We start from the raw sequence: 72,089 nt of genomic DNA, 5'->3' as shown, positions 1-72,089 counted from the left end.
TCCTGTTGGTTCGGCGGCAGATTTCGCGCTGAGGTATTCCCTCTATAAATAAACGCACAATGTGCCTTCTTTCGTCAAGTGGAACACGCAGCGGCATCTTTCCAAATAGGCAATCACCACGTGGCCTGAAGCAAGTCTACTACGTTTTCAGCGACTGATGCGAAGATGCGCCTATGTGTGAAAGAAAATTTTCTATGCATCCGCTTTTTCTTTATTTTGATGACAGTGAAACACCTCCCTACCCTTTCTCTCAAGACGCAGAAGCAGCAACACTCATTGGACCAAGATGCTGCCAACCAAAGTGCGCCAGTAAACGTCGCGTAAAAAAATCGTCGCAGCGCTTCGTGAAACTTATCTACCCACTGGCACACCAGTCGACAAAGGTTGCAGTGATTGCTCCGATACTGCTATCAAGCCAGATATGTGGCGGTCTTATCGCAGACAGCGCTCTGCGTCAACACAACGAACTAACAATGTCATGCACGGGAATAAAAAATTAACAGGCAGGCGAGTACCAAGAGGGCTCATATCCGGGAGAGCGCCCCTGTCGCCGCTAGGTGGCGTACCGCTAGGTGGCGCGGATAGGCAGTCTGGCACGCGCTCGCGTGGTCCGCAAACTTTTGTGGTTGACTGTACGTATGTGGGAGGTGCTACTTATTTGTGATGTGCGAGAGTCTACAAATCATCTATGACGACATCTACCCAAACAACGCAAAACTTCACTCTCCTAATATATTACATGGACTATTACAAGATCATTTACTAAGTTTAGCTATAAATAACGGTCATTGTGGCAATGCCTCACAGTGTGAAGAAAAATGCAGCATATTCAACGAGTTGGAATATATATACAGCGAAGCTTTGCGTTAGTGAATAAAGAGTCGCAACACGAGTACACGCACACACATGTGCGTGTACACACACAAGACGGGTGCACACAAATTATACCGAGCCTTTTGTTAAGTGGAGTTGCTGACTACTAGTGAGTACGACAGACGCCTTTAACGCATCATGGTTTCAGAGGCAGCATGCGCATACGTACGTAGCACAATTGGAATCGATTATATCGGCAAGAAGCCTTTACTTCCTCTTTACCGTGCAGCCGCGGATGCGCAAACGCGAGCTTTCTGGTTCTTTCTTTTTCTTTCCGCCACACGGCCGCCGCTGCCGCGGATGCGCCCAGGTGAGCGCCATCTGGCGGTGGTGCAAGGAACCCAGCGACACGCGCGGCGTGCGTACTCAGCTGTAATTGGTTAGCTTATTCGGCAAGAGAACAGCAATGTCAGAACCACGGTCATGAAACCGTGGTTCAGAGAACCACAAAAAGGTTCGCAAAGAAAAGCTTCGCTTTTAAAATCTGGACTTGGAATTTTCATTCCTACTCTAGAGTAGTCATTCTGAATCAGGATTCCCGACATATCCGTATTTGTGGCTCAATTTCTAGCTATGGCGTTAGCCTTACACAAAATGAATACATCAATATCGACGGTAGCCATAATAACGGATTCTTTATCTTTATGTTCATCCGTAATAGGAAATAGTGGAACTAACCTTTTACGCACATCTCATTTTCTAACGCCTACCCACATAAATTTAGGTAATTTGATATGGGTGCCGGGACATAAGGGATTATTCATGAACGAAATGGCTGACAGTATCGCGGATGACTGCTACATTCAGGAGATATGCAATTATTCAAGAGTTTTCGAACCTAGCGATAGCAATTTTTTTATAATATTGACAACTCCTATTCCCCTGGCACGAAAATTACTTTCACACCACAAAAACTGAAGTAATTTTCACCTGATTACGTTGTCGGATACCGGCCTCAAACTTTCATCGTCACAGGGCTGGTCTGACGCCCTCCCCTCCGTGCCCAATCTGTGGAGATGAGACTCTAGGTCATTTTCTCTTTTTTTTTTTCGTATTCTGTCGCCGTTTTCTTCTTTAAGGAAAAAGGTTTTAAAATCAAGGTTTAGACAACTTGGTGTAAATACTTCCATTCTGAATAGTCTTTCTCTACGGGAGCCTCTCCTCTTGGAAACTGCAACAGCGATGTTTGCTCAGCCGAGGAAGAAATTATAGTAGTTTCATGGAGATTATCTTAAATTCTTCATATGGTATTTTTTACTCATTTCTTCATGACAATTTTAACACTTTTAGTAGTAACTGCAATTTCCTAATACCATCCAAATCTTGACCAATTTCCACAGTGGGTATGTGCCATCATAAAAAGAAAACGAAACAAAACGATTGCCAGAACCTAAATTAGAAAAACCACTTTGCCTTCTTGGATTACATTTAACTGCTCAAAATTTACTATCTTCGGGTGGCTCTACTCTTTGGGTATAGTGACAGGAAGGTTAGGGCTGCCATATCCAAAATTTTCTTTTACAGCGTAAGCTGTTATGGGCTGATTCCAATAGCTGTTTTGGTTCGCGGTGGTTTCCGCCGCCGATGTCGGTGACCGTAACCGCTATCGCCGTAAATGCGAAAAAAAGTACCCGGTTCCCGCCGGGATCGAACCCAGGCCCGGTGCGTGGGAGTCGGAATACTTTACCACTGAGTCACGCAACGTCTTTTGTTCTGTATTGCCGGAACTTTCACTTAGCAAACACCAATTGAATCAATTTTTGCCAAAGAAAGCAATACATAAGTATGCATATACGCATACTTTCATTCTTTCATGCATACATGTTGTGTGGTCAGTCACATTTCGGCTGGCACTGTCATGTCATGTTTAAAATTCTTTTAAGGTTGCGAGGGGCTCAATACTCGTCAGCCAATCCGGGGGGCATTCTTGATCTTTAATTACATCGATAAATTTTAAATTACTTGAGCCGCTCCACCAGCTTACGCTGTGACTGTGCTGCGTGTCCCGTGCAGCCCTGTAACTTTTTTGGTTCAACGAGATTTAAACTCTAAATTCAAAATTTTAAGCCTCCTTTTGTTTCACCCGAATTGAATATGCAAAAACGCCCATGTGCTTGTGTTTTAGTGCACGTTAAAGAAACCCAGGTAGTCAAAATTAATCCGGAGTCCTCCACTACGGCGTGCCTCATAATCAGAACTGGTTAATTTGGCACGTAAAATCCAAGAAAATTGAAGAAGAATAATTTGAATTGTTTTATTTTTGTGGTTATGGTATAACTTTTCATTTTCATAAAATCATGCAGTCTCTCCAATTTCTATCTTTCAATTTAATTTACCTGTTATAAAATATTTTTCTCTTATTTTCTACTTTACTTAGAGCTGCCCGATTCTTGGCCAATTCCCCAGAGTGTGTACGTGCCAGTATTTACCAAGGATCTACATCTACGCCACGTTATGGCTCACTCATTGAAAGGCGTGCCCCGATAACTGCAAGCGTTATTAATGTGAATAGCATTCTTTACTTACTTAAGCCGTTTTGAGCCTATCTGTCTAACTAGCTGCTACGCCCACTCAGTGGCCCTAGTTGTCTACGTGCTTGGGCCACTAGGTATGTGCTTCTGGTCGAGATGCTGTCGTGGTCGTTCCATTGCCGTCATTCCAGCCTCGTGATCACACATTCGCCGTGCCATGGTCGTCGCGCCATCTACCCCGACCCACTCGCCCAAATCCTATAAGAGCTCAGGCCAATAGGTATGGGCTTGTGGTCATGATGCCATCACTGTCACTGTAATGCCGTCATTCCACCTTTGTCATCCGACACTCGCCATGCCGTCCTCGTCAAACCATCGTCGTCATACAGTTGTCATATAGTGTTGCCGCCATGGTCGTTCAATCGTCGTCATTCCATTTTCGTGAACTTACTCTGGTCATGCTGTGAGTTGTCAGGCCTTCTACTCCGACCCAATGGTCCAAATAGCTTGTGTCACTAGGTACGTGTTCGGGGTAGTGATGCCGTCGTTGTCATTGCATCCTCTTCATTTCAGTTTTATCATCCGACTCTCGTCATGCCGTCCTCATCACGCCACCATCATCACGCAGTCGGCATACTATCGTCGTCATACCACCTTCGTCGTTCCGAGGACATTTTTTTTTCGTCATTGTATCGTAATCATACTATGGTTATTCAATCGTGATTATGGCGCCCTTATCAGGCCGTCATCGTCAGTCGTTATCATGCCTCCGCTATAAGAAAATTGTCGTGATAATTGTCGTTATTGTGCTATCATCGTCTATCCAGCTACGTCATCCGGCTCTCGTCATACCGTCGTCGTCAAGCGATCGTCGTCATACAGGCTTCGTGATACAGTCATCATCACGCAATTGCCCTCATACACTGGTCATCATCTCATCGTCCTCGTGCCGTTGTCTTTCCATCGTCGTACATACAGTCGTCGTCGCCGTCGTCATGCATTCGTCGTCATGCCGTTGTCGTCATATGCCATGTTCGTCACGCTGTCGTTTCACCGTCGTCATCACGTCAGTATCATCATCCCACTGCCGTCATGCAAGGTTGGCAGTTTGCCTTAGTTTGGGAATACCATCTAAACAGCATTAACTTAAAATTCTTCACGGGAAATTGTCAAAAAATGTACTTTTTGCGCAAGTTTGCGAGTGTGCAGACGATTGCGTGTCTCACATCGTAGTTGCAGTACTCAAAGGCGCAAGGAAACAAAAGGGGGGGGGGGGGTTAACTCGGCCTCAGGGGGGGGGGGGTTGAACCCCCGCCCCCCACCCCCACTCGGTGCGCCACTGCATTATGAGTGCTGCTCTTCACCGTCGGCTCAAGAAAGTCCTGACGCCTGCCCCGAACCGAGCTGTACGAGTCGCCGACGAAGGGACTGTCGCTATTGTTGGCATGTGCTCTGCCCGACTCACCACTGCTGAGCGACCCTCCGTCGTTCTCTTCACCGTCATCGAGCATTGCCCTCACGACCTCACTCTCAGTCTGGATTTTCTCGCCAGTCATTCTGCCCTCATTGACTGTTCGGCTGGCTCACTTCACCTTGACTTGCGGTGATACATCCTTGCGCGAGCTCATCCCACGCCTCGCTTAGCATGTTCCTCGTTTTGGACGTCATCTTATACCACCAAAATATACGCACAGGACACGAACTGCTGATAGTTGTTCCCTCTCATCTCCGGGCAACTGTACTCGCGCAACACCATGATGTCCCCACTGCTGGCCACTTGGGTGTTTCCAGGACCTACGACCGTGTTCGGCGACGATTTTTCTAACCTGGACTCTACCGTACCGTGCGACGTTACGTCGCTGCTTACGAACCATGTCAACGTCGTAAGAAGCCTGCTTTGCTTCCTGCTGGCACCCTCCAGCCAATTGATATACCCACCGAACCGTTTAATCGTGTTGGCCTCGACCTGTTGGGCCCTTCCCTACCTCCAAAGCTGGAAATAAGTATATCGCCGTTGCAACGGATTATTCAACCCTCTACGTCGTCACACGAGCCATCCGGACCAGTTGTACGACCGACGTCGCAGACTTCCTGCTCCTAGACGTCATCTTACACCACGGAGCTCCTCGCCAGCTTCTCACAAACAGGGGCCGCTACTTTTTATCGAGGGTTATCGAGGATTACTTCGCTCTTGTGCCACGAAACACAAGTTCACGACAGCATACCACCCTCAAACGAATGGCCTCACTGAACGCCTGAACCGAACACTTAGAGATATGCTCTCGATGAACGCGTATGTCTCCTCAGTTCATCGTGACTGGGACGCTGCACTCCCATTTGTGACGTTCGCGTACAACTCGTTACGTCCCGACACAGCTCTTTACTCTCGCTTCTATCTCCTTTTAGGGGCGAAGCTCCTTAGGGTGTGGGTCTGTCCCTCCTCTGTAGTAGTAGTAGTAGTCGTAGTAGTAGGTAGCCACGTCTACTTTTATTGCGATAGCAATTATATGGACACTCCAAAGCGGATTTCTGCCGTCGGCGTCGCCGTCGCCGTTGCCGTCGCCGTCGCCGTCGCCGTGAGGTTCCGTATGACGTCGATGGAGATGAAATCGTCGCCGCGCGCCGCCGAACGCTGTATGTGCGAGTGAAAGGGCGCGAGGGACGCGCGCTTTCACGGGGAGTGAACGCACGGCGGAGAACAAACGCGCGTTCTGTGCCGTGCTCCCTTAAGGGCTGCAGAAGTAGGCGTCTCTTTCCTCCTTTACAATCACCATATATGTAGAGCAAACGCGCCTTCTTCTGACGCACGAAAGGCCGTGGGGGGGGTGGGGGGGAGGGGGGGGCAGGGAAGGGAGGCGACGTTTAGCTGCGGCACCAAGTGCCTATTTATATCAGAGGCGCCGGCAACAGTCACCAACGCCGCACGCATTTTGTGCGAACGCGGGCAAAACGCCGACGGCGTCGACAACAGTGCTGTGTGTTGCCGGTGCTGCGGCATGTCCAAGTTTGTACAGCGGATAAAACTACTATCCTTACTCCGTATAGCTCTCTACTAAGTTGCTATCGCAATTGATGCTTCACCTTTCGGGTGAAACTGCGACAACTTTTTATGAAAAAAAATTCCGAAAGTTGTGTCCGTAGCGCGGAATCGAACCAGGGACCCCTCGCTTCCGAACGCGCGGCGCTAACCACTACGCCACGAAGCGCACATGGACACACGCACCACGATGACAATAAAGACCCAACATTAACGAAAGACTGCGCGTTTCTAACGCGTTTGTGCTAGCGCGTTACGGCCCGTGTAAGAAGCTGGTGTAAGACGCTGTGGCCTCTCCGCCTTACCCCCGTATTCATAAACGCTCCTCGACTTGAACTTGACTTGCCACCGCCTTGAGCAGCGCGTTCGAAACGCGTTGAAGGCGGCAGCAAGTCAAGTTCAAGTCGAGGAGCGTTTATGAATACGGGGGTTATACTCTCTCAGCAGTCATGTGATGGCGTCGGCAAACGCGGTGCACGTTCCGGCATGTGTAAACGGCTGCGTAAGACGCTGTGGCCTCTCTCCCTTACTAGAGAGTACTGCACGTTTCTAACGCGTTTGTGCTAGCGTCCCCTTAAGCGGGAGATGGTGCAATTATAATGAAGGGCGCTGTTATAAAATAGAAATGACGTCACATATGGCGCGCGTCACTGGTGGAAGTCAATCGTTCGATTTAGTGCGGCGAGACTGGGCGAATTACACGGAAGATTCACGGTTTACCGATGATTCCCTCCGGAGCTTCGCCCACTCATCATCATTCACCCCGTGGATATGCGGTGTTCTTTTTTTTTTTTTTGGTCGTGACCCGACCTTGCCTTTAGATTCGCTCTTGCCGACCATGTGGACCCGCCTCCAAGCCGTTTAAGCTGCATGGATTCTATTCGTCTACAGCCTAAATCTGTGACACACGTCGACTTGTTTTCCACACTAGCTGTACCTGACGGCAATTACACGGTCACACCCATTCCCGCCGTTAGGCTTACCCATTGTGTTACTGTTCCGCACACTGTGCTGACAACCATACCTGCCTTCCCCTTATCGATATCGCGCTATAGTAACCGCGAAAGTCCTGCCACGGGGGATCACATTGGTTGTAATTAGCGCTCTGCAGGTTGATCAGGTCGAGCCCTTCACAGTCGAAGATTGTTACAGCTCAGCCCATACCACGACGTCATCCCATGGCAGTGGCGTTGACATTGAGAGGATGGTTTCCTCTAACCTTACACCTGCCCAAGTTGAAGCTCTCTGACGCGTTCTTGAAGGCTATCGCGACATTTTTTTTTACTTTGAGAATCGACCCTTAGGTTAAACGTCCGTCATGACCCATCCCATAAATATTAGACAGTTTTAGTTACACGTACGTAGGGACTTCACGTACGCAAACGTGAAAAGTCTGCGTACCTTACGTGCACGCAATCTGAAACGCTTTTAGCTACACGTACGCGACGCGCGCCAAGAGGAACCATGTAGCTCCATCTATCGGGAAATATGAACACTGCGGTAGCCAATTCAATCCAATATGAGTATTTCAGTCAAGCCGGTGATGTGCATTGATGCGTGCCGGCGATGGTCTCCGCAATGCCTGGAAGTGTGTTGTACAAGCGTCGTTACCTGCTGTCATCGTTGTCTTGGAATGAAAAAAATGACCAGTCATCTTGTCGCCGTATTTCGATGCAAGCCGTCTGCGCACGCTCGGCACGCTATCGCTTGTTCGTGATCTCGCGAAACGCCCACGTGAAGCTGTCTACGTGCCCAAGAAACGCACGCAAAGAATCGAATCTCACGTACGTCCGTGAGACCAGCGCGCGGCCGCTACGTTCTGCGCATGCGCACTGCTTACACGTAGAGGCTCTACGTACGCAAAGCCTCTACGTACGTGAAACTAAAACTGTCTACTGGCGATGCGAACCCTATTCACCGACGTCCATATCGTGTTTCTGCGTCGGGACGAGCGGTTATTCAACAGGAAGTAAAAACGATGCTTGAAAAGGACCTTATCGAGCCTTTCTGTAGTCCCTGGGCTTCTCCCGTCGTACTTGTCAAAAAGAATGGAATGTCGCACTTTTGTGTAGATTATCGCCACCTGAACAAAATCAGAAAAAAGGACGTTTACCCTTTGCCACGTATTGATGACGCTCTAGGCTGCCTGTACGGTACCACCTATTTTTCTTCTGTCGGCGTACGGTCGGGCTACTGGCAGATATCCGTCGACGACATGAACCGAGAGAAGTCTGTATTTGTTACCCCTTGTGGTATTTATCAGTTCAAGGTGATGCCTTTCGGTCTCTGTAACGCGCCGGCAACCTTCGAACGAATGATCACTTGAACCCCTGAAGCAAAGAGTCCACTCTTTGCTTCAGGGGTTCAAGGGATCCACCTGTTTGTGCCATCTGGACGACGTCATAGTTTTCTCGACCACATTCGACACGCATCTCGATCGTCTTTCAGCCATTCTGGGCGTGTTCCGCCGGGGCCATTCTCCAGTTGAACTCTTCAAAATGTCACTTCGCTCGCCGCCAAATCACCGTCCTTGGACACCTCGTGGATGCCAGAGGCGTGCGACCTGAACCGGACAAAATTCGCGCCGTTACGAACTTTCCTGTCCCTAAGTCTACAAAAGATGTTCGTAGTTTCGTAGGGCTGTGCTCTTATTTCCGGCGCTTTGTAATGGATTTTGCGATTATTGCACGTCCCCTTACCGACCTCTTGAAGAAAGATGTCTCGGTTTCTTGGGGTCCAGATCATGCTACGTAATTTTCTCTTCTCACTACTCTCCGTACCACGCCTACAATCCTGATCCACTTTGATCAGTCTACCTCAACGGAAGTTCGAACTTCCGCTAGTACAGTGTTAGTACAACGCCAGCGGGGACATCATCGCGTTATAGCCTATGCCAGCCTACTTCTATCACCCACCGAGCGCAATTATTCAATCACAGAGCGCGAGTGCCTCGCTCTTGTGTGGGCAGTTGCGAAGTTTCGTTCATACTTGTACGGACGCCCATTCTATGTAATCACTGATCAGTGATCCCCACGCTCTTTGCTGGCTATCCTCACTCATGGACCTCACGGGACAACTCGCTCGCTGGACTTTACGCCTGCAAGAATATACCTTCTTCGTGGTATATATAAGACGGGACGATTGCACCAGGATGCATACTGTTAGTCCCGCTATCCAGTGGAAGAACCGACAGATGGGGACGCCATCGCTTCTGTTTTCTCCGTTTCGAAGATGCTTCAAATCAGCAACGAGCAACGCCACGACCCTTCGTTACGAGCTCTCATCAGGCACGGATCCAGGGGGGATGTCCGGATGTCCTGACCCCCTCCCCCCCTCAGATTTCTGTGCCGCCCCCTCGCTGATAGGGGGATGGCCCTGTCACAAAAAATATGGCCACCAGCATTCTTCAAAATTATTTTTCGTGAGTACCAGTGGTGTCAGCCATTTAGAAGTAAAGGTAGCTCGCTCACAAGCTTAGTTGTACTCCGTAGGGGTGTGGTGTCGCGAAGTTGCCGTAGTTAATTTTTCTAATGAACACCTTGGACTCCTGGCGCCGGCCGTGCCTTACTCGTCCCGTCGGTGACGTCGAATAAACGAGGGGACGTCCCTTTTGCCAAGAACGCCGATGTCCGCGCGAGCACCTTCGCGCCTGATCAACTTAGTTCCGCATTAGGGTGTCATCGGTTGCCTCATTTGCTGTCATCGGTTCTGCGACCAACCTGCTTTATGAAAGAGATCTCTCGCTGAAGTGTTCATATATAAATAATACCAACTAAGAGCTAAACTAAGAACTACGCATAGGCAACTTTTTTTTTAATTGTAGCACTCATTGTGATCACAGTTACACGTTGACAACATCTAATAGAAGCATATAGTACCGTTCGTACGCTACAAGCTTTTCATTGTAACTTCGCAGTTTTATTGCCGTACATTACGCATAGTAGGGTCAAAGCCGCCGGATCCGTTTATCTGAGTGAGCGTTCTCGCGGAGCGGGGCGATGCCTCGAGCAGCGGCTGCGAAGTGGGGGAGCGGGACGTCAGCGGTCAACGCCAGCGCGCGGGCCTAGGATGGCATCGCGTGGTTAGAGAAACAGGAGCAGATGCGCGCCTTGTGTAAAAGGATGACATCGCGTGGGAAACAAAACATGAAGACGCTGGCTCACGCTCTCGGCTACTACGCCACATTGTTCTTCTTGTAGGTGGCGTCGTGAGTCTTCATACGCGGTTGATTTCCTTCAATGATTTCCCTAAAGGAAATCATTGATCATTACAGACTAGCCAGGGCTAGATATCCGGCAGCACATTGCTCATTAAACAAGTGGCAATCAGTGGCTTGGCGGCTAATACAAACCAATACTTTCCCCAACCCCACTGCCTTCAGTCACTATCACCCAGACGTATACACAGACATATGTAAACCTTGTAACAACTGAGCAGATCTTCAACACTTAATCTGGGCATGCCCAAAGAAACAATATAACAATAACTGTTCGAAACCACAACAACCCAGTTCAATAATAAGAAATGAGGAGCAATGGGAGACTGTGCTGGTCAGCTTGGACCCGGATGTTCAAGCAAGAGCAGTCCAAATGGCTGAAGACGCCGCCGCGGGTCAGGGGCAGCCGGCCGCCGTCTAAAGGGGGGACGGGGGAGGCTTCTAGTCATTACCCCCTCCTCTAACCACATTTTGGGCAAAATAAAGTTATTTCTCTCTCTCTCTCTCTCTCTCTCTCATACGCGGTGATTCGCATATCGTAAACAACCAGCGTAGTGGTTGCCGCGTTGGAGTGGAGCGTTACGCCCGTATTCAAGAGCGTTCTTCAAGTCAACACAACACCTCGACTCAAGAGAGAAGATAGCACCGCCATCCCTCCACAGAAGTGGTCATTGAACTTCATGATCATTCACGGGAATTCTTCAGAATTGTCACGTCTTTATCACTCGAGAGGCGGCGCTGTGCTCAAGAAGGTGGAACATACCGAACTTTCAAGCAAGAAATTGCCAAAGAAAATATCTACGATAATTCTAGGGGAAGCTCTTTGTTGTTTGAAGCCAGGACGGGAGTATTGCGGACTAAGATGTACCGAGTCAAGTACCAAAGTATAGACACGTTGTGCTGTGCGTGTGGAGAAGAAGAGGAAACGGCTGAACACCTCATACTTTTCTGTAAAGGGCTTAACCCTACAGTGCAAGGCAACGGGGCTGATTTTTTCAAAGCATTGGGGTTTAGGGACAGTGAAGGCAAAATAGACTTTAAGCGGGTAGAAATAACCAAACAGAGGTTATCTGATTGGTGGAAAAATCAAGGCAGGGGTGAAATTTCCCCCACCACAAAGTACAAATTATGTTAATAGTCATGGCTAGGTGGCGTATGCCACCGCCCGATTTAAAGGGTTCAGCCTCATCCATCCATCCATCCATCCATCCATCCATCCATCCATCCATCTATCCATGGAGTGGAGGAAGAGCTTCGAGTCGAGGGCTGTTTGAGAATAGGGAAGTTAGTCCTCCAAAGCAAACGAAGGTGTCTCAGCCGATCACAAAGAATCATCTTAAGGAAATCAAGGTGTCCCAACAGAACTCCAAAGACGGACCCGTGCTTACGCATTTATAACGAACCTGCGATAGATAATCCCAAATTTTATTTTAAGAAACAATACAGGCTAGATATACCGGGTGTTCAAAATTAAGCTTTATGGGTTTTTTTTTTAATTAGGCACTGGGAGGCACGTGAAGACCACCTGCGCAAATAAGTTGTGTGGCCAGGGGGACACAAAGTGAGATAATTATTGCTGTCAGCAGCCGAATTAACTAAAATTGAATAATAAACTTTTCATTGACTGCAGTAAGTGTATGTTTGTATTCAAAAGTTAGAGGCAGTCGTGTTTCTACACAGTTTCACTTGGAAGAATTCTTCTAGCATGTCTATGCTCCGAGATATCCAACTCCAAATTTTAATTGTCATTCGCATGATTACGCATGCAAGAGAGTGAGGATCGGCGCAAAGCTCCTCCTTGATGTGACGCGGCTGTTGCGTGCGGCGTTTAGTCTGACAAAGTGGCGGAGGCATTGGCAAAAATAATAACTGCCCCCCTTCCCCTCAGGGCTGGCGAAAAAAAATCGAAGAACCCGTAACCGCTGTCGTAACACGCGACAGCGCAGTCTGTAAAGATGGTGGCAGCTGCCATGCCGAGATAATGGCGCGAGCGGAGAAGCCGGAGGGCAGTGCGCGTGCCTAATGGTGACTAGACGACCGGGCATGGTCCTTGTTTGGGCTACGCAAATAAAGTGACTGCTGATTTCCAAGTATTGTAAGTTTTATTGAAATCAAAAGCAACAACTGCACCACCAACAGCAGAAACCTTTTTAGCTATGCTAACAAATATTTCATACTGCCGCTTTAACTTTGGTGTTGTCATGCACAAATCTCATGACAACACTTCACCCATCAAGATGTCAATGCCCTAAAAATGTTCAAAATGCCTCCCTTCCCCAGCAACGCAAAGCATAAACCGCTCTCGCGTCGAGTCGATAACTCTGCGCAGTACAATTGAAATTTGGAGTCTGATATCTCGGAGCACGAACCCGCAAGAATAATTCTTCCGATTGATACTGTGTATAAACACGACTGCCTCTAAGTTTTCAATACAAACATACCCACTTACTGCAGTCGGCTAAAAATTAATTATTCAATTTTAGTTAATTGGGCTGCTCACAGCGATAATTATCATCTCACTTTGTGCCCCTCCCCCCCCCCCCTGGCCACATAACTTATTTGCACAGGTGGTCTTCGCGTGCCTCCCAGTGCCTAATTTTAAGAAAACCATAAAGCTTAGTTTTGAACAACCTGTATTATCAGTCGCAGCCGCCAAGCACATGGCTGTATTGGGTAACGTCCTTTTCCTATAAGCTCGGAGAAACCGATACCAGGCTTCTTATAGGGCTTCTTCCTCTTTCTGGGGTTTAACGTGCCAAAAGCAGTTTTGATTATGAGGCACGCCGTAGTGGAAGACACCAGATTAATTTTGACCACCTGGGGTTCTTTAACGTGCACTATGACGCAAGCACACGGGCGTTTTTGCATTTCGCCTCTATCGAAATGTGGCCGCCGCGGCCGGGATTCGATCGCGCGATCTCGTGCTCAGCAGCGCCAGAGCTGACTGAGCCACCACGGCGGGCTCTAGCCGTATAAGAGGCGGGTTTATCGTGAGCAGAAACGGTGAATTTTGGTAAATGATAAAGGCTACCACCATCATCATCATAATCATCATCATCATCGTCATCGTCATCATTGACAGAAGCTGACCCCCCCCCCCCCTCAGAAAAAAACCTGGATCCGCCCCTGGCCCTCATCGACCGGCTGGAGTCAAGCCTGGTGACGCCTCTCTCCGGATGTTTGTCCTCACGAGGGGACATTATACCACCGTAATTTTGATCCCCACGGCCCTGACCTTCTGCTCGTTCGTCATTCCACCACACGTACGTTCGACTGTCCTCCGCCAACTTCACGACGCTCCCTTGGATGGACACTTGGGCGTCTCGCGCACATACGACCGTGTACGCCGTCGCTTCTTCTGGCCGGGTCTCGCCCGCTCCGTGCGGCGTTACGCTGCCGCTTGTGAGCCCTGTCAGCGCCGGAAGAAGCCCTCCGCGCTTCCTGCTGGATGTCTCCAGCCAATCGACGTCCCACCCAAACCCTTTTTTCCGCGTTGGTCTAGACCTTCTTGGGCCATTTCCTCTCTCAGGCTCCGGAAATAAATGGGTCACCGTCGATACCGATTACGGTACGCAATCACAAGAGCCGTCCCGACAAGTCGCGCTACTGACGTCGCTGACTTTCTACTCTACGACATCATTTTAGTGCACGGTGCTCCGCGCCAATTACTCACTGACCGTGGTCGTAGCTTTCTCTCGGCAGTCGTCGAGGACATCCTCCGCTCCTGCTCGACAAAGCACAAATTTAGCACGTCCTACCACCCACAGACCAACGGCCTCACGGAGCGCCTCAACCGGACCATCACCGACATGCTTTCGAAGTATGCTGCGGCCGACCACGAGGACTGGGATCTTCATTTACTATATGTGACGTCCACGTATAATTCATCGCGTCACAACACCACCGGCTATTCACCATTCTATCTCCTATACGGCCGAGAACCCGCGTTGCCCTTGGACACCTTGCTGCCCTCTCCCGCAAGTTCCGCCACTGAATACGCCCGCGACGCGATCGCACGCGCCGACCACGCGCGGCAGCTCGCCCGCACCCGTCTCGAAGCCTCACAGGAGCATCAGAGACGCCTCTACGATTGCCACCATCGCGACGTGCACTTTTCTCTGGGTTCTCTGGTGCTTCTCTGGTCACCCACCCGCCCTGTGGGCCTTTCCTAAAAGCTGCTGTCGCGTTACACTGCTCTATACCGTGTGGTGCGACAAGTTACCGATCACATATGAAATCGTCACGCCGACCCCTTATCGTTGTCGTCAGCTGCAAGTGACATCGTTCACGTTGCGAGACTAAAGACATATCACACACCTTTCACCGCGGATGCGTAGGTTAAGCACCGGGTCGTTGCTTCTACTGTCGGGGGTGATGATACGAAATAGCCGCCACAGTGTGGCTGCACTGAAGAGGAACGTGTCGGATCCATCTCTCCTTGGCTTACACTCTGGGCCGGGTTGGTTTAGTATCGGGTAGTTCTCGTTGGTTTTGTTGATTACTGTGTTTATTGCTTTTCTTTTTAATTAGCTTGAAGCAGCCCATTTTCGTTATTTTGGACAGGGGAGTTCCCCTTGGTCAGCCTCTCTACAAGATGATGATCTACCTCTAGACCTTTCTCCGCAGCGGCATGAGCAGCATTCCCGTCGCGGTGGTGCCCTTGGGTGGGGACTGTATCAGATTGAACAACCCTAAAGCTACCCAAGAACAACTACATGCTGTGACTCCCAACTACCAAAGCATCACTGATGTCCGGCAGTTCGGTCGAGGTGGGATAGCATGCAGGTCACCAGACCAGGCAAGTGTAGCGGACCTGCCTCATTTGCATCCATCCCGGTGAGCGCGTATATACCACCGCATCTTGCATGCACAAATGGCGTCGTGCGGGGAGTCGACTCGCAACTAAGTCCATCCGAGACCTTGGAGAAGCTCTCTATGGCAGGCGTGGTAGCTGTTTACCGCTGCAATCGCGTTGTGGACAATAAGAGAGTCCCCACTGAGTCAGTGATTGCGACTTTTGCGGGTACTTCTTGACCATCGTAAATTAAAGTGTGGCCTTTAGTATTCAGAGTTGATGCACTGACGTCACGTTCCCTACAATGCCGCAATTGCTCGCGATATGGCCATAGTGCTGGCGGCTGTAAATCTGGTCTACGATGCTGTACATGTGGTGAGGGTCACTCTCATGGTGATTGTACGGCCCAAGATGAGAAGAATTGCCTTTGTGGTGGATCACACCCTGCTGACTATTCAGACTGTCCAGCTCGAGTGCAAGAAACGCAGGTGTTAGGAATAATTGACAAAAGGGGATGTTCTAGGAGAGAAGCTATTGCCACTTTTAAGGAGAGGACTCACGGGTATGCTGGTGTTACTTCTCGTCATCCTTCTTTCACACACGCGTCTATTTCGCAGGCAATTACCGCCGCAGTTGCAAAATCAATGGCAAACGCAATGGAGCGATTAGTAGTCAGCATCTCTGAATGCATATCTCAAGTAGTCAATACCCAGACTGCTAATATTCTGCAGTTAACACCAGCACTGACTCCTGACACCCCTAAACTACCACCTATTAGAGAACGTAAAGATATAAGTAACGTTGGCGCGCTCCTCTCTGAAAACAGCCATGAAGCCTCTGCGTCTTCCTCGAATCCTGACCAACATACACTAGACTTGCACGTCTACACAGACGTTGACCTGGATGCACGGGCTCAAAAACGCAGCCGGTCCCCGTTGAACCGAGCAGACCCCTCAGAACAAGTCCAAAAAGGCTCCGCCGAGTACAGTTCTCAAAGAGAACATTTTGGAGAGGGTTGTTGCTTCTGCAATACCATCTTCGAAATAGGATCCTCGAGAGTATTACAGTGGAACTGTCGTTCGATATTTGCTGCTTATACAAATTTACATTGTCTTACCGTTCAATTAAATCCTGATATAATCTTGTTGCAAGAAACTTGGCTAACCCCAGACAGAAACTTTCATTAAAAAAATTATCGCTCATTCCGATTGAATTGATCTTCGAGAGAATGTGGTTTATTCACACTGATATCTTCCAGAATTTGCCATAAGGCAAAGATAGCTCTAAAGCTCCTGTCCCCCGAGTTTGAAATACAGTGAAAGCTCGATGATACGAATCTCACGGGGTCACGAAAAATATTCGTATTAGCCGAAATTCGTATCATCGAAACACAATTAAAACTACAGTCGAATCTCGATAATTCGAACTCGAAGGGGCCCGAAAATTTGTTCGAATTAAAAGGACGTATTTTTGAAGTATTCGTACACCATAGCACGATGCACGAACAGTACGAGTCGTGAAATATCGCGGCGCGCAAGCGCATAGCAAGCGCGGGCCACGAAACTGCCCACGCCGGCTAACGGTCGCTTCCCGATAACGGCAGAAAACGAAGCTTCAGGGAGCGGGCGGCGCCGGCACACGGGTGCGCGCGCAGACCGTCGAAGGTGAGGGAGGAGAGCGGCAGGGAAGCGGATTTGGCCGCGTCAACTCCGCCGCTTCGGTGGCTCCCCTCGCCCTCCCTCGTAGCTCTCTCACCTTCGACTCCGTGCGCTGGCGCCAGCTTATTTTAGCCGCTCCCCGAAGTTTCGTTTTCTGCCGTTATCGGGAAGCGAGCGTTTGCGGGCGTGGGCAGTTTCGTTGGCCCAACTGCGCCTCCGCCGCTGCTTCCCTCTGCGCTGCTGCCGCAGCGTGCAAGGTCAACATGTGACTAGAAAATAGAGGAAGCATAGAGGAGAAGGGTTCACTGCCATTTTATCCGCGTGGCTGAGACGTCGGCACTAGTGTGTGCTAGAATACGGTTGTCTAGAACACTCTAGTCGGCACGTACGCGCTTGTTCCGGCGCGATGCAGAAACGGCGACCTTGCAATTTGAGAGAGGGTGAAATTTCCGCCGCGGGGTTTTTTTTTTCCGGTTCCTTCGCGCGCGGCATTGAGGGGTCTCTCCTGAGCTTTTGCTCTACGGCGGTGTTAGAGCAATGCCGGTCGGAGGCGCCGCCGCGTGATTTGGCGCGCTGCTAAGAGCATTGTCGGTGCGCGGTATGTTCGAAATAAGTGTGTTAGAATTAACGAGATTCGACTGTAGCTAAATTAAAGAGTCAGAGGTGAACTCACTCAGGCACATGTACGTAAAAAGCATTTATTTCTTGAAGAAAAAGTCTCTAATGTCCTTCTATCTCGGTAGACATAGCTCGCTGTGACTAGGTAAAATGGCGCAAACACAAAGAACGCGGCCCGAAGCACAGCAGCCACTCCGTCCGATGGGCGGCCGCCGAAAAGGAGGAAAAGTACAAAAGCGCCAAAGCGCCACCGCTTCAAACTCTTCGTGCCAAGTCGCGGAGTCCGCGCTGCCCGGCGCCGCGTCCGCGCCTCCGCACCAAAAGAGAAGGGGAGAAAGCGCGTGACTGCGCGATGTTCTCTTTCGCGGCCGTCGGTGGGGCGGCGTTTATTCGTATCAACCGACGCAGGCCAAAAATCGATTCGTAGCAACCGTTCTCTAGCACGTTGCAACTAATGGGGCTCGGCTGGGACCACATAAAAATTCGTATCATCCGGAAATTCGTATTAGCCGTGATCGTATCATCGAGCTTTTACTTACTAGTGTTAGACATAAGCCTTCCAGCCTGACTAGCTAGGGACTTTAACTCCCAGCATGTTACATGGAGATTAAAAACAGATTAAAGTGGCAATCGCTTGCGGAATTGGTCCCAGGACAACAATCTTACGTGTGCAAATTCAGGATGACCTACTTTCGCCAGAGGTCAGAGTGCTCCTGCCCTATACTTGACTTTTGAAAGCTCAAGCGTCTCCCTGTCCGCCTGGTCGTCTGTTGATCATCTCGCAAATAGAGACCACATACCGGTCATTTTTGATATTATACGTCCAATTATACCTCCTCATTTTCTAATATGCGTACTTTCATAAATTACAGTAAATTTCAAAGTTTCTTGCGATCCTCATTGGGCTTACATCTGACATCTGAGACTAACATCTGACTGATGTTAGTCTCAAATCGAAAGCACTGAGCATTTGTTCTCTTTTAAAGGATTCCCGGGAAAGATCTGAATTTGTTGTACAATCGGTTAAAATGAATTGGAGGTAATCGCTAGAGGGCTATAACGTCGCTTTTGTTCCCAGCAACCGTTAGCTGTATTGCTATTACCAACTGAGGAAGATTTCACGGAAATTTCGAAATCTGAATTATCAGATGTCTTACTAAGCTTTCCATCAGTGGCTCCGGGCCCCGATGGAATCACTTTCGTTCATGTTAAAAATTTTATATAAAGAATCACAAGAATGTTTATTAGACATCATCAATTATTCCGTCAGAAGGGCATGGCTTCCATTGGAGTGGAATATTGCCTTGCTTAAAAATCCGGGTGACGGTTACATGTTACACAATATCAGGCACATGGCGTTAACTTCAAATTTCGTAAAATTTATTGAAAGAGTTACCAATATTCGTGTAATAAATTTTCTTAATGAGCGAGTGATCCTGAGTACGAAACAAATTGGTTTCAGATCACAGTGCTCTATATGGCAGGCCCATATTGACGTTGAAAGCTGTATTCAGTTGGCGCGGCGCCAAAGGCAGTATGCGGCATTGGTCACTCTAGATATCTCAAAAGCATATGATAGTGTTGAACATGTGATATTCATCAATCAGTTTCAGAACTTTAACTTCCAAAAATACCTTCAAGCATGGATTGCAGAATTTTTAAGGAACAGAGAATTTTATTGCTTCCAAACCGGCATTTCTACGGCTATAGGTACGCGCAGTCAAGAGGCGTTCCACAAGGGGCAGCACTTTCTCCAGGCTTATTTATTATTCTAATGAGTTCTATACCATATCATGATGACGTACATACTTACGTGTACGCTGATGACATAGCGTTTTTCTCATCGGCCAGTGACATACAAAAACTTATCAAATATTACAGACATACCTGTGTGTTATAGAAAGATGGCTTGATGCGATGCATCTCTGTCTCAACGTTAACAAATGCTCAGTGCTCGCGTTTCCATTAAAGAACCCGATATATATTTCTCTCACTTATCATCTAAATATTATTCCACAAGTAGAGACTGTCAAGTATCTTGGCGTGATATATCACGGTTCACTGTCTTGGAAGGCCCACATTGACTATATTGCAGCAAAAGGTGTTCGTGCGGTTGGCTTGCTGCGTAGGCTGAGCAATAGTCAATCAGGAATAAGAATAACAATGCTGTTAACAACATACCGCATATATGTTCACCTGGTATTGAAATTTGGGTGTGTGCTGTACTCTGGAGCTCCTGCATATAAACTTCGCCCCCTTATTCCTTCTGGAGAGGAAGGCCTTGCGACAATGCTTAGGGCTGCCTAGATTTGTAGCAAATGAAGTTTGACATCTGGAAGCTAATATCCCTTCTCTTGTTACGAGGTTTCGATTGTTAGCTGTACAATCATATTTAAGGCTATATGAATCCCCAATAAGGCGCTCACAAACAGTTGTTATCTCACAGCCGGGCTTGTTTTTTGGCTTGTACTGGCCGTGATTCCACTTATTTTTATTTAAGTTCTCCTAGATCAGTTAAACGTCCAAATTCGTGAGGTGAGTAGTGTTTGTTGCAACACCAATTCCATTAAAATTCAGTACGATGATATTTTCCCAAAAAATGCAAAGGCGCTATCTTACAGCATGCTAAGCTCTATCTTAAATTATTACTTTTTGCACGTGCCGATCAAGACAGTTATTGCCACTGACGCCTCCCAAAATGAAGAAAAGTGTGGAATTGGAATATTTTCTCCTATCCTTGATTGGTCGTTCTCTCTTCGCCTCCCAAACTTCGTGCCTATCTTTCTAGCAGAACTTTTAGCTGTAGTTCTAGCCCTCCGTAAACTAAATGCATCAACACGTTCCACAGTGATCGTGACGGATTCTTTATCTCTGTGCTCCTCCCTCACAGCTTCCGATAATTCCCCAGTTTTGCGAGCGTTCAGATCTTTAGTGCCCCCTCACTTAGCTTTGATTAGATTAGTTTGGGTGCCAGGGCGATAAGGGCCTATTTCTCAACGAAATGGCAGATTCGTTGGCGAAAGCGTCCCTGAATGGCCCGGTCATTCAAATCCTACCGGTTTCAGCTTTCATCATAGGGGCTAGATTTCGGAGACAAATGACGCTGCGTGAATTTCACGCCCCTTCTTTAACAAACTCCACAGATTTTGAGCACTTGTCGCATCGTTGGAATACTAAACTCTGTCATACGCGATCACTTGAAGTCGCAATCACTAGACTACGCTGCCGAATTCCATTTCTAAATTTTTACCTACACAGAGCTTGTCTGGTTCCTTCACCGAACTGTCACTATTGCGGGCAACATGAAACATTAGATCATTTGCTCATTGTCTGTCAAAGATATGCTTAACTGAGAAAAAGAACCTTACAAACACCGTTCCGCCTTCTTAGATTAGAATGAAATGTTCAAAATTTACTATCATTGGGGGCCTCTACCCATGGGCACAGCGACAGGAAGGTTGTCGACGCCATCCAGGATTTCATTGCAGGGTCAGAAAGACTTAGACTGTAAAATCGGAGCTTAAGGTTTCGTTATATTTTTAGAAAATCGATGATTCGCTGTTAATTCTTTTAGTTTTCATTTATTCCTTTATCCTATTAAAATCATCTGATATAATCTACCTATTAATTCTCAAATACGCACCTATTACTAAATTTATGTTTGCAGTATTTTATAAGTCTCCTTTGTTATTGTTGTGTTCAACTATCCGGTTTTTGGCCAATCCCCCAGAGTGGGATTGCACACGGGCGCCGATGTCCGGATGTCCTGACCCCCCCTCAGATTTCTGCATCGCCCCCTCGCTGACAGGGGGATGGCAAAAAAAATATGGCCACCAGCATTCTTCAAAAGTATTTTTCGCGAGTACCAGTGGTATCAGCCATGTAGAAGTAAAGCTAGCTCGCTCACAAGCTTAGTTGTATTCCGTAGGAGTGTGGTGTCGCGAAGTTGCCGTAGTTATTTTTTCTCATGAACACCTTGGACCTCCTGGCGCCTGCCGTGCCTTACTCGTCCCGTCGGTGGCGTCGAATGAACGAGGGGACGTCTCTTTTGCCAAACACGCCGAGGTCCGCTCGAGCGCCTTCGCGCCTGATTAACTTAGTTTCCTCTTGGGCTGTCAACGGTTGCCTCATTGGCTGTCATCGGTTCCGCGACCAACCTGCTTAATGAAAGAGATCTCTTGCTGAAGTGTTCATATATAAATAATAACAACTAACAGCTAAACTAAGAACTATGCATAGGCAACGTTTTTTAACTGTAGCACTCATTGTGATCACAGTTACACGTTGACAATATCCAGTACGAGCACAGTACCGTTCGTACGCTACAAGTTTTTCATTGTAACTTCGCAGTTTTATTGTCGTACATTAAACATAGGAGGCTCAAGCCCACCGGATCCGTTTACCTGATTGGGCGTTCTCGCGGAGCGAGGCGAAGCCTCGAGCCGCGGCTGCAAAGTGGGGGAGCGTGACGTCAGCGGCCAACGCCAGCGCGCGGGCCTAGGATGGCGTCGCGTGGTTAGAGAAACGGGAGCAGATGCGCGCCTTGTATAAAAGGATGACGTCGCGTGGGAAACAAAACATGAAGACGCTGGCTCGCGCTCTCGCCTACTACGCCACATCGTTATTCTTGTAGGTGGCGTCGTGAGTCTTCATACGCGGTGATTCGCATATCGTAAACAACCAGCGTAGTGGTTGCTGCGTTGGAGCGGACCGTTACGAACGTATTCAAGAACTTTCCTCTAGTCAACACACCACCACGACTCAAGAGAGAAGATGGCACCGCCATCCCTCCACAGAAGTGGTCACTGAGCTTCATGATCATTCACGGGAATTCATAAGAATTGTCGCGTCTTTATTCTCGATTATTCTGCGCAGTACGACAAGTGAAATTTGGAGTCTGATATCTCGGAGCACGGACACGCTAGAATATTTCTTCCGACTGACACTGTGTAGAAACTCGACTGTCTCTAAGTTTTCAATACAAACATACCCACTTACTGCAGTCAACAAAAAATAATTGTTCAATTTTAGTTAATTGGACTGCTCACACCCATAATTATCATCTCACTTTGTGCCCCCTTAACCACATAACTTTCTTTGCACAGGTGATCTTCGCATGCCTCCCAGTGCCTAACTTTAAGAAAACCATAAAGCTCTATAGTTTTGAACACCCTGTATTATCAGGCGCAGCCGCCAAGCACATGGCTGTATTGGGTAACGTCCTTTTCCTATAAGCTCGGAGGAACCGATACCTGGCTTCGCTACAGGTCTTCTTCCTCTTTCTGTGGTTTTACGTGCCAAAACCAGTTCCGATTATGAGGCACGCCGTAGTGGAAGGCTCCGGAATAATTTTGACCACCTGGGGTTTTTTAACGTGCACTACAACGCAAGAACACGGGCGTTTTTGCATTTCGCCTCCATCGAAATGCGGCCGCCGCGGCCGGTATTTGATCCCGCGATCTCGTGCTCAACGCCTGAGCTGACTGAGCCACCATGGAGGGCTACAGGTGTCGCTTTATCCCTATAAATGCGGGTTTGCCGTGAAGAAAAACGGTAAATTTCGGTAAATAAGAAAGGCTACTATCATCATCATCATCATCATCATTGACAGAAGCTGACCCCCCCTCAGAAAAAACCTGGATCCGCCCCTGGCTACTACCAACAAGGCTCTACATAGACATCTACATCTCGACCTCCATTGGCTTCCCTGCAAATAAATTGATAATAGCCTTGGGCATCAAGCTATGTAACAATATCAATCCAAAACAGAAGTGGCCCCAGGATAGAGCCTTGGGGCACACCAATGTTATTGGTTCGCTGTCGAGAATAAATATTGGAAATAGAAATAACTCAATCTCTGTTATATAAGTAGCTTTTCAGTAGTGAAATGGCAGAACCACAAATGCCAATTGCCTCGAGCTTAGCGAATAAAATGTTATGATTTATGCTGTCAAATGCTTGCGCTAGATGAATAAAAACTGAGGCCGCGAGAAATCCTTCGTCGATTAATTTTTTTTTTTTTATTCTTCGAATTTTCAGTCTTCTTTTCAAAATACTTTCATAGTCTTCAAATTTGAGACTGAACTGATCATGTGTTTGCAGCATTTTTGCAATGGGCATGATTTGATTATTGATATTGTGTCACTGTATAATTTTACAAGAGGTAGCGATGTTGCCGTGCTTTCTTTCGTCTTCAGGTTTTAGATTGATATTCTTCTATGTACGAGTAACATTTCGCGCCATTTCTTACAGTAAATACAGGATAATTATTATTTGAATAAAATTTCATGAACTTCATTTATTGAGCAAAATTAATTAATCTTCATACTAGAACATTCTGTCTCTGTTATGTAATAAATTCACACTCAACCCAGCGCAATTATCAGTTTCAAATCGCATCTATTAAGGTCGCAAGATGAGTACTCACTCATTCTAACAATGGCACTGTGTTTGTTTTCCCAATAATACCTCGAGAACCAATATTCGTGATTTAGAGACTTAGCGCAGTAAATTACAAAGATATCTGAAGCGTGGTCACCCGTAAAGTTTTAATTCCCAGAATTCTTTACGATCGGGACAAGCATTACAACAAATTAGTGGGATATGACTGTTAACAAAAGATTAACAGTATTTATATTATGCTGGCAGTCTTGTGATCACACTAACTCCATAAAGCAAAAAAAAAAAAAAAAGGGGGTAGCTGAGACAAGCAATGGACGTGTGGTGCGCGCGCATCGAAGCCACTTATTTACGTCCTACAGTGGATTACCTGAGCCTAACGTACGAGCCTCTTCTCATGCGGCACAGCTAAAGAGTATCGCGTTCTGACCCTCGCGGCACCGTGAATTGCGCTGCACGTATCTGCCGCATACAGAAAATGTACCGTATTCAAAGTTAGAGCTCCCGATAGTAAAGTGCCTACTAAAGACTAGGAGCGTGCATGTAACAAACAGTACATGTGCGCCCAGAAAAAAAAGAATAAAATAATAAACGACTTGAACAAAATGAAAAAAAAAAAAAAAACTGCGTCGGCCGGGAATCGAACCCGGGCCACCCGCGTGGCAGGCGAGTATTCTACCACTGAACCACCGACGCCGACGGTTATGAGATGGTACCGCTGCCTATAAATAGTATATTACCTAACCTAATCTAATTACTTGAGTATCTAATCGCTGCTTTAATCAACCAAATAAGTAGCATCCTGAAACGTTGCAAAACGCGATCCGGGTACGTCGCTGCCATGTCAGCTGAAGATGTGGAACGTTTCATATATTTTTCAGGAAATGTTGGATGCCAAAAGGGAAGTCAGTCATGGACGAAATGCTGAAAACGAAGCACGAGAACTACCCTTCAGCTGCACATTCCTCGGGATTGGCCGAAGAAAACGGTTAGAGACTCACAAGAAATCGTCGTTAGTTCCCGAGCAATCATATACGCAATAAAACGAGATGGGTGGATGACTCAAGGGTGTCTACGCATGTCAAACGACGTCATGTCACCCTTTGACGTTTTGGCCACTTGCTGCGGCCGTAGGGGGCTATGATGCGGCCAATGCCTCCTGTACTGGTAAAGGAGGCATTGCTGCGGCAAACACTTCCGCCAGGCGATGGCTCCTCGACAACAGGTGCGTACCTCGCTAGACGCCAGCAGTATCCGACAAGATCCCGCCTTCTTGTGACTATCACAAACAGAATTATTCAAAACGACCGTGCCTGATCGTTTTCATTTGCCGCTGCCAAGTGGCGTCTTCCGTGATAGAGATAAAAAAAAAAAAAAAAAAAGCGCCTTTGAGATAGAGCGTCGCGCGTTGTCTTTCCAGTACTCGTACTTTCCGTACTCTCGGAGGCTATGCATTTATCCGTTACATTAAAGTGCTTTTGCGCTCGTTACCGCGGATCTTCCGCCCACTACGCTCCGTTCGCTCTCATTCCTCCACTCGTCTGCTGCCGAAAGTTTTGTGTATGCTATGCTGCTTTCATGTTGTGTTTACTATGCAGTTGTCACTGCCCATATTGAATTCACAGTTGTCCAGTAGCTCTCGGCAGCGCATTCTGCGTTTCCTTGCAGAGGCCTTGGCCTCTACTGCCAATACCTAATCAGCCTACAAGATTGCTTATCTCTGGGTAGAGTCATATCAGTATCGCCCAATCTGTTCCGGAACAATCTTTCTGCTTCTCTTCGTAGTGCATGCCCCTGTTGGCGGCGGTGCGTAGCGGGGACAGTATTTACTCCTAGTATACGGCGGAGCGGTTTGCGCCTTCCGTAACCGACTAGTACCAGCTGATCACCAATCTCGAAACGAAGTGAACTGCCCGTGTTTGAACCCCACGTACGGGATCCGTGCGGCCGTCCGTCCCCTAACAGCTGTTGCGACTGCCGTTCGCGGGGTGGTGTGCGTGTATGCGTTCCGTAGCACGTTGACATTGTTTTCTCATTTCGCCGTGCAGCGTATGAACGGTGTGACGTTGATTGTCACCGCTGCGACAGCGGTGATACCGGTGTCTCGACCGCCTCGTCGGTCTTGCCGGTGCTGATTGGTGGGTGTGCCCAGTTCCGGCAGGTGCTTTTGACAAGGCTCTCCCCCCGACAGCCCGATGTCTCTGTGGAACAGTCCCGGCGGCGGCCGCACCGCCCAGAACTACGGCAGCACGCAGCAAGGATTCGGCAGCATGGAAAGCCCGTCACGAGCATCAATCGGTAGGTTCACCGCGGGGACAGTTTCGCTAGCGGGCACGCTTTAGCAAACGAGCAAGACAGCTGGGACCGTGGGAATCGTATCTGTTCTGTAAAATGATCAGCAGTTTACTTAGGTACGTTTTCATTACACGGTCCACTCGATCTTGTCGATAGCACTTGTCATCGGTGACATTACCTGCATATCGCAGTCATCATGGCGCATTCTATAGAAACGCACCTATAAACGCGGATTGTGAGCGATTACATTTGAAATGTTCAGATGCAAGCACGACACACTGCTAGCCACGTTTACCCAGTCATAGATTGTTTACCTGTCTGGTCTATTAATTTTAGCCGAGGCAGTGCAGTCCGTTCCCTTCATCGTCATTTAATGACATTGGTGAAGAAAGCTCTTCTACTAAAGTCAAAGGGACCTGTGTTTTCTTTCGAAGGCAGCACGTGTTTCATGTGTAGCAGTTGGCAATATTGGGAGCTGAGAAATGACCAATTGTTTTGTGAATAAGAGCAAAGACAGTTACATATCTCTCTCTAGGTGAACAGCGCAGGAAATTTAAAACAGTCAATGTATGAGCGTACAAATCATTCGCACCTGCAAATTTGTCCTGCTTCTTTTATAACTTTAACATGCAAGGAAATGGATATTGTTATTATCATGGTGTCACCAATATTCAGTGTGACATTGCTCACTGTTTTCACTGTTTAAATATCATCCCCCAAAACCTTCATCTTTGTCTCGGGCGCTGTCCACTTGCAGATGTGAATATGTGCCTTTCTTATTCATGCCAACATTTGATTAAATTGCGACATACAGTGCTGGGTTGCAATATGCAGCACTTCTTTATCTTATCACTTGCCCGGAGAAGCGGCGCTATTGTTCACCAATAACGGTGTTGTTGCAATTAGAAGTTCTGCTGGTGAGAGTGCTTAATGTCCCAGTTAAATGTTAGAAGGTATAGCTACATGTGCCTCATGCAATCTGCATGCTTCAACCGGTGCTTTAAAATGATGCCGTCTACTTTACCACTGATTCCAAAACCTGCTGCTTTCTTTTTTGCCCACCAGATACGTCTCAACGATACCACCAGCTGTGCGACAACATCAGCTCTAGCATATTTGCCATCAACAATGACTGTGAGTAAATGCAAAACTTGCATGCTTTCCAGCAGTTACAGCGAATCACCGTTAAAACTTCCCACGCTGTCCTACTAACAGCAATGCGAGCACAAATATGTGTTGAATGAAGACAATTTTCGGTAGCACTACACGTGGCATTTTCGTGTTGCCGCCAGCCATCACTTGTCATGAGGCATGAATGACTATGACTTTGTTCTGCTTAATGTACACACAAGCCCATGTGTGACTAGCATTGCAACTTGTCTCACTTTCGGCCGGCAGAGGCCGCCTTTTTTTTTTTTTTTTTTTCAGGTGTTGCCAGTGTTTGATGATTTTGCTACCTTCCTTGCATGAGCAGTTGATAAGGTGTCACAGGAATGTAACCTACACACTCGGAGTGACCTGGAAGATGAAGTAAACTTAAAGACTTGAATTCAGAGTTTGCAAGCACAAACTTTGTTGAACACGCACCAGTCATCTCACCGTTTCTAGTCGCCTCACTTTTACTGCTGTTGAATAGGAAATTATACAAATGGTATTGAAGAAGATTCGACATTTGGGCAAGTTGGTACTGGTCGGTGGGGCAGTGCAACCGATGAAGACACAAGGAACGAAGACACAGTGCTGTCTTGTATTTTTCCTTCCTTATGTCTTTGTTGTTGGAGCTGCCCCACCAAGATGCTCAAGCTATCAAAATAGTATTGGGTTCACAAATTGTCTGAACAACAAAGCTGGCGATATAATACCCGACTGTGTGCATAAGCGTTCGTGAGCATGGTAGTGTGGTGTCCGCTTCTATGTTTCGCTGCAGCAACATACTGGACAAGGATGAGCATGTTAACCTATCAGCTACCAAGCCTAGGCACTACTTGTCCCAGCTGTCCCAGATTAAATAATGCTCGTCCTAGATGAGATGCACTCATCCCACCCACAACTGCTTGTGTGTTGCATGCTAGAGACAAGTAGCACTCGTCAAACTAGTTTGCATCGTGCTTTGGAGTTTGTTTCGCTTCTTTGCGTGAGCTAATTTAATTAGCTTCGTTTCATTCAGATAATTACTTTCCGACCTTACGCTAGTGCTCAGGAAAGGTATCTTTTTTTTTTCTAAGCAGATGTGTATCATTAATAATTCGGGTGAATATAAGAGATAAACACCTTTAATATATTTAGCCTGCATTTAACGCAAAGAACTGAACATTATAAAATAACATGTCCGTACCCCTTCAAGGGAAGTATGGCATTGATAGGTGTACGGGGCACCAAGAAGCATGACACATATCTAAATACGTTTAAGGATCCTATATATCTTGGGTCACAGGGATGCATACCCATTCCAGAGGATTGGCCAAGAATTGGCACACACCAAGTGGCGCGTGCCTAGGGTACTTTGTTTTTCAGTAAAACCTGATAATCCCCGACTTTTGCAACCCAGGTAAGTTTTATGAAAATCGAGTTAAACCCGATTTCTTCCTGAAGTTCACCCCGACCTGCAGTCTCGAAAAGATGAGTTTAAAGAATATCTGCTGGAACGAAGTCCTGAGAACACCACTCGTGCTGGCCTCCTCGGTATTTCTCTTTAAAAGTACAAACACCTAATTTTAGCCCCCTGAATATTAAAAAACTGTAAAACCCGACTCTACACATGCCTAATGGACAAATCAAAGAAATTCAAATGGATCAGCAAAGCCACTGAATGTCGTGTTTCATTTAGAGATCTCTGTGCTTTAGAAATCTGTCAGCCAACATAGTATGTACAGGTTTTATGTTGTGATTTATTAGGTGCACCAACTGGCACTACTTTGTTGGTCAGCCTACAAGGCTGATGTAAGCCTAATAGCTGGGGCTTGCATTAGGTACACCTACAATATTTATATGCATATCCCAAAACATATCCCGCTAGATATCAACTGACCCAGCCGAAGCAGCTACGCAGTACCAGGGGTGGGCAGGCAAGGAAAGCTTTGCTTGAAAAAAAGATATGATGAAGAGCTACCGAAGTAGAAGCTCATTGGCACAGCCGACAACGCTTAGTTGGTCCATTGCTTGCTTTTTGCAACAATTTGCCTTTGTGGCAATTTTTTTATGACTTGTTGCTATGATCACATTGCCTTGCTGCAATAGTAACCCTATGTTTAGCTCAAAGCCCAGCAGTGTAGCAGCTTCCAGTGTTAATGGTGGAACCAAGGTTCTGCTTCAGTGGCTCTCCTTAATCTTTTCTTTTTCAAGCTCGCTTCAAACAATCTGTGTATCTGCTGAACGTTAGTGTGCCTTTGTAGTTCACCACTGTGGTTGCGCTGTTTTTTAGATGGATGCATGCATTTGTTTTTGGGGGGTCTGAATGCATACCTTTAATTTACCTATCAGTGTCCCTTCAGAACCAGTTTTACTATAATAAATACTGCTCATGCTGTCAAACATAAGGGCCCGGCTTTGTGGCAGTGGCTGTACTTGGTTAAAAGAAAACTTGCTTGTACTTGGAATTTGTCATCGCTACAGTTAGCATAGCTTGAAACTGCGATGGGCATTCATGAAACATTTAAACAATCTCGGTGTGAATACCTGAAGCAACTATGGAGGTTGTGTAAGGTGGCTTGTTTCGTGGGGATGCAGTGACAGCTGGAAGAACCCATAGTAATCCTTCTTTTGGGCACCAATCTATGATCTCTAGTCATGATAGAGGGTGCATTTAAATTGTGTGTGCATTCTACTTCAGAAAAATGTCTGATATTTGCATATCAGTTCCCTGTATTTCCTTGTTTGAGAGTGAAATACATTTGCACAAAGGTGTCATCACTTGAGTGTATTCCTACTTGAGTATTTATTCCTACTAATATTCCTACTTGCATTTTTTTTATAAAAATGTCATTTGTTAGTCAGCTCCTGACCTGTATGCTTCTTTCCATGTCTTTCGTCCCCTTTATACTGTGTCAGAAGTGATCAAAACATTTGTGACTGTTAAAGAAAACAGAAATTAAAAAAATGCCCCGCCATGATGCTTTCTTTTCTTCCTTGCAGCTGCCACTCTTGATCGTGCCGCTAGACAGCTGGGTACGCAGGCGGACACTGACGCCTTCAGAGAGAAGCTGTGAGTTACGCTTTGCTTGCTAGTTACGCTAATTGATCTTAACTGCAGCAAGTCAAGATTTCTTTTGGGAACGGTCGCTAACAACTACACTTCCAACTAGTGTACCATTCAACATGATGCCTGAATGTAGCGAACTGCACTCTGCGGAGTTGCCTCACCTTTTGCGTCTCGTTCATTCAACATACTGTTTGTCAACTACGCGGCCTGAAAATAACATGGATGGAAAGTAAGCCATAGTTCCTCTTGCACTGGCAACAACCACAGTTGTTTCGTGCCCTTGGGGGTTGGTGTCAGCAAATGGAGCAAGGAGCAAAAGAGCTCTAGATGCGCCGCCATCTCATTGTTTAGTGCTGGCATCAATGCATCTAGTGTTGTTTGCCTTACAATCTACATGCCACTCTCTGCAGCCACATGACGCAGCAAAATGCCAACCTGACCATCAAGAGCACCACGACTGCGCTGCAAGACCTGGGAACACTAGTGGCCCACGGAGACAAGGTGCAGATTCCACATTTTTGCCTTAAGACTTTCATGTGTTGTTTTGTGGTTGATGTGGCTACTGTAACAATATGGCGGAAGTTGGGTGTGACCCTTTATTCTAAACCTGAGGGGCCAGTTTGACTTAAACCACCCTAAACCACCCAGAGGTCGAAATTTAGTTGTGGTGTTGCAGTTATGCACGAGTCTACAATGAACACGTGGCCGCGAGAATTTTTCGAAATGGTGCCGGTGATAGCGGAGTTACACGCGTTTGATGATCGAAAAACGGCCCTCGCTCGTTTCGCTCTTTCCTTTGCTACTCTCCCCGTTGGCTGGTCTCCCCTCCTCGCCGAGCGCTTCTCCAAATGTCACGTCACATACGTCATCGCCAACGTGCTTCTTAAAACACTGCCTACTTCCGGTTAAGGCACGTCCACGCTAGCGGCACATATATCGACAGCGAACCAGCCTCCAGTGCCATAGAACATGTGTTCAAAGTAGATGGCAGTTCGGTCGGCACACCGCCCGCAGCGCGATCAACGGGCCAATCGACGACTGCGAAGCTGCCCGCCTCCACCATCGGCGACGAAAACATCGGCTGCAGCTTCTGTTCCAAGCAAAATAGTTTTCCCTAGATAAAGTGATGCGTAAATTGTACATTTTATGAAGAACGATATCCACTGTCAAACGTTAAACATGAACTCGAGAGCTCCGATACTTGTCGAGCTCAGCTGCCGTGCACGGCTACCGACAGGAGATGACCGGCTCGGCTGTGCTCGCATTCGCAGCCGACGGCGCCGCTAATATAAGCTGTGTTTTCTTCTTCGTGTACAATTATTGCGAAGAGCGATAACAATGGTAAGAAAATATTGCGGCTTGTGAGCGTCGGTAATTCATTCCAAAGCGCCAGTCCGTTTTAGCTTTGAAGTGAGCCGGAAAAGGCCTAGCGACGATATCGGCGCCATCGAACGGTGTCGCGCGAATGGCAAACGGCATGCCGCGAGTTACCGTGCCGGTAATGGGGACGTGGACTTAGCTCTTCTCGGCTACCCGCTGTTGCTGCGGTGTCGGCCCGTGTTCATGCGAAGCGTGCCGCTATAGACCCTGTGTTGCGCGCTCATCTAGAAAGGCCAACACTGTCGCACTCTGTTCGCGCAGCTAATCAGACCGCTAAGCACGACTGTCTTGGAACGCGAGTGATTTGGCACTTGCGTTGCGAGCTGTAAATACCGATTCGCAAGGACTCGCAAGCGAGCAACATGACGAGGAAGAGCAGGGAGCACGCGTACCTGCTAGCAGACAAACCAGAAGTCGTAGGTTCTTGTTCGACCAATGGGCATCGTCATCGCCGCTGACATCACCAGATTCACCCTGCTGACATCGTGACGACCGCTGGGGATACCGGAAAGGCCAGGAGAGTAGGACTGCATTGTTTTTTGATTTTGTGGCGTGCCCGCAGCGCGTAGCGCTGCAGCATTTGGCATCGTTGATCGTGACGGCATTGTGAACTCCATGTACATCTTTACTTGAAATGTTCAAAAAATATTTGAGGTGGTTCCCTTTAATACCACATTTACTTGTGTAAGACCCGCACTTCGTATTTTTGGGGGTAGAGGAATTTACTAGGGTACGTCTCTTGCATGAGTCGGGAACGGCACATGACCACCCGGTAAAACTGCGAACGCTGTGTCAAATGATGTGCAGAATAATGCAGACAGTGGTTATGCACTACACACACATTTATGCAAGGTTCATCACTGCTGATCAAGTTCTGCTTCATTCTTTGTCACTCTCGATGTTGCAGGGGCTCTCTACCTCATCAGCACACTATGCAAAATTGTCGTCCTTGGTGTCATCCATGTTATTACATAATCCATAAACTTTAAAATGTTTAGCAATGGTATCAATTGATAACAAACAGGGGTGTTCAAATATTCGAAACTTTAGAATAACAAATAGAATCCTGTTCGATTCGGTCTTTGAATTGAATAGTCACTATTCATAAATGCAAATATTTTTAATACGTTTAGTATATTTTTAAACGTCAACTGCACAAAATGAAACATAAAATTGGAGCTAATGTAAGGTAAATTTTCACCCCCGTGTGCATAGTATAGACATAAAACAAGAACTTGTGTAGTGAAGCAGGCGACGTCGCTTAAGTAGCCATGCTTTAGTCGATACAGCAGTCATTTGCACTTTCTGAAGAATCCTGAACATGCGGAGAAACTACTTGCTTGTTCCTAATACTTCATTTGTGCTTTTAATAAACACTGCATCATCACTGATTAAATTCTGGGGTTTTATATTTTATTTTTCTATTTTATTTACAATATGGTAAGTCCTGTCGGGCTGTTACAAGAGTGGGGAAAGCAATACACAAATATACAGGATAACATATACAGTACAACACAAATTATTATACAAGACCTTATACAATACTTATGTAAAAAGGGTTTCCAGCTGTTACTGAAGAGAGTCGGCTGATTGACAATCTATGAAAACTTGTGAATCAAGCCTATACCACTCATTCATTGTTCGGGGCAAGAACAAGAAATTAAATACGTGCCAAAACCATGATATGATTATGAGGCATGCAGTAATGGAAAATTCCGCATTAATTTTGACCACCTGGGGTTCTTTACTGTGCACCCAATGCACAGTGCACGAGTATTTTTGCATTTCACCCCCCATCGAAATGCGGCCGCCAGAGCCGGGATTTGATACTGACCCAAGTTACAGAACCCCATGGGGTCGTAATTAATCCGGAGTCCCCCACTACGGTGTGCCTCATAATCAGATCGTGGTTCTGGCACGTAGAACCACAGAATTGAATTTCTCAAACTACGTACTATAAGAAAAATGTACAACATGCAGTTTTGCAACTCTTGGAACGCTTTTATTAAGACTTCTTTTAAGTATGTGGAACTACTGCTTATTTTGTGATGTCACTCTAACGATGTCAGTGCCACAGTTAGGGAGCAGGGTTCAAGTCAGTAGTTTGGCCTTTTGTATTTTTTATCAAGTTTATTCCATGAAGAAAATTCAAATAGTGTCTAAAAAAAAAAGAAAATCGTCGACTCTTCTAGTTTAAGTTAGGCTTTCTTTTTAGTGTCTACTTAACTGTTTGTGCTGTTTGGATGGAAAATGTCAGTTCATGTTAACATCGTACTGATTGACAGCTACAGAAACAGCCAGAGTTCACAGACAGATCCGAACACTTTCTCCGGGAGCTGTGATCTATAATAGCTGGCTGTATTTCTACTGTGAGGGTGCAAAAATATTTTAAGCTCATAATTAAAAAACAAACCAAATGTCGAATTCGATTCTGTGCACAAATAATTGCACAGCTGCTGTTTGAAATTTTTCGCATTCTTATCATAATCTATATCTACCTGGGAATGATTGAAAAGCACAATTTTTTTTAACAAAGGTGGGTTAACCTCTGCCAATCGTTTGTTTAAAATGTAGCCTGTAGGCCATCACAGTTTAGAAAACCGTGCCTTCTTGCTCTAGCACGAACCTGTCAGAAGATAAGAGTGCATCAGCTATCATATCGCTTATCAGGTGAACTGCGAGTGCAAGTTTGCTCTCTCATTGTCACTTTCCATAAGGTCACACAAACAGCTAATGTATTATCACCAGGGACTGTCGCATACTTGTTTTTTTCTCTAGTTGTGGCGCAGCTCTGAAACTTGGTGCATTGTAGTGAGCCGCATTGTTGCTTTTTGCAGTTAACCAAAACTTTTTGGCTTTTCCTTGCTTTGGTGTTGTAAACCACTGTGGGTGCCACAACACCATAATAGTTTAATGGATGAATTTAAGGGACAAATTCAATGTTGTGTTCATCGCAGTTATTGAGAATATTGTGGTATGCCCTGTGAGAGCACGTTTTCTTCGTAAATTAGTTTGGAGCCTGAGAAAGGATGAACAATTACTCTACACTGTAGCAACTGAAGAGTGAGTTACAGCTGGTGTTCCAAATTTTTTGGTGCGAAGTATTGATGTGCTAGCACCTGACCACACCTACTTTGATTTCAAGCATTTCTTTTTTTTTTTCTTCTTTCTTCTCCTCCTGTATATGTTTTCAACCAAGTGGGAAAATGCCCTTAAGAAATTGCAGAAAAAAAAAACTTCTTTTTATTAACACTTGCACAGCTTGCTTAATCCTAATAGTCTTGAAATACGAGCACCCAACCTAAGGGTGCCCCTAAAAAGTTGTACCTTGGCACTTAGACATTGGAGTGTTCGCTGCACACTCTTAGTTGCATTGATCAACCTGGCACCACATCTTAATGTGAGAGCCATCCACATTGTGGCAAATGTGCCGGCATTCTCACCTGGTGCATTTGCCGAGAACAAAGCAATTTGCACGACAGGTTTTGTGTTGCTGTGACAGTAGTTAAGGGCTCATAGCTGAGGTTGCTGTGTTCACCTGTCCGTCCTTGTTATTAAGTCGCTGCTTTAGGCCACTTCATCATACTCACCACAGGGCAAAGAAAAACACAACAGCCACTGGGATTTGAGCTCGTGCCCCGGTGGCAAAGTGCAGTTAAGAGGTGGATATGGTAACCACTCAGCTAAAGTACATCACTTGCGCTTGGCTTGGTAATTTGTGCAAGATTTTGTACACAACATGAACTCTGCGAGTGGTGACATTTGGGCATGTTCATACCTTAATAAAGTGGACACAGGTATATTACAAAATAATTTTCTTAATGATTTCAGTGTGTAACAAAAATGTTTATAGCAGGTATTTGACGTAACAGAGGTATTTCATGTTGGATCAAACTTTGGTATAACAAAATCTCACTGTATTTAAGAGGCCAAAGCAGGCACTACTGTAATGGATGAATTTAATGTTGAGTGCAGTTGTAAACAAGTTATTAAATTTTTTGAGAATGTATCCACTTTAAGAACATGCTGTCTGAGCGAATGAGTTCAGAGCTGTAAGAATTGCTGAAGTGTGCTGATTTTTTTTTTTACAGCAAAGCTGTTAAGGGCTCACTCTTCGATGGTCGCGTCCGGCGATAGAAAAAAACTCTCATTGGCCGTATGCTGTATGTGCGAATGAAAGCGCGCGAGGGCGAGGGACGCGTGCTTTCGCGGGGAGCGAATGCACGGCATAGAGCAAACGCGACTTATGTGCGAGTGAAAGCACGGGAGGGCGAGGGACGCGCACTTTCAAGGGGAGCGAAAGCACAGCGGAGAGCAAACGCGGCTTCCCAGTGGAAGGGGAGTGGTTGGCGAGGAGTGCATTGAAGTACCCTAGACTGTGCGTGTGCGTGCCCGCTCACCTACTGCGTCGCATGCCACAGCTCTGCCGGTTTCTGGGGCCGACTCTCTGGCCTCTCGCCCGCCTCTCCCCTAACAGTGTCGACAACGGCGTTTAGCAGTTCCGTCGCGTAGCCAGCGTTTTGACAGCAGTTGTGTGCGGTCACACAAACAACGCGCACAACTGTTGTCGACGGTGGCAGCGTTTTGCCAGTGTTTTGCCAGCGTTCGCACCGAACGCGCGCGGCGGCGTTGGGGACGTGTTTATGAAAAACGTGCCAACCTTTGTCCTACACCCTTTAGCGGTGTACGGTAGCGACCATGAGGCCATGGTCCCTGTGGTCACTAAATAAATGAAAGCCACCGGATCATATATATTTCTCATTTATTAATAGTTCAAATAACCAATTACATCATCACATCTTAATAGTCATATTTGTAAATACATAATTCCCACCATAGTACAGCTTCGCTGGTCTTCCATCTCCACCCCAGTGGAAGGGCTGACAGTTTCTTTTGTTTCAGCTTACTTACACTGTGTTAATTGAACCATGCATTCTCTTTGTTCATCATTGTTGTCATTTGCAAGGTCGCATATTGAATGCGCTTGTAGCCTAATGAAATGCCAAGCTGTTTACCAAGCTGCTGTGACTTGAAAACAAGTTACACGCAGCGACTGGCTTGTTCTTGCACCTTGGTAACTGGCAACAGCAACACCTTGCAATGCAGCTCGGAAATTTCTTTGCTCTGCCCTTGCAAATCACAAAAACTGTGACATCTAACAGGCCTACTTGACCTTGCTGGCTAAGGCTAAGCTGTAGTAAATATCAATCAATCAATATTTATTTTGACGACAAAATCAAATACAAGGTGGGTGTAAGTACACATTCGGAGGTCCCGAAGTAACAACTGTCGGGGGGACCTCCTAACAAGACATGAAAAGGGGGCTAGTAGGATCGTGGCAAACAGTGAGTCATGTCATATATTATACAATTTCTACATCATCGGAAATGAACGGTAAGAGAGAAAAAATCTTTTAAAAATATCACGAGTATAATCACACAGTTAAAAAAAAGAAAAAAAATTGAATAAATCTTAGATAACTCGCATAAATTCAAATGAGAATAAATGGCACGTAAAACTAACAACGAGAAGTATCAATTATAGGAAAAATTCAGTGACTTGGTAATTTGAACAGTACATTGCATAGTAGTAAATCAGAACAACATCTAATTAATTCTATGTTCGTTAAGGTATACTATGTGTCAGATAAAGTGTTCATGAAATGCTCCTTCGTTCTACGCTTGAATGATAATAATGTAGATGACTTCATATCAGATGGTATTGAATTCCAAACAGAAATGCCAAAAAACGCGACAGTAAATTTCCCATAATTAGTTCTTGCTTTTGGAAGAAGAAGATTGAGTTGTGCTGAAAATCTTGTGTTGTTATAATTCTTTAGGCTAGAGCGAGTAAAACCTGGAATATTAAGCTCGGTATTTATAAGACGAAACATAAGCAGTGACAGCTTATGATTGAATAACATGTGTAAAGGTAAAACATTTAGGGAACGGAATATGGGAGCAGAGGGAGAAGTATGCGATTGGAATGCAAGTAATCATAGTGCCTGCTTTTGGAAAACTTCTAGCTGATGAAGATGTATGTCATATGTATTACCCCAAGATGACAGGCAGTATGAGAGAGGACTGTGTATGTACGCATAATATAAAGACATGAGAATGGTTTGCTACAAAAAAGAGCGCGTTTTTATGATGATGTGAATACCATATGAGATTTTTTGAATAAGTGATTGAACATGGCACTGGAACTTTAGGTTCTCATCTAGAACTACACCAAGAAATTTAGGCGACAGTTCTTAAAACTGGTTCATGCCTCAGTGTTTTAATCATGTTGTTTTCATCAACACAATGTAAAAGTGTGATTCAATTGAGACTCAATATAAAAAGCACAGGTATAATGAAACAAATTTGAAAGGTATTTTGCTAATATAAACGTGTAAAGAGTGCATACCATTGGATATAACGAAGGTGTTTTCTTGTTGATGGCAACTTTGTTATGAAGAGGTTTTACTGTATAACCAACAAAAGAATGCTTCTTTTGTTCCGCATTCTTGTGCTTAATTTCTTCTTGCTCGAGCTTTAGGCCAACATGTGACCAAAAATTGCTGAATAATAACTGAAGAAGCATAAGAAGTAAATCTGTGAGTGTCTTAATGCATGTTTAAAGCACTGTAGTTTCATTGTGAGCCTGCCATTCTCTTTTTCAGCAACAAAAACTGCAGTCAAGCCGGCTTCGCAATGAATTTCAGGAAGTTGTCAAGCGTTACAGCAATCTGCAGAAGGTATGGGCTTCCTGGCACTTAATTCGGGGTAACATCTACAGAATTTCCAGTTATTAACCCCGCTACATTTAATGCATCATTTTTGATACATTGAGTTTAGTACCTCAAAAGGCTGATTTTATCACAGGAAACTTGGTAGATAATACAAAACCTATAGTAGTGTTCTGACACACTGAAGCAAAGTTACAGTTGAGGGTAACTCAAAAAACAAGTTAGTAATTAATGACTATACTAACTAATTTAAAACTCGGATAATACATTTCAATTTTTTTCTTTTTTTGTACGAAGTAGTTTTCATGGCCAGAAGTAGAGGTGAACAAGTTGTTTTAATTTTTTTAGTGTGGAATGGTATTTGGGCATTATGGGGTTAAAATTGAACTATTCAATTGTAAATTTCCAACTAAATCTTTACATCTTGAAATGTTCAATACTGTGAGTAAGCATCTATTGTAGTTGCCCATGTCTGTTTCACTCTTCTCTTCCTCAGTTCATCATCCTCTTTCCCAATCGCTCTCCCAGGATCACTGCATCTAGTATTGCTACTTCTGTATTGCTATACTGGCAGATTTGTGTTCTAGGCAGATATGTGTTCTATCCTGCATGTGGAATATTTGACAAGACAGCAGCATAGGCAACCACAGTCGACAAAGTCCAGTAGAGTTTACAAAGAAAGCATCACTTCAACATATCTAGACGGCAGTGTATGCTTCCTAGATAAATCGTGCAGGTATTGCATGGCTGAACTTGAGTCTGTGCTTTCACAGTGCTCGTGATGTTGTGATAGTGTTCGAGCTTGTGATAGTTTCCGAGCTGAAATTTAATGCTGGTTCACATGATTCATTGGTGTGTTACAAACTGGTGTGACTTCGTCTCTGCGTTGACTGCAAGGACTGGTGAAGGCACTTGAGAGTTCATCACTCGTTAAAGAACCCCAGGTTCTCAAAATTAATCTTGAGTCCACCACTACGGCGTGCCTCATAATCATATCATGGCTCTGGCATGTAAATGTAATTAATTTTAGTTGGAGAGTTCATTGCCAGTTATTGCCATGTACTTCGACACATCTTTGTGACTGTTTTCACTGTTTCTGTAGCACTCATCAACCACACATGAACCGGCAGTCACCTAGTTTGTTTCAGAAACCAGGTAGACCCATTTTTTTTTTTTTTTTGTGAATCTACTGCAGTTGCACCAAGAAAAATTTGGTGGGCAGTGCACTTAAAAACGTAATAAGTGGTAAAGATGCGTTTCTGTTGCCAAGCATGCAATGAAGTATGCTGCGTCTGCTGTAGAGATAGGTCGTTAATTTAGCGGCAAATGCGCTAGAATGGCAGCACCGCATGCCAGTGCAGCGCTTTTTAGCCACCCTCTTGTTAAGCGGCAGTCTGTTGCTGGGTTAATGTTTGAATTAAAGGAATTAAAATAAAAAGGTGGCTAATTATTATGCTGATCAAATCACTCTCATTTGCTTCTCTTGTGCTTGTCTTTCTGCATGCCTCGTACGGGTAGACCGTGGCTACCCGACAGAAGTACACAATGTACGCACGACCAAGTGCCACAGCTAAGCCCTCTGGTGACAGAGGCTCACAGACCAGTGGCTGGTTTGAACAATCACGTCCCGAGGAAACGACTGCGCTGCTAGACGATCCGGGTAGTCCCCAGTCACCGACGCTACAGCAGCAGCAACAGGCGCACTTGAGGCAGGACATGGACTACGAGCAGGTGCGTGTGGTTTATTTGGTTTTCACTAGAACTGCGTCGCATTACCAGCTGCTGTGGTTCGGTGTATGTGGCATTGCGCTTCTGAGCGCAAAGTCGTGGGGTCGATTCCCAGTTGTTGCAGCTACATTCCGATGGCTCCTGAATGTAAAAACAGTCGTGTACTATGCCTTGGGTGCATATTAAAGAACTGCAGGTGGCCAAAATTTATCCAGAGTGCTCCACTGCAGCCTCTCGCATAAGCCACTGCACAGTTTTGGAACGTTAAACTCCACAGTTAAATTTTTTAATTAAAAATGTGCTTGCTCGGTACCTGACACATTCCCCGCATGATATATAGCAGCACTGTGAAGATTTGCGTTGCACTTCCTTGTGATGTACGGTTTTCTTTTTTATTCTCAGGAAACCAAGTTGTACCAACAAGGAAATTTTACTAATATAACAAATTGTTGCTCGAAGTTACATAAAGCATCACTTTTATTGAGAACAGAGCCTGCATACAGGGCCCCTAAACCACTCTATGCTAGAAATTTTGTTTTTTGCTTAGTGATAGATTGTAAACCAAGTTTTCAGGCCATCCATAGCCTCATTTGACAATTTAGAAAGTACGGGCCTGGACTCTAGGCTGTCAGTAGACTTGCGTATTATTTTGCGAGCAAATTGACTGACAGAAATGGTTAGGCAGACATCTATCTCTAAGAAAACTTGGAGGACACTTCAGCTTCGCCTTTAAGAGTTGAACGCGATAGCATTCGAAGATCCCCGACTGCTTCTCACGCTTCCCGGCAACTGCAACTTATGTAACCGTAATGTTTAACAGGAAACGCTTGCAGCGAACACTATGCACGAAGGAGAGCTTTCTGGTAGAAACACGGCCTTTTGCGTAAGCCGATCCGGAGGTAGTGCACAGACGTGCCAAAGAGATTATATAATTTTCAGGTTTCTGTTATTGTTTCGGACTTTTAATATTTCATTCTGAGAAGATTTAACTTAAAGGGCTTGCGCTGGCGGTGTTTTTTTTTTTTTTTTTCATGACATTTTTTTGTGGGTAGTCATTCTCAAAATTCTGAGGAATAACTTTGTCAAGAATGTAAGACAAGGTATGAGCAACCTTAGTGACAGACTAGTGTGGCAATATAACCTGCATATACCGCATGTCATATAGTAAGGCATGGCATATACATATACCTAAATATATATGGAAATTTGTGCTCACGGACAACTCCACCGGCGTCCACACCGACACCGGATATTCTGCGACACGGGGCCCGTAATGCTATCGCTTTAAAAGTTTGCAACAGGTCCTTTGCGCATAATTTAGTCGTAATTGTTAGTGGAATGCTAATTAGGTGTTCCCTACAAGAACGGACTAGTGTACACTTTGTTTGCCTGTGCTGCATAACGAGTACAAGAGTTCAGTCATCGTGCACTGCATCCCTGGTTGCAGGCGATGCTGGTGGAGCGGGAGCAACGCATCCGGCGGATCGAAGCAGACATGCTGGACTGCAACCAGATCTTCAAGGACCTGGCAAACATAGTGCACGAACAAGGGGATGTCATTGGTAGCGTACGATCCTTCCCATTTCCTTTTTTTCTCATCTGTTTACAGCTGGGCACGAAACACTGCTGGCCACGCCAGCACCAGCCGAAATGTATCATTGCGCCTCGCCTGCTTACCGCATGTGCATTCATGTCTTGCTAAAAAAACTTTTATAGAACTAACCACCTAATTAGTGCTGCAGGAAATATGTTATGCTCAAATTGTGTTTTTTCTGTGTCTCTGTGTCTGTTTTCTGCTCTGTGTCTTTTCTGCTTGTTATAATTATTTCATTTGTTCGGTAGTATCTGTTGTCATGTATTACTTGTATTCTTTCTATTTGAATTGATGTTGTTTCAACCAATGTATTTTAGAGCTTATCGAACTGAGTGTGTATAAAGGACATGAACAGCTTTCTTTTTTTTTCTATTCTCTTTTTATGAATATGTGTTTACCTGAACTGATGCTGCATATTGTAGCATGACAGCACTTACTACTGTATTTATTAGAATCTAGGCCGATAGTATTTTTCAAATAATCATATATGAAACTCTAGGGTTGGCTTAGATTCAAGGATTTTAATACAAGCGCCAGTTTTTAACTGAAACTGAGAAATATGGTGCATAGTTAGCGCCATCTAGAAAAGTCAGTATCGCAGCCGCTACTAGCCGCGCCAATAGGCAACTGAAGTACACGAAGGACGTCGCCATTTTGACCTGTGTCGTATCAGTAGGGTGTAGCATCGGCACGCGGCATGGCGTTATCGTAATGGCACAAAACAGGTGATGCCACTATAGGGCCACTTTCTAACGAATACCGTATTTACTTGAATCTAATGCGCACTTTTAACACGACCCTACATCTGCGTTACAATATAGCCGTCGGCATTTCAAAATGGCCACCTCGCACGCGCATCGAGCCGTCGAGCCTACCTACTTTTTGGCCTAGCTACCGTAGCTTCCTCTGTGTGCTGCAGTACACGTGCTTAGGCAATAGTCTACCGTCTGTCTTCACGTTCTCTGCGTCTGCTCTGTCAGCATGAAGTACTGAGTTCATCATGAAGCCGCATTTAAAAGGAAAGTGATCATGTGTGCGGAGACGGACGGAAATCAGGCCGCATCACGGGCGTTTGGAGAATCCAAAACTTGCGTGCGGGATGGTGCAAACAGAAGGAGAGGATTTTTGCCAGCAAAGCAATGCGGAATGATTTCAGTGGACCGAAGATCTGCGACGATCCACTTCGGCGATACGATCTCCTTAGCCCTATCTTGAAAGCAATCTGCGACGGGGAAAGTCCACGGCGCGCAGTGTTTTCGCCGCTTATAGGTGGCGTTCATGTGAGAGGCACGCTAGCACGAAGGTCAATTCGCTCGCTGCGCTTCATCACTCAAGCATTGTGACAGTTCGTTTCCACGGTCAACGAGCGAGATGTGTTCAGGTTTGCTTGTGCGCGCGTGACACCCTGCTTGTTAATTTATTTAGTAAGCGAATGTTTGCAAGTTTATACGGCCGATAAAACTGCTATCCTTACTTCGTATAGCGGTCTACTAATTTGCTATCGCATCCGATGAAACTGAGGGTTTTTTTATACAACGCAACTTCAGTGCCATCGGGAGGAAATCTGTTTTTCCAAATGACAGAAAGTTGTATTTCTGTTCGAAAGCAGGAGGTGCACGGTACTGTAAAGGACTTTTTTGTCGTCGGAGAAAACGAGTGCACGTTACAATCGAGGGCGCGTTAGAATCGAGTAAATACAGTAGTTGGGTGCGAGCTGTAGAGGCATCGTCAAACGTTCAAGCCGGGCGGGACTTTGGCATCGATAAGAAAAACGTCCGTCGTTGGAGGGGGCCAAGGGAGATGCTTTTTGCGTGCGCTGCAACAAGGATGGCAAACATGGATCGTGCGCTCCTGCAAAAAGTCCAGCATCTCTAATGCGCTTGATGGTACGGAAAATAGTGCACTGTTTGAAGATGGAAGATAGCGACGAGGCTAGCAGCGATGGCGACGTAGAATGAGCTCGGCATGTTCGTATTTAATAAATGCTGTTTCATTTTGTGAATGCTGTCCTCGCTTTTTTGTTCGGCCTACAATTCAGAAAAGTTTTTTTTTTTTTTTCTGGCTTCGAACTTTTGGGGGGTCGGCTTAGAATCGGAGTCGGCCTAGATTCGAGTAAATACGGTATTTCTATATTAAGGTGTGTGGGTTTCTAACAGCCTTTGAACTTTGGGACCCTCCTACGGTATTGCTTACTTCAGGCTCATTTTATACTTACCACATTTGTCGATTAATAAAGCATGGAATGGTCTGGTGAGATTGGGTTGAACACAGGTTGAGTCAAAGTTGAGAGACGAGTGTCGGGGCCTCAAGAAGTGTGGAGAAGGAGCAAGAAAATATGCAGTCGACAAACGTAGCAGGAGCTCTGGTTTATTGGCAGACAATGTTCTGATGGCATATGACATCAGTAGTGACAGTGGTTGCTATATGGGAATGCGGTAGTTATGACACTTGTTCTGAAACAGAAATCTGAGACAAGACACTCCCCTATGTACGTTGTCCCAGTAACTAGGTGGAGGACTTCAGGGTGGGCAGCTGATATGCAACGGTGCAGTTCAAATGTAGGTGAACCCTGCACGAAAATGTTGCTGGGCGCGCGCGCACCGGCTGAAACGAACCCCATGACTGTATTTTCTAGTGACACACTCACCGTGTCAAGACCAAAAGTCTGCAAACTCGCTCATGAGTCGACTCACTCAAGCAGACGCATGAGTCTTGAGTCCTAGTGAGCACTAAGCAAACAATATATTTTGAGAGTGAGTCTGAATGAGCTCCATTTATTTTGCTGACCTATACCACAACTGTTTGACTGGTTCCCCAAAATGCACACCGTATTTCCTACAAAGGTTCTTCAGGTGAAAATTTGCTTGGTGCGTTCCTCTGCACACTTCCGTCGTTCCTTCAAAACAGCAGGCTTGAGATTTCCGCAGATTTTTACAAATGAATTTCATCAGTTGCCTCGAACCACCTCCCTTGCCTCCTCTTTAGTTACTGGGCACATTTTATTATGGCGTATATTGTGATATAAGCAGTGCATGTCGAGAATTAATGGCAGATGGCAGCGCGGAGGAGTTGATGATCGTGAGCTAGTGTTTGGCACGAGAAGTTGCTGTCGCAAGAAGTTGCTTTCCGTCTGGATGGGCGAGTGATGGGTGGCAAGTGGTGTTGCATTGTTCGCTGCACGAAGTTCAGCCCTCGCCAGCCACACAAACAGTTTGAGCTGATGTCAATTGCGTTCAGCCGAGGTTAGATGTAGCATTCACTGAGTTTGTGCGTCGGCTACCAGCAGGCATTTAAGTCATTAGGATGAAGAAAGCTGCTTTCATGTTCAGCTTCAACCATACGGATTTGAAATCGATCATTTTTCATTTAGTACAATGCACACATAAAAAGCAAGAAGCGGCAGCACGACATACTATCACCATTGGTACGTTGCCGTCCTCGAAGGCTGCCAGTCACACTCGGCGGCGCTTCCCTAAATTCAGTGCGACTGTGTACGTGGGTGTATTTGTACATATTGTTATGCTGGCTCATTATTTAATTTCCAAGATGCACTGTTTGCATCTTATCCCGTGCGGACAACAATTCATGGCCCTTTGGATACAACAGCATAAACAACTGCCTCGTTCAGCTGCCAACAGTGACTGTACGGGGATCAGTGGGCCTCTTCGATTATCAGTCCCTGACAGTCCCGGACTACTTGGGACTGCTGTGCCGCATTCGATTTTGCTCGGACAGCTTCCGAAGCTCCACCCACTAGTCTGAGTGTTGTCAGAAGCGTGCGCGATCTAGAGCATGCTAGATCTAATTGCTGTAGCAATTAGACGGCTCGTCATCGTGTTTTTTTAAAGTAAGAAGCACAGCGATCAGGCGCACCTGCTTGCTTTCTTAATGTGTTTCACGAAATTTGTCATGCTGATTTCTATATACGTACTCAGTAAGCAGGTAAATTTTGCTTTTCAGGTAAGTTAAACTAGTGTACCTGCAAGGAATCATATATTGCATGTGGCTTTTTCACGCCGGTAGCTTGGGTGGTATATACAATAGGAGCTTTGCGGATTGCTGTACATATATGTTGATCCCTTCTGCTACCAAGCTCGAGCGTTTTATTTTTGACGTGCAGGATTAGTAGACGGTGCACACGCGCTCTCTCACGCGTCGGGCCTTTAATTAGCAGACGGTCTCGCGAGCTTTGAGTATGTAGGCGGGTGCTTTCTGCATGAACAGCGACGTGGCACGACCATAATGTCGGAGTCTCTCCACAGCAATTTTAGGGCCACCACGATTTTGTTTACGTCCGTGTGGGAATTCAACTTAAATTTCTCGGGCAATGAGCTGGCTAGCGCCACGTAATAAACTGCGCTTTGCGAAAACGTTCTACGCGCTCAGGCTACGATTACACTGTGCTAGCTTATGGTTGTGTCGGCGACGTACGCCTCTGAGACTGCACCATTTTGGAGGCCACGCTAATAAAAACGCTGGGTAGGGGGCTATCTACGAAAAGCAAAGAGCAGACGACGGCAGCCAGAGAGTGACTTCCGGTTGCGGTGCTTCGACCGAAATCTCGGACAAGTCCCCGACAGCTGGATTATGTGACTGTGACGTGCTCTCCTGTCAGGGCTAGTCAGACCGGAAGCTGCGGACGGTTTGCGGACAGTCCGGGATTGCATAATCGAAGAGGCCCAGTGTTTTCGCGAGAAAACTACACACCCTCTAAGTGAGTAATCATACACCCAAAGACTCGGTCTATGTCTACTTCATCGAACAGATTAATTGTATGCGTGAAAAAGTATGAAGAATAATAAATAGGCAGTATTCCATTCACAATTGAGAATGCAAAAAAATGACCCAATATGGTTACACTTATTTTTTACTGGTTGATATGTTCCCAGAAAACATAATCTTTAAGCACCAACATTCAGTATATTGCCAAACTATGATCGTATGATAGGTTTTCTGGCCGCTAGATCCCATACAAACAAGAAAAGGTGTGAGGCACGCACGATCGAAAACAATAGGCACCCACAATGGCAGCTTCCCTGCAGTGCTCGCCCGCCCATGTCACGTGAAAATGCCGCCATGCACTCCGTTTCCTATTCGATACCAGCGAATCTTCTCGTGGTTCGTCGCATGTTCCCATCCACAGCTATCGTCGCTAACCCATTGTGATAAGCATCTTCACTTATCTGTTTCACAGCACTTGTGGCGTAGGAAGCGTACTGCATGCTTTTAATAGACGATAACCGAAACACGCTGCAGTTCCCTTCCGCAGGTGGCGTGAAGTGAGCTTCATGTTTCACTCTGGCAGGCAGGACCTGGCATTGTATTCCGGTGTTGCCTTCAAGCTCAATTTTGTTTCGGTTTCCTATCACCATCTTAAAACAACACTTGTTTCAAGCCGCTCCGGCCCCCGCAAGCTACGCACACGTTGGCACCGGCGACTCTTTCTGCTACAATTCGTGCAACGCTTCGCATTACATGATGTTAATACAGTTGAGTCTACCGAAATTTTTAGTGACATTGGATCGTGTCGTTTTCCCGGTTAGCAAATTTTTTTATGCGTTCTTTTTTTTTTCCTAAAACATATGTATGAGGTTTTACTGTATACAGTCTCCTGCTCTCTGTTTTCAAAGGTGTCCTGTCGCTCATACCAGTGTGATACAGTGCTTTAACAGTGCTAACAAACTGATAGTGTAGAAATTGCGAGCCATCCTTCAACGAAACCTGCCAACGTGGCACTTTAGGCTCGCGTATATTTACCGAGTGAACGTTCGCTCGGAAAAGGTTTTCCACGACGATCAATTCGCCACGGTCTTAGATGTCCCCACGATGGCCACAATAGAGATGGCATGCGCAGGGAATAAATAGCACCGATTATCGCTCTTCTTGCAGACAGCTTTGTGCATGCAGGGTGCATGACGACGTGCTAATCACGTCGTCATGCACCCCCCGTGTTTGCTCAATGCATCTGGCTCTAATCACCCCTCTGCGTCTCGGGTATAATCGGGCAGTATCATGAGCCACGCACCTGCCTCATCTCGGCGCCATCACCGCAACAGGCATCCGCCGATGACTATCAATTATCCCATTGTATTTCGCTCGTCAGACAAGGACCGGTGGCCACATACTGCTAGCGGTCTCTTCCCCCTTTCTTTACAGCCGTTCTGTTCAACGGGACCAAATGGAAGAAAAACGTCGATCTCAAGCTTTTCGTGCTACAATTAAAGAAATAACTCGCGCTTTTCCGGCAGCAGGCTGTTGTGGAGATGTGCGCTGTCCCCCACCGCCCCCTCGCGCACACTTGATCGCGTTACCGCAAGCTCGCTCTCCTCTATGACCTCGTACGATCGTAGAGCGATGTGCACCGTTGTCATACCCACTTTCCCATTTTTTCTTGTATGGCAAAACATGCTGACTTTGCTGAGCTGTCTGGATATTTCAGTGAATAAATGGCATTAATAAATGCTCCGTGTGCCTGCTTATGCTAAAGTGCATGTGAAAGCACTTTTCGTTTTCCCTTTTTCTTTCTATTTTCAGTAAAAATCAAAATAAAACTCTAGTGAACATCGTGCTGTGTTCGCAGGCTCATCATATCTATCTAGGTGTGTGCGGCTTCTTGTTGGTTGACACCTTATCATTAATACAGCGCAGTTTGTTCAAAGATGGAAGCGTACAGGTTGACGCAGGAAATGAAGTGCCATGCAGTCCTTGTCACCTTGGTCGCACACCACAGCGACTTGGAAATTGCCACCTTTCTGAACATAGTGAAGTCTTTCGTTTACAAGGTGCAGACAGAACTGATGTGTTCTGGCGGTGGCGTGGCATCTGTGGTGAAAAGGAAAAAGCACAGTCAGCGATCAGATGTCGTCAAAACCCCTGATTTTCTCCAGCGGCTGCAAGTCATCGTGAGTGACGACCCAGGAAAGTCATTGCGGGCCATTGCAAAGGAGATCCAAGTCACAGAGTCAACTATCAGCATCGCTGTGCACGAGGACTTGAGGCAACGTTCCTATGTCATGAGGAGGGGGCAATTTATGTCCGATAAAACTTGGGAGAATTGTCTGCTCCAGTCCAAGCACTTGCTAAGCAAGCTCAAGAGACCTGAGGAGGCTGGAACACTCTGTTTCTTTTTTTTTTTCTGATGAAAAAAAGCTTTGACCAAGACCAAAAAGTTTACCACCGTAACGACAGGTGGCTTTGCGCAAGTGCTGATGAGGTGCCTACAGTGGTGCACACAAAATTTCCATCTTCTGTGATGGTGTTAGCCGTCATCAGCAACGAGGGCGACGTCATGCCGCCACACTTTTTTGCAGAAGGACTTCACGTTAATGCTGCCTCGTAAGTGGAGGTGCTTGAAACCGTTGTAAAGCACTGGATAGAGACTGTTTTGAAAGGAAGACCTTATGTCTTTCAGCAAGATTCGGCTCCCGCCCACACCGCCTGCGTCACCCAGGAGTGGTTAGCTCGCAACTTCTGCGACCAAGTCACTCCCAACTTGTGGCCTCCTAGTTCTCCATATTTATATCCGCTCGACTACTATGCCTGGGGCTTCATTGAGACAGAGGCCAACAAACAGCCACATAATACAAAAGACTCGCTGAAGGCCGCCATTGCTGACTCAATGGTCAACATCTCTAAGGACCACCTGATCTGTGCATGCAGCCAATTTTGAAGCCGAATTGAATCGGTTATTGCTGCGGATGGCGTATTCATTGAGTAATTGTGGAAATAAACCATAAGAGAAGTATTTCCCAAAGTTGGGTGAAAATATGTCTATTTGCTGGAGATATTCTTCGCTGCCCGAAGCCAACGTTGTGTTCTCAAATACCTCGCGCACACGGTAGTCTGTTTGGCACCAAAAGGATTATTTACATTATTAGATACATTTAGTACCATTATAAACTGGATACTAGCTCATTTGAAAAACTTTCAAATGAGAACAATGGGAATGTGGCTGTGTCGGGCACACTATGACAGGGACAATAATTCAACAAAGGCACTTCAGGAGGTGCATGTAGAACTATAGTGCTCATTGAAGGGTCAAAACGCTTTACCATACAGTACCGCATGTCGTTTTAAAGGGATCCAAGCCTGGTGACATGCCAGATAATAAGTAGATTTGCTTAAATCTTGAGAGAAAATTCGTAGGCAGCATAAGGCAAGTCATGCATGTTTAACTGGAAACTAATGTGCACTAATGATTTCCTCCATGCATTCGCTCGCAAACTTGTGCACCTGCGCAACAGCCATGGTTCTTCTCCAGCAGAATCATTTGGAATGCTCTCCACTTGCATTAGTCTTTCCTCTGCAGACTTCAAAAACTCTGTACCTTAGTATTCAAATGAAACGAATAGTGCAGTCCACCTATAACGATATATCGGTTATACAATGAATTGACTTAAGAATACAGTGGAACCTCGTTGATACGATCTTGCGGAAACCAGAAAATAAAATGTATCACCCAAGAATCGTATCATTCGAAGAAAGCCTCATCACGTAAGAAAACAAACTTGGTGACAAACTCGCTAGCAAAGCTTCCTGTGGCATCAAGTAATACTGCACCGCATAACACACGTGTTATGCGGAGCAGCATCACGACACCACACAAACCGCAGTCAACACACTTTTATTCAGCAACTTTAAAACAGCTCGTCAGTTTTCGCTGAACTTTCTTTTTTTCAAAGTTCGTAAACAAGTTATTTTGAAAGATAACAAGTTCCTTGACATAGCTGGAGTGGAGGTCACGGCACCACGAGGCTACGAATTCCGAAACAAAGGAACACCGTAAAGATCGTGACACAACGAGTGATACGACTGGTGGACGAGGGCAGCTGCTTCATACAGCCATGTGACCGCATGAAGATCTCGCCTGAAAAGTCAACCAAAACAAGCGCGAGCGAAAGCTGACGTGAGCAGACGATACTACAAGTGCGAAAATATCGGTCGGGCGGGTCTGCATGACGCCAGTTTCCCGCACCATGGCCAGTCTGGAGGCGCGTGCTGGGGGACCATACAGGCGCTCCCTTCCTTCTTTAAAGAGTGAGCGCGCGCCTCCAAACTGGCCGTGCCCGCGCATGATCAGCGAAGGCAGCAGCTCTCATTGGTCTGTTTCGCTCGCGGCTCGTTTGCCGCCGAGGCAAGCATCAATTTAAATCGGTCCGGGACCGATCCCTCCCACGGCACGAAAAACCTGCTTCGTGGTAGCTTTCGTGGCGCGCGTTTTGCCGCTGGCGGTGTGCAGCGCACGTTTTTCCGCTAGTGTCGCCAGCCCTTAACCGCCAGTTCATGGGTCGCCAGTTCATGGGTCGTTGAAATGTAATTTTATTTAGTACAGTTGAATATAAAGCTACGAGTTTCAGAAATACCAGTTTGTAGTAGTATCATCCAATTTCAGGTGAAAACTCGATCGTATCAACCGCATGAAAATACATTGCTCCTATGGGGCAATGTATGGCCGGGAAACAAAAAAAAACGTATCATCCTGAAAGACATATTACGCAGAATCGTATCAACGAGGTTCCACTACTTTTGCATTAAGGCAATGAGGAAAAAAAAGCATATATATAACAATATGTTATTCACCACATATCGGTTATAACGATCAAAATTTTGTCTGCTCGGCGGGGTTTTGCATGCTGAATAATCGGGAAGCTTGTGTTGCTAAGTTCTCTGTAACCGAGATGGGGTGAAAAGATTGCCTACCTGAGTTCGAATCTGCCGCCATTACTGCGCAGCATGTGCCACCCACGCGTCGTTTGTGAAAGCCACAGAGTGCATCGCAAGTTGGCACAGCATGCCACAAGATGGCGCCAGCTGCTTCGCGTCCGCATTGCTGGCGATTGTGTGAGCATCCAGAGAAGGAGAGAGAAAAAAAAAGCGACAAGCAAACAGCGCCTGCACTCCCTTCTTACGTTCTCCCTCTCTCTCTCAGTGAGTGCGGAAATGCACCGTGGAAGCAGCGGTAGGTGCTTCCACGGTGCTTCCACGGACAAAGTGCAAAGCTGTGTCGCTTGAGAGGAAGCTGCAAATTTTGCAAAACTCAAAAAGTACGAGCTTGCGCAGTTGATGATATCGACGATTCTGAAAACCGGGAGCGTGGCCGCTCATGAAGGCTAGGACCAGTGGCCATGCCGATCTATGGAACCTTTCTGCGCCAGGGCGAAAACCCCCATGGGTGAAACCAACACGGCGGAAGCCGCTGACATTACCGAACTCTGGGAGCACGTTGCTGCTGTCGATAAAATAGGCGGTGCTTCGATGGAGGAGTTTTTGAGTGCAGATAGCGCTGACTCGTTCTGCGATGAGATCTTCGATGGGGCAATCGTTGTCGGGACAGATGGCGGCGTTGTGTGACTGAGGTGATGACAGCAGCGGCTGTGATGACGAGATTGACAATGGCCAGTCTTTGACACCGACCCCAATGTGCACCCAAATTGCAGTGTCGTCGATCGAGTTGCGCATTGATTTTCTGCACGCTAAATTATAGCTGCCAGTGTTCGCGCAGCATCCAGCTGCTGCGCGATTGTCAGCCTGCACACCGCGGTTGTGAACCTGAAACTTCCGCGAAAGCAAGTGTAGATTTCTGACTATTTCAGTGCACCTAACGCTTGACACACTGTTTAAAGGCATAAATAAACGTTTTATTTTTCACAGCCTACAATTTCGATTCTTTTATCGCCAGTGGCAAATTTGGTTTAGGAACTACAAAAATATGTTCAGCAGCTTTTTTTTTGCAGCAGTCCAGATACAGCGATAATCGGTTATAGCGATTGGATTTTCTTGGTCTTCTTGATATCATTGTAAGTGGACTGCACTGTGTGCGACAAGTTCTAATGGTGAACTCTCGAATCAAATGGAATGTCGAGAATTATTCAATACGTAGTCGAAATTTCGAATATTCGCACACTGCTACCAAGTACATTTAAGCAGTGGCGCACCGACGGGGGGGGGGGGGAAATTCGGGGGTTGTAACCTCCCCCCCTCCTGAGGCCGACTTAACCCCCCCTTTTGTTTAACCCCTTTTCTTTCCTTACGCATTTGAGTGCTGCAACTAAGATGTAAGATGCGCAATCGTCTGCACACTCGCAAAAAGCGAATTTTTTTGGCAATCCTGGGTGCGCTACTGCATTTAAGGCTTCTATACTCCCTGTGTCACAGTGGCACGAACCCAGTGACCAAGTGGGGGTGTGATGACAGGTTCTTTCGTTTAAGGGTTTCAGATGGTTCTCTGAGGCAGAGCCTCCCAGAACCCAATCGAGGACAAAGCCGTTTGTTGAAAAATTGAAAAACACACAAACTTTTAATAAAACTGAAATGAAAATTAACCCATAAAAACAAACACTTAAAACGACTATCACGGCACAAAACGTTCGGGCAGCAAGTTCGGGCAGGAAGCAGGTGTGTGTGCGTACTATAGTCTCGACGCGGAGCAGCGGAGACGAGACGACAAGAGAAGCGGTGTTGGTCTCACCAAAAGGTCGCTGTATCGGACCGTCGTACAGGCTGCCAGAGCGTGGCAGCTCTGGCTTGGAGGGAGAAGACAGGCGGCTCGGCAGCACGAGCAGACGTCGGTGGTGTTCAGGCCGGGCAGCTGGTCGTGGCACTCGGGCTTGTAGACCGACAGCTCATGTTCTGCCCACGGGCGCAGACGCTCGTTGGCCTCGGGCAGCAGCAGTTGACTATCGGGCTGAGTGGCGATGCCCAGGGAAGGCAGGCGGCTTGGCAGCACGGGTTGACGGCGGCAGCATTCTGGCCGGGCAGCTGGTCATGGAGCTCGGGCCCATAGCCCGACAGCTCTTGTTCTGCCCCCTGGCGCAAATGCTCGCCGGCCTCGGGCAGCTGTTGACGATCAGGAAGAGTGGTGACTCCGAGGAACGGGTTGGCAGGAGGCCCCGGTCGGGTGAAGTCCTGGTGGCTTGGGTCCGGAACCCGACGGCCGTCTTCCACCCCCGATCTGGTGGCCGACCTTCTCCTGGTGCCGCTTCTGGAACTCCTCCCCCTTCCGTCTGCCAGCGTGCCTCCTTTTTCTGCTGCTCTGGTCGATTCGTCAATTTCTGATTGGCTGCTCGAGGCTCCGTGTTCCTTTGTGATTGGATTGGCTTTCTTTTGTTGTTTTCCTTGTGCCACATGTTCACGTGCTGGCCGCTCTTCGGCATCGTCGTTTTCCATCAGCATGGAATTCGCCTCGGCGCACGCACTACTTGTCGTCTGCTCCTTGTTTCAATGCACCGCACCTTGTCGCACACCACAAATATCACCGTCTCCTACTACCACACCGTGTCGCGCACTACACATCAAAGGGGGTAAGAAGCAACAAAAGCTTCGCTTTAAAACTTACTAGAGAAACCAAAATAATACATACAGTGCAGTCCACTTATAATGATATTGAGAAGAACGAGAAATCCGATCGTTATATCTGGACTGCCGAAAAAAAAATGCTGAATATACCGTATTTTCCGGCCTATAACTCGCAGCTTTGTATAAGATGCGCCCCCCTCAAAACGGCAGTCTTTCCGGAAAAAACGTATATGAGACGCACCTGTTCGTTCCGGAAGCGATTTTAAAAAATTACAGTTACGTTTCGCTCCGTGAACGCGGGTCATGCGCAAGCGTATGGGTGTCGTATTTCCACTCCAGGCGCATTTCTGCCGTCGTGGTTGCCGCGATGTTCCGTGTAAAGTCCAAGTCCGATAACATCGTCCCCGCGCACCGTATGCTGTATGTGCGGCTGAAAGCGTCCGACGGTGAACCAAATCACGCACAAGGGAGGAAAACGGGAAGGCAGCGCGGGAGGGAGGGAGGGAGGGGGGGGGGCAGCTTGTACTCTGGGAGCAACTGCGTAGTTTGCGCAGTGGCGCGCGCTGCATCTTGACAGTGATCTGCAGATGCGACGAATTTGGGGTCGGCCGACTCGCGGTCGGCCTGCCGTCGCTTGTGTTGCTGCTCCGTCCTTCTCGCATGGCGCTCGGGAACTCGATCACAAGAACCTACCTGCGACCTCGAAGCGCGCACAGAACCCGTAGAAGTTAAGTCAACCAGCGCGCTTTGCGTGTCCATATCATCGAATCTGATTTTGACGGCAGTTTTTCCGGAAAAAAAAACGTAACATATGTCGCGCACCGTTCTATAAGAAGCACTGACGAAAAATTCAGGAAAAAAAAACCCTCTTATACACCGGAAAGTACGGTACCTTTGCAGTCCCAAAACCGAAATTGCCGCTTGCGATAAAAAAATTGACGCTGTAGAAAGTAAGCTGTGAAAAATAAATTATTTATACCTCTAAATGGCGTCTCCAAGGTGCGCTAAAATAGAAATCTGCACTTGCGTTCGCGGAAGTTTCGGATTCACAACCGCCGTGTGCATCGCGTCCATCAGCTGCGCGAACACTGGCGGCTATAATTTAGTGTGCATGAATTCAATGAGCGACTCGATTATCGTTATTGCACTTTGGTTAAACATAGGGGTCGGTGTCAAAGACGGGCCATTGTCACTCTCAACGTCACTGCTGCTGCTGTCATTGCCTCCGTCGTACAATGCCGCCGTCTGTCGTGACAACGATCGCCCAATTGGAGCCTTCATGATCGTGGCGCTCCTGGTTTTCATAATCGTCGATATCATCGACTGCGCGAGCTCATACTTCTTTGAGTCTTGCAAAATTTGCAGTTTCGTCTTAAGCGGCGCAGCTCCAGCTGATTCCACGCTCGCCGAGAGAAAGAGCGGGAGGGAGCGTCTGTCCCCCACCCCTCCTCTTTTATGGCCGCTTGCACGACCGCCGGTGACGCGGGCGTGAAGCAGCTGGTGCCATCTTATGCACGCCGCGCCAACTTGCGATGCTGTCCGTGGCTTTAGCAATCGGCGCGCGGGCAGGATGCGCGGTAATGACGGCAGATACGAACTCGCGTAGGCAAACTTTTCGCCCTGCCTCAGTTGGGGCAACTTAGGAACGCCAATTTCACCATTATTCTGCATGAAAAACGCCGCCCAGAAGCAAAATTTCCATCGTTATATCCGATATGCGGTGAATAACATATCGTTATGTATGGTTTTTTTTCTCATAGCCCTAATGCATAAGTTGACACTCGTATGTCGACTCATCGTTATAACCGATATATCGTTATATGTGGTATCGTTATATGTGAACTGCACTGTATACAGATAGGCCATACATTTGGATTTTAAAACATGTACAAAGTCTGATGCAGCAAATATGTACACCCGAGAGAGACGTGTTTGTTACAGGCAGAATTTTTTCAGGGACACTGGCGCATTGGATGTGAACATTAATCTTCAAGTTTCTTCTCTGATGGCTGAGTTCTGGTTGTCGTTGTAACAGCTATAACATGCTAGACAATGGTCGCTCTTGCAGACACCATCGAGGGCAACATTGAGAACACCCAGCAAAACACTTCGCAAGCCGTGGATCAACTGCGTAGCGCAGCCAACTATCAGGTAATCTCCCGGCGAATTTTCAGCATGTTGGCCCGCACTTCTCTGTTTTGTGTAGTTGCTGCTATCAGGGGGCGGCTTGGGATGATCGACCCTGTCAGTGCCAGGAAACGCCAATTTCTATGTGTCACAAAGTTTGACAAACTTTTAGTCTTATCGTTTTGCGATTTACGACAAGAAAGGTGCAGTATAGTTACCTGGATAACACAGCTACCAAGTCAGATAGATGTGCTGTGAGCGGTTAGAACCTACAACATAACTAGAACCGAGACAAAGATGAAACCACCTTTGTCTTTATGCCGGTGCAGCATAAGGCAAAGAGAAGAATGTTCAAACAAGCTGTCAAGCATTATAAAAAGGAAATCCTGTCTATTTATTCTTATCCTATAGAAAAAAAGAAAGTTATGCAGATCCGGCGCGCATCTTGGAATCTATGTGAAGCGAAGCTTTCGTGAAGAGAGAAACGAAATGCTATAAATTCGTCCAGCTCATTCCTGCATCTTTGGCGTACAGGAAACTGCTGGGTGCGCCTGTGTTCTCGTTCACTTAAGCTTCATAATGTGGCACACGCCGCCATCATCTCAAAGAGCTAGTTGGCAGTGGCACGATAGAAATACACGTGCGAATCTGGCTTAATGGTTAGAGCATCAAGTTGCCGTGCCGGGGACCGAGGTTTGATTCCACCATCGGGCACGCATTTCAATTTTGTTTTTAAGTGTGAGCTATTTCTGCAAGACAGCGGCACCCAGCAGCCACACTAAGGAAAATTCGGGAGAGTTCGCGAGGGTTACAAAGCATGAGCTGGGACATTTGGCCGTCCCGATTGGGTCAAGTCGGGACTCTAGAAATATACTGGCAAGTCGGGACTGTCCTGCTAAATTTGGGACGGTTGGCAACCCTGTAAGGCAGTCTCAACTGCTGTCCCGCTCGATTCGAGCTTCGAGGAGCAACACATAGGTGTCATTGTAATTTAGTATTACCCGCAGCAACGGCCACGCAGTGCTGCACAGATGCCCCCTCGCAGCGTTGAAATACTACGAGCTCTTAGTGCCACAATTCTTAGTGCCATTGCTTTATTCGCCAACCACGGATGAGATGCCACACTGCAATTACATGCATTTCACGGGACGGCCACCGTGTTTTGCATTGTAGGCACAATCTAACTGGTTGACAGGACACCATTCGCACTTGGGCACAAGTTGTTTCTTCTTGCTTTGCTGCCTGTACAGTGGAACATGCATTTAGCACTAGTAGCTACTGGAGAAAGGTAGAGGAGACAGCAGAAAGATAGCTATCCCTCCTGTGCAGCTATACACAGGGCTTTCCATTAGTGCACAAGTGGCATCATTGCTAAAAATCAATGGAGGGCAGAAATAATTGTTGCTTCTGATTGGATGCGCCATCTCTCTGGAGCTTGAGAAAGTTTGAAAGGGCCATGACCCCCGGTGACACACTGGCCGATCATGATGCACCAGAGGGATATGACGTGCGATCCACCGGTAGGTGACGATGATGAGGCGGGGACTCCTAAAAATGCTGCCACAGCGAACGTATTAAGGAGCGAGCTTGTTTCTTGGAACACTGCATTGTCGGTGCCAGCAGCTATTTAGTCACAGAATATGCAAATCTGTTGAGTCATGGCACCTCTTCAAAAGCAGCTTGCCTATATTCAGCCAGCTCATGGCAAATGCTTAAGTTTCACTATATTTCTTTTTCTTTGCAGTTGAGCCAGACAGTCGTCAATCCCAGTGCATTGAGAAAAAAGAAATTGTATTTTATTCGCATGATAGTGATTAGGGTATGAGGGGCATTTTTCATTACAGATTAGAGATTTACAAATAACTGTGTTTATATCTGTGCAGTATATGAGAAGCTAAAGACTGTGCAGTAAGCCACAGATTGAAAAAAAATGATAGCCATAATGTTAAGAGACATAAAGACAGCAGTGTGGATTAGAGAGGAATTTGGGTTGGCTGATATTTTTGTTGGCAGTAAGAGGAAGGAATAGAGTTGGGCAGGCCACGTAATGCAAATAACTGGTGGTCAATTAGAGTTACAGAATAGGTGCCAAGGCAAAGGAAGGAAGCACAGTTGGGGGACGGCAGAGGTGGTGTGATCAGATGAGAAAATGGGCACGAACAAGGTGAAATTAGCTGAAGCAAGATAGGGGTATACGTAGATCACTTGGAGAGGTCGTCATCCTGCAGCGAATATAAGCTTTGCTGGTGTTCTACAGACACTGATATGTAAAAGGGTTATGTGGGTCTGGCACAGGCCATTTGTGTCGCACTTTGTTGATTGTAAAAAAAAAAAAAAGAACCCTCTCACCGCTGTGTTAATGTTTTCTTTAAAAACAATGCTGCTCCAACACTGTTCATCGTCACTAGTGGACAAGCGGATGCAGCGTCCAATAAGTGCTCGCTGAAGACCCTCTCGTTGTGAGTGTTCAACTGCAATAACCTTGCCAATGCTTTTAATGTTAGAAGCAGCATTTTGTGCCTTTCGTTTTTTCTTATTGTTTGGGCAGTTCCACTGTCTAGGTAGCATGCACTGCAGTACATAGGAGGCAGAAAAAAAGGGAGTAGAGCAGAATGTGGTGCAGGGAGCGCATTTCTGACACGGGTAAACAAAGGATGAACTGGGCTCACTTGTTGCTAGCTTCTGACAGTTTATTTTGAAGTTCACAATCTTCATGCTAGGCACAAGATTTCACTACACATGTCAACCAACAGCAACAAAATTTGACAGACTTCTTCAAGAAACACGTTGACACACTGACAGACTAAAATTCAATATTTTGAACGTTCTCACAGATTTGCCTCATTACTAGGGGTGTTCGAATAGCAAAATTCCCGAATTTAATCGCATACGAATATTTGAGAAAAACAACCTCCAAATATCGCATAGAATACTTTCTTCTTTTTGAACAAAGTGAAATATGAAGTTTTGCGCGGAGCCTGTTTGGTGATAAAGTGAGGCTTGTTTACGTTTCGCGGTTGGGCATCCGGACAATTGAGAAGCTTGTAAATAAATAGCTACTGCTTTCAGTTGTCTGGGGCACCACAACAATGCAAGTAATGAAACAAGGTAACTGCCCATCAGCAGATGCATGTTGGGTGTTGTGTTCGTTGAAGTAGAGGAGTGTGTTACTGCTGTGACTGCACATTGTTTTAGAGAGATGCAAACATTGAAAGACTCGCGAAATAATTTAAAACAATGAATAATAAAAAAAAGACTTCGACAACGCCACTTTGTTAGACGTTTCGTTTCCTCTTTTCTTTTTTGTTTCTAGCACATTCGTATACAGCATAGACCACTTATAGCATAAGTCGTTGGAGTCGTGAATATCCACACTTTAAGAGGTACCGTACTATAACCAAAACAACATTTTTCAAAGGCTGAACATGTGCAAAGCGTGCAGACCGAACAGCTGCACATACCTGAGAATCGAAGCATGAGACGGGGATGTTTGCATCTGTTTAATTTTAGAAACGTTGAAAGGTTAATGTCCGAGGACCCGTGGTTTTCGCATAGAGCAGAGAAAGTAAAACCCCCCCAAAAAATGCAACACAGAGGAAAGTAAGTCGCTGACAAAATTTTCAGACCTGCTCGATTATTCGAAATTCCCCTGGCGCCGCCAGCAACACGGCAGAACTAATGCAGAACGGCGACCAAAATTTCGGATGCCGTGCGGTGTCTTGTTCCCTTCCTCAGACTGATTCACGTGCCCGCGATGTCGGAAACATGGCAGCTGCGAACCAAGTTGCCGCCATTCATGTGTTGCCCGTACCCTCACTTTCGTGGTCGAGGTGTTTTCTCTGCGTTGCAAGTGCCGTACGGCCACTGCAACGCATTTCTTTGATTCTGCACCAAACCACAACTTTGGTCGCCGACTCCCGACGAGGCGCACTGGTTAGGCCTAGCCAGCAGGGGTGTCGGGTGGCATGTCGTCGCAGGAAGCTCGCCCTTGAACATTCGTACACGTAGACGATCACATAGAGATTGGGCATGCGATCGCGTGCACAGGCTGAACTGATAGCAGCGCCTGTGAAGCGGAATTTCGTTTCTCGGGCGATCAGCCACGGCAACTACTGTGAAGGCCTACCAAGGTTCATGTGGCCGTACTAGTAGGAACGGCGGAAGCTCGCATGTGGACATTATGCCTAAAAGCACCGAACTAAACTTAAGGTTGCATGCGCCACAACAAAGCAGAGGGTTTTTCCATCGCCTTGGCGACTCCCGCGCACCTGCATCGTGCCACTGCTTTTTTTTCTTTTCTTCCCTTGTTTGTTCGTTCGCTCCGCGTCTCCTCCGCATCGCCCTTGTCGCTGTCCCCTCCAACAGATATCCACTGGACGTCCGATAGATGTAAAAAAAACCTCATTTGTACATTCATCAGATATTCGAAATGGGATCTTGTGGTGGACATATTTCGGACACCAAATGTCATGAGCCCCAGTCTATTTACACAATGTACAATTTTACGATTTCGTAATATGTGTGTTTGTGTGCATGCGTGCACACACCTTGAAGCAGCGATAGTGAAATGCATTGAAGCACCCAACCAATGTTATATAACAACTGTGCTCAGGTGCTTCAATGCATTCACTGTCCCCACTCTGCTATAAATAAACCTAAAAAATGGGCCAGCTCCAAAATACAGTAAATCTTTTATTGTCACCTGATGTATAAGGTCCAAGAAGCACACATTAATACTGTTCATAGCAACAAACACATATGCTGATAAAAGAGAATTTTGCAGACCCAGATATTATGACTGAGGCTAGAACAGTGCGAAGACATAAAAACAAGAATAGACGTGTCGTGTGATTATCATACTTATTTTACTTAGCTTACTTTACTTCTATTAGCAAATTTCCACATCTTTTAAAGCTTCTCTGAGATGATCAAAGCCGCACTTGGTTTGTACATTGGGGGTAAGGTTTTCAGGTATCATATAACTTAATACGAAAAATGAAAGAGCCCGATACACATTACCATATACAGTAGAACCTCGGTGATGCGAATCTCGCGGGGTCGCATGAAATATTCGTATCACCCAAAATTATATCATCAAAACATACACAAAATCAAGAAAAAATGAATTTATTTTTACCAGAAAAAAATTCTAATAGTGGAACTCCTTGATACCTTCCTCGCTGCTGCGTTTTCCAGGCTGCTACGTCGCATTTTCGCGGTCCCGACCTAAACCCTACATTGACTTCCATGTATTAAGTTCCCCTTCATACATCGCCAATCTGTAATTTTCCTGTATGTTACGTTGCGTTTGAGTGTGGTGGACGCGTAAATTTAGCGGTGCAGCCAGCTTGTATGTTGCAACAAGCGACCGGCACGTTGCAACAAGCGGCCGGCACATTGCCGATATGGCGCGGCCGCCGCATCACATGGCCGTATCTTGAAAGCGATCTGCAATGTGCGTGTAGTGCCGGATAGCTTAGTATGCGCTGTTCTTTCGACGTTTAGTTCGCGTTTAAGCGAGAGACAGCCGCTGCTGCTGCGCTTAGGCCCGTGACGTTATCGGCGCGCGGGCGAGCGTCGTTTACGGAGTCACGCTTCGCCAGTTGCGCTGCGCCAGGCGAGATGCCATCCCCGCTTCAACGCGCACAGCCGTCAGCTGCAATCTTCGGAGCATGCCCAGAACCATCCTCAACCCACACACCGCTTTGATTGGCTGTCTGCAAACGTCGGCGATACGGCGTGGGCGCATTTCTTTCCTCGCGCGCGATGCATTGTGGGTTGACGGTGCCGTCGCCCCCGACGCGCGAATGGGTCAGGAGCCATTTCGGCGCCGGGCCCGTCGGGGTGCGTCGTATGATCCGCAGTGGCGCGGCAACGCGTTCGTAACAGCAGATTTTTTTGTATTGAGAGCAATGTATTTCGGCCGGGGAATGTTATGAATGCGTATCACACCGAAATTCGTACCAGCCGTGATTGTATCACCGGGGTTTTACTACCTGGCACCCCTCAGCCAACTCCCCAGACGTCTGTCTGTCAACACTTTTTCACCCACTTTGGTGGCTGGTGCTCCTGGCTCTGTAGACGATGGGAGTGTGCGACTATATGAAATTTTTAATAATGGATTTAATATTGCCCTATTCGATTCTGTCTTCAAATGAAATTATTCACTATTTGTAAATGTAAATATTTTTCTAATAGCTTTCGAATACTTAAAATAGCCAACAGTAGCCAACAGTGTGATAAATTTAATTTCGGCGGCCAAAGTTGCTTAGTGGAGCGCACTAGATGTCCTTCAGGGAGTCACATTTTTCCAGCTAAACCTCTATTTTTGCACTCACCAATGAGTTCTGAGTATCTGAATAAACTGCTCGTTTGTGCCTACTTTGCACTGTTAAGTTTGCTAACGTTGTGAATATATTAAGATATGAACAACGATGGTGAGAACGGCTGTTCATTATTTGAAACTTTTAGAAAAGTGTGTGACATTCAATTCCCTTTGCTTTTGGCGCTAGTCAATTTGTATTCAATTCATTCTCGAAAATTACTACAGTGAAATCTCGTTGATATGATCTTCACGAGAACTGGAAAATAAAGCATATCATCAGAAAATCGTATCATCCAACGTATTATGCAATGCAACCAAATTGTGTTATCGGAAAAAAAGAAATTATCATCCGAGAAAAACGTATTATACAGACTCGTATCAACGAGGTTCCACTGTATTAGCACACCTCTAATAGACAGAGAAGGTGACAATGTATGGAGGAGAAGAGAGGGAAATGCACAATTGGATGGTACATGGGATCACATCATGCAGATAAGGAAGAAGCAAGAAGAAGCAGTACTGTATCTGATGGTATCTGCACATCGTGTAATCGTTGTTAAAGGCCAACCCGCATTAAACATTTCTACTGGCGTCATCTGGCATTGCTCAGCATCGGCATTGTGGGGACGTAGGCTCCCCGACTCAGCCAAGCCCCCCAAGAAAAACATCAAGACCAGGAGTATAAACATTCTTTAACGGCTATTCGCAGAGGGTATTTCTTCAAGGCCTAAGGGGAGGAGTCATCCATAATGTCCTTTCTGGCAAAGCCTCTTCTCTCTCTCCCCCATGAGCTGCAAGTTCACTCGCTGCCACGGAGCAGATGCACATGCAAAGGCTGGGCGCTTCTCCTTCCCCACTGTCTGGAAATGTTTGTAGCTCTGTAGGAAACGTCCCCGCTGGGAGATTCAGGGGGCCTGCACCGCCTGACGAAGGCGTCGTGTCATTGTCACGTGGTGTGCTCCTCTGGCAGCAGTGGGGAGGTAGATTTCTCGCTGTTTAATACCCCTCTGCCTTTCTCGACAATACCTAGCCCATTCTCCCAGGCTGGTGTTGTCAATGTGTGCCATCTGCACTTACGCTCTCTTGCGCCATATGCAGTCTGTTTCACACAGTGCCCGTCTAGGGGTGCCCCACACTTGCTCGCCTTGGCACAGCTGCCGTTTGATGGCTGGCCCCATGAATCGCCGAGACGGGGCTCAGCGAGCAGAGTCTTTGGGGAAGTATGGAGGACTGGGAAATATGAAGCAACTGCACGCCATCTCGTGCAGTTGGCAGTCGATAATCACAGACAGCCACGGAAGGGCTCTGCGATGGGTGCTTAGGGATCTGTGACTTCAAGACAATCGTAAATTTTTCGTAGGAGCTAGGATAATCACGAGGTAAGATGCCCATCCTCCAGGTTTATCCAAGTGACAACTGCACACCGTGTTGGTTCAGAACGAGGAGCCAACGGAGGCGACAAGCCAAAACACTGAGCAGAAATGTTAGAACCTGGACGTGCCAGCTCAATTACGATAGGCGATTATACAGACACTTCAGCCACACATATGGCATCAGCGTCATGTCCCGGCCACCTGCTGCATGCATTGGGCAGTGAAATTTAATACGCACTCAGCGTTCCTCTGTCGAACATAATGTGCTATGCTGGAGCACTGGCAAATTAATGCTGGATCCAATAAAAGCACTTTGCAGCATGGATAATGCTTCACGAGGTGCTGGCCACAGAATATCTGATGATGTAACCATAAGTGCAGTGAAAATGAATACAAGAGCCTGTCCGTCGTCTTGTCTCGTGGTGAGCCTGAAGACTACCTGCCAAGTGTACTCCGGCATGCCTGTACGTCACAGCACCCTATAACCTCATGGGAATAAACCATAGAGCTAACCACCAAGTATCCCAGATTGCTAGTGCTTGATTTTGGCAATTGTCCTCTGGTGGTTCCTAGTCAATTTTTCTTACGCTTTTCGTGCATGGTGATTGATTTTGCAGAGCAAGTCTAATCATTGGTGCTTTGAGGTGGTATGCCGTTCAATGTAAATATTTTCGTAAGTGCTTGTGATTCTGAAGCAGACTCTGTGATCCTGGCCTTATGTAGAATTTTAGATGCAGTGCGTGAAGGGAATAGCTTTCTTGTACAGTCCGTGACAAATGAGCTGCCCGCCCCATCGCCATCAATGCATACAGTTGGAAGACATATTTTAAAGAGCTCCACATTAGGCCCGATTGCAAACTTTGGTTATCGTACACTGGAAGTTTTAGGGTGCCATCTAGGGATTGCCCTACCACAAGGCTTTTTCAAGTTCGTCCATTGTTAGAGGAGATAGTAAAAATTGAATTGTGGCGTTGCCATGCTGCCAGGAGGCTCGCTTCACTGCTACTGTAGACACTCTTTCCTTCGCCTCAACTCACATCCACAACTGACATTCCTTCCCTGCCTCCTCCAGCACCACAGACAAGGTCTCACGTCGCAAGCCCCCTCTTTTTTTTCCCCCTCTTTTTGCTGCGTGGCGCACTTCCAGTGGCAGTATTGCGCGTTCTGCATCGGTCGATTTACCGAGGTCATGTGCCCTACTCAGTGACATTGCAGGCAATGCATGCAATGCATCAATGCATCAATTGTGAATGTGACCTTGGCTTTATGGCTGGAAGTGAGGGGCTCCCTCAAAAGGAAAGGCGTGTGGACTTCTGTTTCAAATTTCAGCTGTTTTCAACGCGGTGCAGCCGTTTGAAACCTTGAAAAGACATGATTGTCACCGGGTGATCTACATTCAGTGTCAGCTTGCAATGCCCAAGCCTGGTGAGGGGCCCTTTAAGAATGCAGGAGGACCTGAGGTCACACGTTTGAATCTCGGCTGCCATGGCCACATTTCGATGGCGGTGAAATGCAATAACATTTATCTGCTAGACTTACGTGCACATTCAATAACCCCAGGTGGTCTAAATTTATTTGGAGCTCTCCACTACAGTGTCCCTCATAGCCAACTGTGCATTTTCGGGATGTTAACCCCACATTTTAATAATTTAGTGTAATTAAGAATGCAGGAGGGAATGAAACTAATTGTATGATTCAAAGTCATGGGAGTGTTGGGAAGCCGTATCTATATACAGTGTAGACCGCTTAAAACGTAAGTCGCCGGAGTCGCGAATATCGGCACTATAAGCGGTACCGCACTATAACCAAAACAACCATTTTATTGGGATAATGGACACTCTAGGTGCATTTCTGTCGTCGGTGTCACCGTGTTCTAGGTTCCGTATTCGCTTACTAAATAAATTAACAAGCACGGTGTCACACACGCACAAGCAAACATGAACACATCTCGCTCGTTGACCGTGGAAACAAACTGTCAAAACGCTCGAGTGACAAAGCACGGCCAGCGAATTGACCTTCGTGCTATCGTTCCTCTCGCTTCAACGCGACCTATAAGCGGCGAAAACACGGCGCGCGGTGGACTTTCCCCGTCGCAGATTGCTTTCAAGATAGAGCCAAGGCGATCGTATCGCCGAAGTGGATCATCGCAGATTACGACCTGCTTCGGTCCACTGAAACCGTTCCGCATTGCTTTGCTGGCGAAAATTCTCTCCTTTTGTTTGCGCCAGTCCCGAACGCAAGTTTCGGATTCTCCGAACGCCCGTGATGCAGCCCGATTTCCATCTGTCTCCGCACACATGATCACTTTGCTTTTAAATGCGGCATCATGACGAACTCGGTACTTCATGCTGATAGACCAGATGCAGAGAACGGGAAGACAGGCGGTAGACTATTGCCTAAGCACGCGTACTGCAGCACATAGAGGAAGCTACGGTATCTAGGCTCGAGAGTAGCTAGGCTCGACGCACGTGCGAGGCGGCCATTTTGAAATGCTGACGGCTATATTTTAACGCAGATTTAGGGTCGTACTCGATTCTAATGCGCACGCAATTTTTTGACCTGTTCTATCGAAAAAAAAGTGCTCATTAGATTCGAGTAAATACGGTATTTGTGGTTTGAGGGGAGCGTTTGCCACCTAGGTTGACTGCCGAACTTCCAGGCAGCTGCACTGTAACCGGTATTTCGTGTCCCGCAACTGCACTATAAGCGATACGTGTATACATAAGAGTGCTATGGGAAAATTAACGGGAGTCTGAAAAGACTGTATTATATCTAGTCCTGCACTATAAGCAGTTACGTTATAAGTGGTCTATACTGTAGGTGCTATCTGTCAACAGTGCCAAAGTGACAGTTTTGTTTTTCTTCTTCCGACAGAGGAAGTATCGACAAAAGACCTGCTGTCTGCTCGTCCTCGTGGTTGTGGTGGCTGCCGTGGTGGCCCTGGTCATCTACTTCTCCATCAAGTAGTCCCATCAGCACCAACCATGGCCAGCTTCCACTGTTCCCTGCACTGCGCATGTGCGCGGCCGCTTTTCAAATCTTACCAGCGGTAATCGGAGCGAAACATGTGCTATGGATGCCTTCTCGGTGAAAATCGCGAGTTCTGTATGTTTCACGTGTGCCGTTTGTTCAGGGAAGATGGAAGTTTAAGAAACTTTTGTCAGGTGCCCCTTATCCCTGACTCAAAGTCGTTGCGGGCATTCCAAGTTCTGTTAACCAGAGGATGATGTAGCAGATGACGCTTACCATTCACAGCAAGACCCAAAGACTATAGCCAAGAAGAAGTTCCTCGCTGTTTGTTGACATCGCGGGGTACTGCTATTAACAAGAGCCACTAACATGCCATTTAGGATTCTACACATTTTAGCTCACAAACCATTTGAATCACAGCAAGTGAGTTCAGACACTTTGTGGAAAGGCTACTTCTAGCATTGGGCTCGAGATTCACGAAATTGAGATTCACGCCACCAGCACTTCTGACTGTTTTGAGACCTCGAGATATGGAAAGTTCTTCGCTGGACTCAACAGCACATGCTAGCTTGATGCTGAAGGTGCACTTGCGGCGTCCAACTTTTAAGGAGCCTAGAAAAACTGGTTCTTTGAGCACTGTGCTACTTTAGGTATGGTACTTACTTACTTGCCATGACAACGGTACTGTGCTTGAGCCCCTGACATGTTGGTTCTTTATGTCTTGAGGTTGTTATCAAGGACAGGCGTCCTGCTCCTTACTTGTTCAGACTTGCGGGACCAACTAAACGTTTAGTTGAGCAGCGTAGTGACACTTCTTCACGCTTGTGGAGTGATTGATTTCTTTGTGCAGAGCTGCACATTTTTCCCGCTGATTCATCACTTAAAATTGCAGCTAATCAGGAGCCGAGTCATTTTAACAAATGGATTCACCTTTTTTTAATAAGTTTACTTAGTGCATGGACGTGACTGACCACTACTTTCAGTGATTGCTCTGTTTCATGAATGATGCGCAGTATGCTGGATGCAAAATGCAAGTGCCATATTAAACGAAGCATGGGGGCTCAAAAAACTTGGAGGACGCTTAAGCTTTGCAGCGTGTTTTGTCGTTCTTGGATTTTGCCATGCATGGTTGCAAGTAGCACAAGTGAGAGGGAAAACATGGTCGGTGCATCGACGCAGGTGAAAGAAACAACGGGCAAACACGACACCTTCTTTGTTCTAAGTGGGACAATGGGCTCACAAAGAGGGATCGAATGAAAAAAAAAGGAACTGCAAGACAGACCAGCATGTGATAAACCAGAGACAGAAAAACAAATCTGCAACTTTATTTCATTGCAAAAAGCCAGAACTTTCAAAGGTAGAAGCACTGCAAGTGAACAAGAAACTGCTAAATTGGCGCAATATGACGGGAGAAAAAAAATGCATATGGAGCCAACACCAGTGTTCTAGAAATGCAACATCCTTATTGTACTAAATTCCCGACGGCTGACATACAAATTTCATTACATTTGTGGGTACTATTACAGTAAATACAACTTGCAAATACAAAATTATAGAACTAGAGATGCGAGTCAGAAGTTCAGTGTTTCTACTTTCTCGTGTGCTTGATTTTTTTTTTTTTTTTTAATGCTGTAGCCTTCTCTACTTTCGGTTGCAAAGACAGATCATGATAGTGTATAGCTTGATGCTGAAAACACTTTACAGTAACCGAAGGGAGGTGAACAGCTTGAAGGCACAGCAGAAAGGACCTGGCACACCATTGTTTCTTCAGTTTGCCATCTCATATTGTCTCCCAAATTAGAGTGTTGAAACTGACAGCATGGAGTTTAATACTAACATTACTAGAGGGAAATCTGCTAAGGCAGCATGGGAAAAATGGATGGTACATGTATTTGTTTAAACATTCTCCTTCTGGCTTTCAATGACCATGTTGAAGTTAATGTCATACCACATTCTTAGTATGGCAATGATTTGCCTCACTTAATCATTAACTTCAATCGTACGACTGTTTTAAAAACATGAACAAAACGATTTGTTTAGCGTAGCCAAAATCAATACCCACGCTGAGCTTACTGCTTAAGCGGTCAATAAGTGCATACAAGTTTAAAACAAGCCATTTCAAGTTCCTCTTGCTGAAATATTTGACATTTTTGCTACTAAAATACATATTTTAATCCACTTGCAACTGGCCTGGCCTTCCTGCTGTTTGTCTGCTGACTGTAATGTGTACAACGTGAAGATAAAAAAGGCTCAGTGCTAGTTCCTCTACCAGCTGCGATTAAAAAAAAAAAAAAACTCATCACTGATATGTGGCTGTTCATTGGTTGGACTAGCTAGAGGTGTCTTGTTTAATGCTGAACAAAACTCCATTCAACATGTGCGACTTTTCTATTGCCTCGTCGAAGAAGCTTGTCAGGTGTTTGCTACAGCTGAATTTTGCCTCTCCTTTCTTTTTTTTTTTTTTTCCCCTCGTCGAACCACTGGCCAAGCCTTTGTTACGCATGCCTCAAAATCGTTTCACCAGAACTGGCATGTGGATTACCGTCCGCCTTCTATTTTTGAATTTTTTTTTATATAGTACATGTATATTACTTGAACCTGTTGTTTCGTATGCTGTATAATAAAGAAATGCTTGTATGTTGTGTTTGCTACTAAGTACTGAGTAGTACTGTGTTTCTTGCTGTTTGTGAACTTTGTCAGCAGCGACTCGCGTGTCGGCCAAAGTTAGCAGAGACCCGCTGTAGCGGTTCGGTGGCTGTGTTGTTTTGCTGCGAGCGAAGGTTGCGGGTTTGGTTCCTGGTTGCAGCAACTGTGAATTTCAATGGGTGTCTTACGCAAAAAACGCTTGTTTACTGCATTATGGGTGCACTTTATAAAGTCCCAGTTGAGCAAAATTAATCCAGGACAGAAAAAGATTCAACACGGCGAATTAAGTTTTTTCACAATTAAGTGGCATTTTGTTAACACCAACAATGCTCTGAAAGAGACATTTAGCACACCCACAATTTCTTTCTGACGGGGTAATTATAACAAGAAAACATGATGCCATTTAGGAGGAGAACCTTTCAGGGAAGAAGAGGGGTTGGGGGTCGTTACAACCCTCAAGTCCCACCATCTATGCTCCGCTGAAAAGGGCCATAGTAATGCGGGATCTGTACTCTAACTCTTTGGAGGCTTGCAAAACAGTACGCTAGAACAAAGCTGTGCTCAAAGGGGACAACATGATAACGGCAAGATTCTGGTGATGCCTGTCAGCAGCTGTCTCGTCTGCCAGTTTTATGATCATGTGATGCAGCCACAGTCCCAAGCATGTGCTGCCATGGGGTCGAGTGGCCTTTCCAGTGATCTTTGCCTGTACAAGTTCACACAGAGAAAATTGTCACTGTGTACGCTGTGCAGAGCTGTCGTGTGTGGTTTTCCTGCTTCACATTCCATGCTAAGTGCAGTCAGGTGCCACTCCGCTTGGAATAGTTCAGTATTAAAGTACATGCACAGCAGTGAGAAGCTCGTAAAACTTCAAATGGAGAGATTTCATTATAATGCAATTTTTCTGTACAGAATTAGGATATCGTCTATGATGTTTGTTTGTGAAATACTGAGTAGTCCAAGTAAGGCTCTTCGGGCTACATTCACGCTAATTACGTCCACACTACAGTCTCACTATGTCCACACTAATTACTTCACACAGGGGTAGCATTATGCAGTGTATATATTGTTTGACAGAAGGTATGCAGAAGAATAAAATTGGGTTGGAGTGCATACGGCAGGCATTACCAAATCCTGACTGGGAGCTTACCACTTTCGTTAAAAAGAAAAGTGTGCAATCATTGCATTCTACCGGTGCTAACATATTGGGCAGAAACTTGGATGTTAACAAAGAATCTCGAGAACGAGTTAAGGATCGCACAAAGAGCAATCGAACGAAAAATGTTAGGCCTAACGTTAAGAGACGGGAAGAGAGCGGTGTGGGTCAGAGAACGAGCGGGGATAGCCGATATTCTAGTTGACATTAAGAGGAAAAAATGGAGCTGGACAGGCCATGTAATGCGTAGGATGGATAACCGGTGGACCATTAGAGTTACAGAATGGATACCAAGAGAAGGGAAGCGCAGTCGAGGATGGCAGAAAACTAGGTGGGGTGATGAAGTTAGGAAATTTACAGGCACAAGTTGGAATCAGCTAGCGCAAGACGGGGACAATTGGAGATCGCAGGGAGAGGCCTTTGTCCTGCAGTGGACATAAATATAGGCTGATGATTATGACAATGATATTGTTTAACACCATGCTTTGTTTCACTACCTTCCATGTTTCATCCAGAATCGCAAGTTATATGTGGTTATGCAAAACCAACAATTAATGCAATTTAAAGGAATGGTGGCACCATCTCCCATTGCTAGGATGAAACACGTTGCATAAATGTCTTGCCACATATGGCACTGCCATTACATTGTTTTGAAAGATAAAGCAAGGGCAAGCTCCGCTGCTAAATGTGGCGTTAAAAAAAATTTGAGGATGACGGAGCCAGCAGTTTAGCTTGCATTCACAGTGAAGCTTACACTTAAAGCATGGAAGGGCAAACATGTAAGCTGAGTAAACAAAAAACGCAAGAAACTGCTGTGGTCTTCATAAGGTCATTCTTCCATGATGCCATCGTGAGTTTGAATTAAGGTCTTAATTGAGAAAACAAAATTGCATAGTCCTAATCTAAATGGTGTTGATGCAAAAAAAAGTGCGCATGTAGAATGCAGTGTTTATGCACTGCATATCAGTGATGTCATGCATGCATAGATAATACCCGATAGTATAGTACCCCGATAGATAGTACCCCGCACCTCCACCACTGTCGCGGTACAACGCCAAGAGAGGACAGGGAGACTTTCTTCAAGAACAGCAGGACAACCTGTTCAAACAGAACAGAGACACGTCTTCTTCATTCTCCAAGAATCCCACTGACCCACTAGACTGAGTCCGTTAATGTCCCCATCGTCGTTGTCGTCTGTCTAGAACA

At 46.2% G+C, this 72,089-nt stretch overlaps 1 protein-coding gene and 1 non-coding gene across 2 annotated transcripts; one reads left to right on the top strand and one right to left on the bottom strand.

Moving 5' to 3' along the window:
* Nucleotides 1-24,692: 24,692 nt before the first annotated feature.
* Nucleotides 24,693-24,763, bottom strand: Trnag-gcc (transfer RNA glycine (anticodon GCC)). The gene has a single exon. It is a non-coding gene; the product is annotated as a tRNA-Gly (tRNA).
* Nucleotides 24,764-25,581: 818 nt separating this feature from the next.
* LOC119450608 (syntaxin-7) lies at nucleotides 25,582-69,736 on the top strand. The gene is made up of 9 exons (XM_037714112.2): nucleotides 25,582-26,365; nucleotides 27,428-27,496; nucleotides 30,494-30,563; nucleotides 30,971-31,061; nucleotides 38,605-38,679; nucleotides 40,189-40,401; nucleotides 41,846-41,960; nucleotides 56,355-56,437; nucleotides 66,986-69,736. Exons 1-9 carry the CDS (start codon nucleotides 26,263-26,265, stop codon nucleotides 67,076-67,078), a joined length of 912 nt encoding a protein of 303 aa, XP_037570040.1. The 5' UTR covers nucleotides 25,582-26,262; the 3' UTR covers nucleotides 67,079-69,736.
* The last annotated feature ends 2,353 nt before the right edge of the window (nucleotides 69,737-72,089 follow it).

The sequence above is a fragment of the Dermacentor silvarum genome, chromosome 4 (assembly GCF_013339745.2).
Source record: "Dermacentor silvarum isolate Dsil-2018 chromosome 4, BIME_Dsil_1.4, whole genome shotgun sequence".
NCBI lineage: Eukaryota > Metazoa > Arthropoda > Arachnida > Ixodida > Ixodidae > Dermacentor > Dermacentor silvarum.
Note: the sequence above shows the minus strand (reverse complement) of the source record. Positions and strands in the feature narration are given on the sequence as shown.

What these genes read in the sequence shown, in the direction of transcription:
- LOC119450608 (XM_037714112.2), top strand. Translation starts at nt 26,263, where the DNA reads ATGTCTCTGTGGAACAGTCCCGGCGGCGGCCGCACCGCCCAGAACTAC. An exon ending in GACGCCTTCAGAGAGAAGCT is followed by an intron (nt 30,564 to 30,970) that starts GTGAGTTACGCT and finishes CACTCTCTGCAG; the next exon opens with CCACATGACGCAGCAAAATG. An exon ending in TAGTGGCCCACGGAGACAAG is followed by an intron (nt 31,062 to 38,604) that starts GTGCAGATTCCA and finishes TCTCTTTTTCAG; the next exon opens with CAACAAAAACTGCAGTCAAG.